Source organism: Benincasa hispida, chromosome 12 (genome assembly GCF_009727055.1).
Source record: "Benincasa hispida cultivar B227 chromosome 12, ASM972705v1, whole genome shotgun sequence".
Lineage (NCBI taxonomy): Eukaryota > Viridiplantae > Streptophyta > Magnoliopsida > Cucurbitales > Cucurbitaceae > Benincasa > Benincasa hispida.
This window is the reverse complement of record NC_052360.1, coordinates 26,717,371-26,789,459: the sequence shown is the minus strand read 5'-3', so window position 1 is coordinate 26,789,459 and position 72,089 is coordinate 26,717,371. Positions and strand designations below refer to the sequence as shown.

Here is a 72,089-nt window from a genome sequence, read left to right as displayed (position 1 = left end):
CAAATCGGTTATCATCATTTGCAAAATATAACAAATCAGTTATCAGATACATTTATAGATGCAAAAAAAGTAACTAAGTCACATATACCAGCTGCAAATATTCCATAAAAAATTGATATCCTAACACAGCAAGTTTAATGAGTTTGGAACATGTCAGAAGCGTGGTAGACCAATGGGTTCCAAAAATAAAAAACATCGAAAAAGAAAAATAACTAACAGTAAAAAAGACTTGGTTGATGATGTAAATATCCATGAAGAAACTCTAGACATAATTAATAGTCGAATTTGTGAAGAAGGTGAAATACCTAAAGATAATTATGAGATTTCAATAAACTATGTCATGAGAAGAAAACGATGAAACCGAACTCATGCAGTTTTTTGACAACATTTTTGCATATAATGTTGCTCTTGATATTATATCTAAAAATGAGTATTCTAAACTAAAGTCTATTGCATAATGTCGACATAGAAAATATTGGCTTCAGTGAAAAGAAGTAATCGAGATAGAATTAAACTCACTTTCAAAACGTCGGGTTTCTGGATCAGTAGTCTGAACACTAGAAGGTGTCAAACCTATGGGATACAAATGGATATTTGTAAGGAAGAGAAATAAAAATAGTGAGGTCATAAGATAGGAAGCAAGACAAGCACAAGGTTTTTCATAAAGACTTGGTATTGATTATGAGGAGACGTATTCTTCGGTGGTAGATGCAATTACATTAAGATATTTAATTAGTCTGACTATGTATGAATATCTAGCTTATGGATATAGTCACAATATATTTATATGTATCTCTCGATAATGATATTTATATGAGAATCCCAGAAGGATTTAAGGTACCTGAAACATATAAATCAAGTTCTCGGGAATTGTATTGAATAAAGTTATAGAGACATTATATGGATTACAACAATCAGGACGAATGTGGTACAATCGCTTGAGTGGATATTTGTTAAAAGAAGGTTATCAAAACAATCCAATATGTCCATGTGTTTTTATAAAGAAATCACAGTTAGGATTTGCCATTATAATTGTATATGTTGACAACTTAAATATAATTGGAACTCCTAAAGAGCTTTTAAAGGCAATATCTTAATAAAGAATTTGAGATTAAAGATCTTGGAAAAACAAAATTTTTCATTGGCTTACAAATTGAGCATTTAGTAGATTGGATATTTGTTCATCAGTCAATTTATATAGGAAAAATTTTGAAAATGTTCTATATGGACAAATCACATCCATTAAACATTTCAATGGAAATTCGTTCACTAGATTTGATGAAAGATATATTTCGACCTCGAGAAGATATTGAAGGACTTCTTGGTCCTGAAGTACTATATCTTAGTGCAGCCGGTGTATTTATGTATCTTGCTAATAATACAACACCAAAATATTGCATTTTTAGTAAATTTATTGGCAAGATATAGTTCTTCTCCAACAAAAAGATATTGGAATGGAATTAAGTATATATTTCGTTATCTCCAAGGAATGATCAATATAGGTTTAATTTATTCAAATATGATCTAGTTGGTTATGCAGATTCTAGATATTTATCTGATCTACACAAAGCTAGATCTCAAACAGATTATCTATTCACATGTGGAGGAACTGATGTATTGCGACATCGGTGAAACAGACCATAATGGCTACTTCCTCAAATCATGTTGAAATTCTTGCAATTCACGAGGCTGATCGAGAATGTGCAAGGCTAATACCAATGACTCAACACATTCGTGGAATATATGGTTTGTCTTCTAGCAAAAATCTTCCATCGATATTATACGAAGACAACAAAACATGCATATCCCAAATCAAAGGAGGATACATTAAAGGAGATAGACCAAAGCATATTTCACCAAATCTTTTTTATACTTGTGATCTTGAAGAAAATGATGACATCACTCTACAACAAATTTGATCAAATGATTACCTAGCAAACTTATTTACAAAATCATTATCAACTACAACCTTTGAGAAATTGGTGCATAACATTGGAATGCGACGACTTAGAGATCTCGAGTTATGTTTCATGAGGAAGACTAAATGTACTTTATTCTTTTTAAAAGTATTAGATTATATGAAATATGTACTCTTTTTCCTTCACTAGGATTTTTTCCCCGATGAGTTTTTTTTCCTAGTAAGGTTTTAACGAGACATATTTCCTATAAATATAATGGATACATAAGGGGTATTATAAATACTACAAATTATGTGTAAAATAGATGCCCATTCTTATTGTCAAAAGCCAAATGTCACTTCCTTTACGCTCCATGTATGTTGCCATGTGTCTTGTAAAGACTCATTCTTAGTGTTCAAATAAACCACCACCTACTTGTCATTTTGCCTATAAATAGAGGCATTTGGTGGAGCTTGTAAGATACACACATTGGTGAAAATTCAAAAAAGGTTGGAGAAAGTGGAGAAATTTCTTATTTGATATTTTTGTTGCTTTATTTTATTTTGTTTATTTATATATTATGTTTTATTTATTTTTATTTTATTATATATTTTTATTATATTATATTTTCTCCATGTCCACGATATCTTTGTGTGCCGTTTTACTCCTCAAATTCACAACATTATAATCAACAATTAAAAGTTTTAAAAATAATCAAACACAAAATGAGAGAAAATGCATTAAATTTAACAAACAAAGTATTGACCTCAAATCTAACTAGAAAATTTAAAACCAATCAAAACTCATGCGGGAAGAAATTAAAAGAAAAAACATAAAGATTAAAAAAAGAGATAAATGCATTAAAAACAACGCTAAAAACAAACAAACAAAGACAAATTGAAAACAAAGAAATTTGTTAAATGAAACAAAATAAAGTATTAATTTTATGTTGAAGCAGAAGGAACGCTAACTATTCTGGAAGTTTCTTAGAGTATCTACAATAGAAGATGCATGTAAATATATAAGAAGAGTTATCTAGAAATATCTTAGTCTTTATTTACGATCCAAGGAATTTTAGAATTTCTTTAGATGAGGGTAATCTCATAAAAACATCTAGAATTGGTTGGATCCAAGCAAAATCTAGAAAAATCCTATTCTTTGAGGTCCAAGAATCCCACGAACTTATAAATAGAAGAGTCAAAATTACTATTGGTCTCTGAATTTTTATAAAAGTAACGTTTTGGTTCTCGAACTTTCAAAAGTAACGATTTAGTCCCTGAATTTTCTAATTGTTACCAATTTAGTCCTTATGTTAAAATTTTTGTTAACTTGCCGATGGAAGTATGTGATGGCGCCACGTGTCAAAAATAAAAGCTACATATAATGTATTAGAGAAGAAAAAGACATGAATTAGTTAGAGAAAAAAAAGGCGATTAAGATTTCTTCTCTTCGCATTAAGAAACTGCATAATCTGGCATAGCATTCTTGAACTCATTTAAAGAGTTAAATAACATACCTAATTCAGAGTGTGGCATCCCATCACCTATTATGTCTCTAAAACTAGGATATTTTATCTTATCGCCACATTCAGAATCAGACGAGCTATTCATTGAGATTAGTTCAGTGGAATCAATGTCGCTTTCACCATCTTTATGAATTATGTTCTCATTTGTTCCTGTAACATCAATTACGTCCAATGGTCTAGAAGGACCATCTACATCCTTACCAATATCGATTTCAAACATCGCATCATTGTCATCGTGATCTTTAGATTCACAACCACTTATATAATGTAATTTATCAGTATCATTTGCTTCATCCTTGTAATCATGCTCAACATATAGCTCAAATGGAATCCAGTCACTTAAAAGGATAACTAACTCCATAACATCCTTATCAGATTCTAATAATCGAATTGATAGGATCTAAACAATATAACAATTCATTATGATCTCCTCTAAAACACCCTAAATAAATCAACAAATAATCACATTGAGATCAACAAGAAATGGACAGCAATAAACCACAAAATTATAGAAGACTAAAAACAAAGAGCACACACAAATTATACGTGGAAAACTTCTTCCCATTAAAACCACGGGACTTGTGATGAGTCCACCCTTGTCAACTTCTCTTATTATGATAAAATTGAGGAAAAAATATCCCAAATCAGTCATACAAAAGTTCACAACCCACCAATACTTTCATACATAAGAGATGAATACTTGAAAGATAAAAAGAATGAAAATCACCCAATTTTTCAGATTCTGTTCGCAGCGATTACGGACAAACCAAAGCTCGAAAAGAAAATCCAACTATTCAAAATGAGACCATATGTGTTCGGTAGAAAATAACAAGTTTTTTAAGTGATTTTTTTATTGGGTTTTTTGGAAATTTAAAGGCCTAATGACATTATTGTAATTATTGAGCAGTGATCAATTTGTAATTATCCCTATCTTCTCCAAAATTAGGGCATTTTCGTTTTGTCTTATTATCTGAAGAGAAAATTGAGAGAAGCAACCGACTTGGTCTTGAAGATAGATCTGTAGCCGTCTGAAAGAGAGAGCCGAAAGCCGTCTGAAGCAATCCGTTCGCCGCGGTCTGTGGGTGATGAGTTCTGACGTGGGCGAGCGTCCGCAGCAGTGGCGTGGGTGTCCGGCAAGATTGTTGGGTTTCGGCTTCGTGGAAGTGCAGCGGTCGGTCGAAGAGCCGCTCGGCTGAACGGTGGGAGCAGCAGCCGGTCAGATCCGATTTAGCGCGTGGGTGCGCTGGTCAGCTCCAGTTTAGCGCATGGGTGCGTCGTTCAGATCCGGTTTAGCGCATGGGTTTGCTTGCAGATCTAGTTTTGGTGGTCCGCCGGTCAGAGGCGAGTAGCACACTGTTTTGGGCTGTTTAGCAGCGGGTTGTTGTCAGTTTTCAGAGGCGACGTTGTGTNCGGTCAGAGGCGAGTAGCACACTGTTTTGGGCTGTTTAGCAGCGGGTTGTTGTCAGTTTTCAGAGGCGATGTTGTGTACGGGTCTTTATCGGTATCAGTTGATATTGAAATTACAGATTGGTGATTTCATTGATTATCTGTAATTTATAAATTCCTTTATTGCTCATTAATAAATTAATTCAAGTTGGTTCTCAAAGTGGATGTAGACCAAACTAGTCGAACCACTATATATCTTGGCGTTCTTTACTGCTTTCGATTTATTTCTGCTGATTGTTTGCATTTGTTTGGCCATCTAAGTTAGGTTCAGAAACTCTCACAAGTGGTATCAGAGCTCCAGTTGATCCAAAGAGGTTGTGTGGTAGTGTGTGCTGATATATTCTTTGTTCAGGTTTTTTTGTTGGAATTAATTTGACGGATGGCTTCGATGTCTACATGGTTCGAAGTTATTAAATTTGATGGGAAAGGTGATTTCGAGTTATGGAGGAAAAAGATTAAGGCTATTCTGGTACAACAAAAAGTAGCCAAAATCTTAGACGAAGATAACCTTCCACCAATAATTACAGAAGCTGAAAAAAGGGATATGGATGAGATGGCCTATTCAACAATAATTCTGTATCTGTCAGATGGAGTGCTTAGGCTAGTAGATGAGGCCACTACTACAGCGGAGTTGTGGAAGAAATTGGAAAGTCTTTATTTGACTAAGTCCTTGCCAAATAAATTATATCTAAAGGAAAAATTCTTTGGATATAAGATGGACTCAAGTAAAGGCTTAGAAGAGAAACTAGATGAATTTCAGAAGATTATAGTTGATCTCAATAACATCGGTGAGAAGATGTCAGATGAAAATTAAGCAATTATTCTTCTGAATTCTTTGCCAGAATCATATCGAGAAGTTAAGGCAGCTATTAAATATGGACGGGATTCATTGTCCATGGATATAGTGTTGGATGCCTTGAGAACGAGAAATCTCGAGATTAAAAAGGAACGCAAGGATGGAGAGTTACTCATGGCCAAAGGTAGAAATGAGAAAAAGAACGGAAAAGGAAAAGAGTCGAGATCCAGGTCGAAATCAAAGGGGAAAAGCAAAAAGTGTTTCCTATGTCATAAAGAAGGACACTTTAGAAAGAATTTCCCTTTGAATAAGAACAAGGAAGCATTAAGTAGCAAGCATACAAGGGATTCTAGCGCAGCAAATATTTCTGATGGGTATGATTCAGCAGAGGTTTTGATGGTGTCCAGCAGGGACATTCAAAATGTTTGGATCATGGATACGGCGTGCACGTTTCACATGACTCCTAATCGGGATTTCTTGATTGACTTTCAGGAAAATGATGGGGGATCAGTTCTGCTTGGTGATAATGGTGCTTGTGATGTAAAAGGAATTGGGTCAGTTCGAATTGCAACACATGATGGTATGATTAGAATTCTTACAAATGTAAGGTATGTTCCAGAACTCAAACGAAATCTAATTTCTCTGGGTGAATTAGATAGAGCGGGTTATTCTTATAAATCTGACAATGGAGTTCTGAAGGTTATCAAGGGTTCTTTGGTTAAGCTGAAGGGGACCTTGAGGAATGGTCTTTATGTGTTGGAAAGTACTGCAGTTTCAGGTAGTGCTGCTATTGCATCTGGGAAAGAAACAGATAAATCTATGTTATGGCATAACAGATTGACTCATGTGAGTGAAAGAGGTCTGCAAGCTCTTTCACAACAAGGTTTGCTTCGAGGAGTTAAAGACATTGAACTCCCATTTTGTGAACATTGCATAATGGGAAAGTCTACCAGAGTGAAGTTTGGGAAATGGAAGCATTCTACTAAAGGAATTTTAGATTATATTCATTCAGATTTGTGGGGTTCTACAAAGGTACCTTCTATGGGAGGTTCGAGATACTTTATGTCAATCATTGATGATTTTTCAAGAAATGTGTGGATGTATCCACTAAAACAAAGGGATGAAATTTTTGGGAAATTTCTTGAATGGAAAAAGCAGGTTGAGAACCAGACAGGCAGGAAGGTAAAATATCTGAGGACAAACAATGGTTTAGAATTTGTGAATCACAAATTTGATAAATTTTTCAAATCTAAGGGAATTACGAGGCATTTCACTGTTACGTATACTCCACAGCAGAATGGTTTAGCTGAGAGGTTCAACAGAACAATTATGAAGTATACAAGATGTCTCTTGACAAATGCTTCATTACCCTTGAAATTTTGGGGGGAAGCTGCCCAAACAGTTTGTTATCTTACTAATAGGAGTCTGTCTTCTGCTTTAGGCCTAAAGACTCCTCAGGAGATATGGATAGAAAAAGCTCCAAGCTTGATTCATCTCAGAGTGTTTGGATGTTCAGCTTATGCTCATGTTAAGAAAGGGAAGTTGAACAAGAGGGCACTGAAATGTATGTTTATTAGCTATCCTCAGGGTGTTAAAGGATATAAACTTTGCTGCTTGGAAGAGGGCAGAAATAAATGCATTATCAGCAGAGATGTGACCTTTAATGAAACAGAGATGCCATTTCGTGTCAAAGAGCAGCAGAAATAGCAGACAGTTGTTCAAGTTGAGGCAGAGGTTAGAATTGATTCTAAAGCACAACCATCAGTTAGTTCAGGTGATTCCAGTGATCAGTCATCCAGTTCTGATGGTAGACAGCCTCAACTGCAAAGAACTTTGATTGATGAGGGAGCTTTTGGTGAAGAAAGCTCAAATGGCAGTGACCTATAAAACTATCAGCTTACACATGACAGGCCTCAGCAGGTGAGGCAAGCTCCTACGAGGTATGGTTATGTTGATTTAGTTGTTTATGCTCTTACTTGTGCAGCTGGCAGTATTGAAGCAGAGCCTCTTACTTTTAAAGAGGCTATTGTATCTGATTCGAAGGAACAATGGAAGGATGCTATGGAAGCAAAGTTGTTCTCGTTGCAGAAGAATCAAACATGGTCATTGGTTCCAAAGCCTCCTAATCAGAAACTCATTCAGTCAAAGTGGATTTATAAAATCAAGCCAGGTACAGGAGGTGAAAGCAAGCCTAGGTATAAGGCTAGACTGGTAGCTAAAGGCTACACTCAAGAGAAGGGAGTTAACTTTCATGAGATTTTCTCTCCGGTGGTGAGACATTCGTCCATTCGATTAATTTTATCTATTGCTGTTCACTTTGATATGTTTGTTGAACAGATGGACGTTACCACAGCTTTCCTTCATGGTGAATTGGAGGAAGTGATCTACATGACTCAACCTAAGGGCTATGAGGTGAAAGGAAAGGAAGACATGGTTTGTCGTCTTCACAAGTCCATTTATGGACTGAAGCAATCACCGAGACAATGGTATATCAAGTTTGACACCTTTATTCTGAAGCAGGGGTTTCATAGGAACTCTTATGATGCCTGCGTGTATTGGAAACTATCTCAGAAAGGTACATATACTTATCTACTTCTGTATGTAGATGATATGATTCTGGTGTCTAATGATTATTCTGAAATCTGTGATCTCAAGAAACGATTGAGTAGTGAATTTGAGATGAAAGATTTAGGTGAACTGAAAAGGATCCTAGGCATGGATGTGAAAAGAGATAGGGAGAAAGGTTTGTTAACCATTTCGCAGGAGAGTTATGTGCATAAACTGCTTGAGAAGTATAATATCTGGTTGTAAGGCAGTTTCGACACCCTTAGCATCTCATTTCAGGCTTTCTTCGTCTCAGTGTTCTGTTACTGAACAAGAAAGGTTAGAGATGACTAATATTCCCTATTGTAATGCTGTTGGAAGTATTATGTATTTGATGATTTGTACTCGGTCTGACTTGGGATATGCTATAAGTATGATAAGTAGGTTTATGTCAAATCCTGGGAAGGAGCATTGGAATGCAGTTAAATGAGTGCTTCGATATTTGAAAGGTAGTGCCAGTATATCATTGTGTTTTAGCAGGGATTGTGATAAATCAGCACTGTTGGAAGGCTTCACAGATGTAAATTATGCTGCAGACCTTGGCAAAAGAAGGTCTCTATCAGGTTACATTTTTCGTTTATTTGGTAATGTGGTCAGTTGGAAGATTGCTCTACAGTCAGTTGTTGTCTACTACTGAGTCAGAGTATATTTCAGTGGGTGAAGCTGTGAAAGAGGCAGTGTGGTTGAAAAGAATAGTTGGTGAGTTGTTGTCACAGTTCATTCCTATCGTCTGTATTCATCTTGCGAAGAATCCATCTCATCACGAACGGTCTAAGCATATCGATGTCAAGTTTCATTTTATCAGAGAAGTTGTGGCCCAGAAAGATGTTGAACTGGTCAAGGTTCATACTGTTAAAAATTTGTCAGATATGTTAACTAAGGTTCTTTCAACCTATAGGTTCAAATACCTATTAGATGGGCTGAATATTAAATTTGGATGATAGAAAGATTGGAGAATCAGCTTGGCACTTAAATATTCTTGTTATGAGGGAGATTTGTAAAAAATGACAAGTTTTTTAAGTGGTTTTTTTTATTGGGTTTTTTGGAAATTTAAAGGCCTAATGACATTATTGTAATTATTCAGCGTGGCAAACTTGTAATTATCTCTATCTTCTCCAAAATTAGGGCATTTTCGTTTTGTCTTATTAGCTGAAGAGAAATTTGAGAGAAGCACCCAACTTGGACTTGAAGACAGATCTGTAACCATCTGAAAGGGAGAGTCGAAAGTGTCTGAAGCAATTCGTCCGCCACTGTCTATGGGTGACGAGTTCTGACGTGGGCGAGCATCCGCGGCAGTGGCGTGGGTGTCCGACAAGATTGTTGGGTGTCAGCTTCGTGGAAGTGCAGCGACCAGTCGAAGAACCACTCGGCTGGACGGTGGGAGCAGCAGCCGGTCAGATCTGGTTTAGCGCGTGGGTGCGCTAGTCAGCTCCGGTTTAGCGCGTTGGTGCGCCATTCAGATCCGGTTTAGCGTGTGGGTTTGCTTGCAGATCTAGTTTTTGTGGTCCGCCAGTCAGAGGAAGGTAGCACACTATTTTGGGTTGTTTAGCAGCGAGTTGTTCTCAGTTTTCAGAGGCGACGTTGTGTGTGGGTCTCTCTCGGTATCAGTTGATATTGAAATTACAGATTGGTGATTTCGCTGATTATCTGTAATTTGTGAATTCTTTTATTACTCATTAATAAATTAATTCAAACTGGTTCTCAAAGTGGATGTAGACCAAACTGGTCGAACCACTATATATCTTGGCGTTCTTTACTGCTTTCGATTTATTTCTGCTGATTATTTGCATTTGTTTGGCCATCTAAGTTAGGTTCAGAAACTCTTACATGTCCCAAACAGGTTGAGCAAATTTCAGCATGATCCAACGGTTCAAACTCCAGAAATTGATAACTTTGTGCAAACTGTCGTTGAAAAACCGAACTTCTGATTTTCTACTTTTTTTTTTCACTATTTCACATAAAAGAAAAGTTAAGGCTTTCAAGATGGGCCAATTCAAGAAATCAGCCCCACTTGGCTCACAAAATACAAATTTAAAATAAAGTCTTGCTTGTATAACAAATGGACTGGACATCTACAACACGAAAACCACCTACATTTTTTTGTTGGAACCCTATCTCACAATTTTCGATAATTGTAGTACCCCAACTTTTCAACAATGTCGATTACCTCAAAAAATGACCAATGATCTAGATCAGTGTCAGTAAATCGACTTTCCTTACCACATATGTATTGAGGATATGGCTCATTATGATGAACCTCTACGACAAATGTGGCCATCTCTGCATATAAAATGGAATATTGTAATTGACAAAAGAATATTTCAAAACTATTGACAAAACATCAATGAATTTTTGTAATTTCTTTTTGTTCAATGCTAACTTTCTTTTATTTTCAATTTTTTCAGCTCAGTACATACTAGAGAAAAATAGTAAACAACATTTATATTGACATCTCATATTCCAGTAACACAACTTAACATTACATGAAACTGTAGGTATTGATTTGAAAACAAAGACTAAGTAGATAAACTGATGAAGTGATTTTTTCAAAATGCATCCTAACGACTAGTTATCCAACTTAGAAAGTGAAAAAAAGAAAAGGAAAAAAATCATTATCTTTTTTTCTTTTAAGATAAAAAAAACTCATACTAAACCCTAAATCTTTTTTTTTTTAAAAAAAACTTGGATTTGATTAAAAATCAAACCAAACCCTAGAAAACTTACTTCCAAAAATTTCAAGAACACAATAAAGGATTGAGAAAAATTCAAACTAACCTCGACAAATCCAGACGTTGATTGCAAACCGTACAACTTCTCTTTATATTTTTTAAAGAATATTGCATGATAAAGTAGAAGGAAGGAGATGTGCATACGAGAATGTGAAGAGAAGAAATCTGAATCGCCTTTTTTCTCTAACTAATGCACGCCCTTTTCCTTTTATGGATTACATTATACGTGGCCTTTATTTTTTACAGGTAGGATGACATGTGGCGCTTCACACTTCCGTCTACAAGTTAATAGATATTTTAATAGAAGGACCAAATTGATACCAATTAGAAAATTCAGGGACTAAATTATTACTTTTGAAAGTTTAGGGACCAAATCGTTACTTCTGTAAAAGTTCAGGGACTAATAGTGACTTTTAACCAAATAGAAGATAAGTTCACATTTGTAAAGCAAGCAAAGGGAGGAAAAAAATAAAGCTGGAGAGCTAGTGAAGAAAAGTGAGTGAATGTCTTGAGAGTGAGAGTAATCTCTATTAAGCGTTCATCCTTGTATATGCTAAATAAAAGTTTCTTTCTTTAAAAGAGATTGTCTCTTTTACTTTTCTACTAATCTCTTCAACATTTTAAGCAAAAGAATATATATATATTTTATAACCAGACAAATTATATTTTTAAATGCCTTAATCTTTATTTAATATAATTATGCATTGTAAAATTTAAATATTCAAAATTTGAATAAAATGAAAACTAGAGATGTCTATTTTTAGTGCAGAGAATGGAAGAGGAGTGGGGGAAAAGAATTCCCTATAAGCTAAATAAGAACAGAGATAAGGAATGTTCCTCGTCCCTCTCTCCGCCCTGTCCCCATTCCCCTCCCATTATTCTTTTTTAATTTATTATAATTAATAAGTTAATGTTATGTTTTAATATTATTATTATTATATTAACATTATATTTAAGTTTTAATTTTATTGGTTAAAGATAATGAATATGTTTAAAGTAGTGTAGAAAAATGAATATGTTTGAATTGAACATTAAATTTAGATTATATATATGAACAACTTGATAGATAATTACTTCCTTCTACTATAAAATTTGAGTAATTTCTCTTAGATTCGAATTATCTACGTGGAACTAATCATATAAAAAATTAGTGAAAATTTTAACTATTTAAGTACAAAATTTTTATATAATAATTTAAGTTAAATTGTTTTTTTCTAAAAAAAAAAAAAAAATCCGAAAAAATTTTTCATGGGGAACCCGATCCCCGCAAATTTTTCATGGAGAATCTCTGCGTCGATTCTCATGGACAATCTTGCAAGGATGGAGAATGAAATGGGGAATGGGGAAGTCATCATCGAGCCTTGCCCTGATAGACATCTCTAATGAAAACATAAAAACGTTGATTTCAGAATTTGAATAGTTTAGATCACAAAATTTGAAACTTTTAGAAATAAAATTTGAGTCTATTAAATATATGTTTACTCAGTAAGTTTAAAAACATAAAATAACATCCAACCAAACATAAGTTTTCCATTTAAATTTGGAGCATTTGTCCATTTTAAAGGGGAAAAAAAAAGAACTGGAAAAATACAAATAAACCTATCACCATTTCTTTTATCTTCCCATTCGGAAATTTGTAAGCGTGACCCAAAAATTGAGCAAAAATGTCAAATGACCCAATTTTTGAAAAAAACGTCTAATGACTCTTTGTTGACATAAAAAATTTGGATGAAGTTACCAAAATATACTCGTGCCTACGGAAAAAAGCATCTTGCTCTCTCTCTCTTCTTTTTCTCACTCACAAATCACTATTCCCTCTATGTCTCTAGCTCTCTCTCAGTTTTGGTCACTCTTCTCTCTCTCGGTCTCTCTCTTCCTTTCCTCACTCACAAAATCACTCTTCTTTCATGTTCTTGCGCATCAGAGTTGGTTGCATCAGAGTTGCTTGCGTGGACTCGTCGTACCAAAGAAGAAAAAGAAGACGTACAAAGAAGAAAAAGCCGGAGAAGAAGAAGACGACGCGCAGAGAAAGAAAAAAGAAAGTGAGAAAAATGAGGTAGTGTGGAGAAAAAGAGGAAAAAGAAAAAATATATTAAGAGAGGAAGGACAATACTGCAACTCATGTGCTTATGACATCAACAAAGGGGCATTTGACATTATTTTTTAAAAAAAACATTGGATCATTTGCAAAGGCCTTTAAAATGGAAGGTTTATTGAAATATTGTAGTTTGGAGAAATATTTAGTGAATTATGGTAGTTTTAAAAGTATTTAGGGATTTATTGTAGTTTGGCAGCTTTTTTAGAAGTTCAAGGACGGAGTGAGAAACTAAGTCAAGTTTTCAAAAGTCGACTTGTATAAGCGGCAAAATATAAAGTTAAGTCTAGTAGGTCGAGTTTTCAACATTCGACATACTACGTGGTTTGCCTGACCTATGTCTTGTCCCATCCGTTAGACCACTGTTGACTGTCGACAACTTCATTCGCTTCCGCTTTTATTCCTTCCCAACGCTCACCTGCACGCATTAATCTGTGGGTCGAGTTTTCAACACTTGACCTACGCCTTTTTAATCCCACCAATAAGCTTTGCCTCTGCCTCTGCCTCTTTGTGCAATTGCCCTCTGTCCGTCTCTTCTTCTCTTTCGAAAACTTCTAAAAAAACACCCTCCCTTTTTGGCTCTTCGTCTCTCAAATCATCTGTTTCCTTCTTCTTCTTCCAAAAATTGTTACTAAATCCTCTTCTTTCCCACATTCATTCATCAAATTGTGAAGTTTTTACATTTACTTTACTAAATTTTAAGTTTTTTTTAATAATTATAAATTTTGTTCTTATTCTCATACTATTATTTTTTTTATTGTTTTTGTTATTGTTTGGGAAACAAAAAATCAAAAAGAGATAACGTTCACTCAACAAAATTCTTAGTTTTTTTAAACTAAAAATAAGTTATAGATCCATATTCTCATGATATTCTATTTTTTCGTAGTTTTTGTTACCATATAATACATAACAAAGAAAAGAGATTGTTGTCACTTTGAGGAATGAAAAGTAAAACCGCTATTGAATTTGTGAGTTTACTTTTTATTTATTACTAGTTTTTTATATTTATATTATTCTAAATATACCATTTTAATTCCTTATATATTGATATTAGTAGATCTATCATGTTAATTTTTTTATTAGTCGTTGAACTCAAAAATAATTACATATTGGCATTAATAGTTTTTTCTCTATATATTTAATAATCTTATTTATATTATGTTAGGCATACCATGTTAATGTTTTTTTTTTTTTTTTGTATTTTAAATAATATTAGATTTTGTTAGTATTAGTGTTATTTCTTTTAGTATTAGTGCATTTTAAAAAATTTAGTAGTTGCTTTTTGTTATTTAATACAAAATTATTAATTTTAGTGAATTTTTATTTTATATATTTCTTATAATATTTGATTGTTTTAGTATACAAGTTTGATGTTCAAATTTTTTTTATTAGTTTTTAATATTTTTAATATTTTGTTTATATTTATGTTTGTTTTTATTTGTATTTAAGTTTCATAATTAGTAAAATAATTAATAATGTATTGTTTGTTTTTTTTTATAATATTATGGTTTTTTTAGTATTGTTTTTATTTAAAAAAGTTCAGTAGTTTTTTTTTTTTTTTGTTATTTAATACAAAATTTTTAATTTTAGAAGGTGTTTGATAAATGGGTATGAGTTATTGGGTTGGGTGGGTATTTATTACCCAAGTTTGTTAAGCCCATAAAGAAAACCTATGGATTACCCACCCAAAACTCCACTTTTTTATCTCTCAAAACTAATCCTAAAAATCAATATATTTTCATTTCTTTCTCTCTTCCCTCTTCTTTGTCGTTTGGATCCAGATTTTTTTTTTCGTCAAACCTATGGTTATTAAAACCCATTTTTTATCCACTCAAAATTCTCCTTTTTTATCCCTCAAAACTAACCCTAAAAATCAATATATTTTCATTTCTTTCTCTTTTCCCTCATCTTTGCCGTTTGGATCCAGATCTAATTTTTTTTTTTTTCATCAAATCTTTGGATTCTATTTTCATTTCTTTCTCTTTTCCCTCATCTTTGCCATTTGGATCCCCAAATATACTATCCATATTATATAAAAATAAACTATATGATATGTGAAATAATAAATTTAAGTTAACAAGATTCAATATATATACATACAATATACCAATTAGTAATTGGGATAATTACCTTCAATATATATACATACAATATATAATATACCAATTAATTGAGCAGCAATATGAAATATATTTTGTTGGTATGTTTTATCGATTAAAGAGAATTAGAATTATTACAGTTTTTGAAAAGAATATATGAAAAATAATATATTATGTTCTACAAATTGAGAAAAAAAAATTGAGATTGTTTAGTTTATGTCATAAATGATTTGAGAAAATACGTGTATATTTGAAAATTAATCAACAATAGCAAAACATAAAACTAAAAAATAAAAGAATAAAATAAAAAAAAAACAAACAGAAAAAAATAGAACTAATCTCATTCACAAAAACTACATCAGATCCTCCCACTCAACTCAACTCTGCACAACAAACACAGACAATAATTACCAACTCAACTCAACTCTGCAAACAAACACAGACAATTTAACTCCCCAGATAATTTAACTCTCCAGATAATAATTACCAACTCAACTCAACTCTGCAAACAAACACAGACAATTTAACTCCCCAGATAATTTAACTCTCCAGATAATAATTACCAACTCAACTCAACTCAACTCTCTACTTTTATCACATACCAAACACACCCTTAGTGATTTTTTTAATATATATTTCTCGTATTATTTGATTTTTTTAGTATTTAAGTATGATGTTCAAAGTTTCTTTTATTAGTTTATTATTTTAATATTTTGTTAATATTATTGTTTTTTTTGTTTGTATTTAAGTTTGATAATTAGTAAAATAATTAGTAATGTATTGTTTGTTTTTTTTATAATATTCTATCTTTGTGAGTATTTAGTGCATTTTAAAAAGTTTAATTGTTTTTTTTTTTTGTTATTTAATACAAAACTATTAATTTGAGTGAGTTTTTATTATAAATATTTCTTATAATATTAGATCATTTTGGTATTTAAGTTTGATGCACTACAAGAAATATCACATACAATAGCATTGAAAAAACGCTATCATAGACTTTCTATAGCATTTTCGAAATACTGTCATAGTCCATGTTATTGAAAGTCTCGACTTTCCATAACATTTTTTTAACGCTATAAAAAACACTATAAAAATTCAATTTTTGATAGCATAAATTTAATACTACATAAACTTTTCATAGCGTTAGTTAAAAACGTTATAAAAAGTCTTTTATAGCAATAAAAAATGTTATCAAAGATCTTTTATAACGTTTTTAATAGCGGTGAAAAACACTATAAAAGATTTTCTATAGCGTTTTATGCATGCTATCGTAGCCCATGTTATTGAAGTCTCTAAATTTTTATAGCGTTTTATCAATGCTATAAAAAAAGTTGTAAAAATTTCAATTTTGATTGCATATTCTTAATGTTATGAAAGTATTGTATAGCATTAAAAAATGCTATGATTTATTTTTAATAGCATTTCTTACCATAGTAAAAGATGTTATGATTAACTTTTAATAGCATCTTTTATAATAATAAAAATGTAATGATTTGATTTTTAATAGCATTTTTTAAATTAGCAAAAAATGCTAGTAAAATATGTACCATTTTTAATCTCGTTGTGATAGCCAATTTTAATCAAATCATACCATTTATATAGAACTTATGAATAACGAGTTGTTACAAATGTAATTGTTAAATCAATTTCAATGATATAAAGATTTAATGTAATCAAATGCATTTATAACAAAATAAATTTTAAGAGCCTAAACTTATAAATCCCTCGTAATGTGATGTATGAATCACTAAAACACTTCACATATATAAAGGCAATAACCATATTTTTTTAATGGAGTCACTATGTTCTTTAAATTATATTACAGTAAATAAAATTAGAAGAAAAATAAATGTTGTCTAGCCTGCCGTCTTCTCTTTTTTAATACAATGCAACATTTAATCTTCATATTCCAACTATCTGATCAATCTTTTATCCTTGAGTTTGCTTCAAAAGAAACATATATTTATCATAAAATTCACCTTAAACTCATTCATCAAATGTGGTAGATTTTTTCTGTAATAGAGTACAATTGAACATATTGCAAATTTGAAAAAATGCAAAATAAAAAAATGTAGAACAACACAAATAATTTGGATCCATCTAGCAATAACAGAGAAATTTGCATCCATTTTGCCACATAACATTTTTCTAAGTTGCAACAAAAACAAGCTTTAAATTGATTGATAAAAAGAAACAAAAAATGTTATAAGGTTACAAACAAAGAAAAAAGTAAAACCCAAAATATCCTAATAATCTTAAATTTAAAGACGTCCCAATTAATACAAAACATAAAAAGAATGATAGAATTTTATCAACATGGAATTCAGAGTCTGAAAACTATACAATAACACATCAAGAACCTTAATCAATGAGTTGAAAGCTAATATATCAAGCAATAGTCCTATCACATCAATCCCAAATAAGTACACAAATTTTATATTTTTTTAAGAACACATCAATCTCAAAGCACTCACAAGCAAGTCCTATAAAACTAGAACAAGATGTGAAATTAAGACATACAAAAATCTCTTGTAATCCAAAAAATGCATAATTCATGCCCAACTTAATTTTCAATCTACAACTTAGCTTGTTGTGCAAAAAATCAAAATGCATAATTATTGTAAATAAAAAAACCTTTGACATATAGCATGCATCTTAAAGGCCAGATAAACATTCATAAACAAACATATCATTTAGGTTTATTAATGGGTTCTGGGTGATTAGTCTTTTCAGTGATGTAAGTTTAGATAAAATAGTTACATATTAGTTAGCATCATAAGTTGACTATGAAAACCAGGTAAAAATTTTCTAAAAAGTGATTAAGTATAACTTTGACTCTCAAAACTATCCAAAAAAAGTGTCTACGTGTAATTTTAACTCTCGACACCACCTAAAAGTCAAAAAAAATAAAATAAATAAAAATAAAAATAAAGGTGTTTACGGGTTTTTTTTATTATGAAAACCATGTAAAAAGCCAAAACAATAATCAAATACAGGTCACTCCATAGTCAATCTAATAAAGATTTTGGACTTACCTCCTCATATACAAACTTCATTCTTAGCAAAAGATTAAGGGTTAATCCATCTTATAGAAGTAAATATCCTGTAACACACACATAAGAAAACAAAGTCAAAATAAATGATATAATATATTGTAACGACCGATCCAAAGTTTTAAGGAGAAAGTAATTAACTTCATTAGAGTCCACAACATCTTTCTCTTCTTTCTTAGCCTCGGTTGCAACGGAAGGCAACAACATCGACGGTAGAGGCAAATACACTCATAGCAGTAACAATCCACCGATAGGTAAGGATGCCACCTTCGTCCTTAACTTGAGAAAGAAGCAGCCCAATCTTTTCATCTTCAGCTTTAGCTCCAACTTGGCACATGTTAGCATTTAGCTATCAGTTATATTTCAAAAAGCATGGAGCTGATAGACATTAATTTGGAGTTTATGAGTCTATACATGATAATTGTTGGATCATTCACTCAAAGGACACCATAGAACAATTATTTATAGATGAGAGCATGTTTAAGTATAGCTACATAAAAAAACAAAAAATATGTAGCAAGCATCAAGTTACAAACAGCAAGCATATTTCTACTTCAATTTTAAGATAGTTCAAGATAGAGCAAAGTTATGTTATACTAAAAGAACACTATAGAAAAATTATATATAGATGAGAGCATGGAAAGTCATAAAAGAATCCCAGAATAGAACCAAAAAACAATACCCAAATAGAAAATCCCTAGTAGAAACTTAAGCAGTTGAAGAAAAAAGTAAACTGTCATGTTTAAAGAATTTTTACAGTATAGAGAGTTGCAACTTAAACAAACAAACACTATCTCCCAAAGTGAACAAGGGTTTATGGCTTGGTGCAGAAAAGCTTAGAGTTGGAGTTCACAAAAGCTTCTGATTATGTCATGCATCGATGTCATACAACTCTATCGTCATTTTAATTGTCATTTAAATGATAGATTACAAATGTACATAATCAGAAGAACTAGTGTCTCTATTTGAAACTATGAGTACAAATAGTCATGTGGAAAGGGTAAATATATGGGCAGACAAGCCATATAGACAAGCCATAAGATCCCCTTGGTAGTTTGGATACAAGTTGAGAATCAGTTTTTAAGTCAGTTTGAAATGTTTAAATTGACAAGAGGAAGTTCGATTATATATGATATAATTGAATTGGTTAATTATATATGGTATGATTGACTAAATGTATGAGATACATGAGGAAATTGGATATAAATACGATTTATATCAAGTAGAGGAGAAAACGCTATAGTTGATATATGATATCAAACTATAGGATATGAATATAATGTGATTATATTTATTAATTTATTAATTGGACAATTATGAGATAATTGCCCGACGTTTTCTCCGCAACCATAAGATATTGGGAAGGTTAATTCGGTTTTCGTAACTGAATAATAAAATGAAATTTTTTTTCATTTTGCAAGAGACGCATAATTGCTCACGGTGTGATTAGCATTCTATTGCTTAGTGATTGCAGCGCCTATATGATAGCGCCAGTTTACTAAAGGACTGCACAACCGCACCCCGCTTTCCTAAACGATCGCTTACCATTTATTAAATGATCGCTTAGTGCCTGAGCTTAACTAAACCATTGTATAAATGATCGCCTAGCTTTTTCTACACGATCATGTACCTCGCCTAAACGATCAAGTACCCGACTATACGGTAGTCTTTCACTTCTTCTACTTGCTTGATCTTTAGTACACGATTGCCTTTCCTCCTCACCTCTACCAAATCCGAACAAAGCCCACCCTTTGGATTCTCACTCCAAGAATATTGAGGGCTCCGAGTGGTGGTGTCGTCTCCTTTTCTGGTGTTCGTTTGAAGCCGTTCGTGGTAAACGACTGGACGTGCTGAACGATTGCTTGCTGATCTAGCGAGAGCGAGAGGAATTTGTTCGTGGAGAGAGAAAGATTTCAAGTGAAGAAAGTCTTCAACTGGTATGTTCTCTCGGTCTCTTGTTATTTATCCTTTAAGCGTGCCGGTAATTTAGTATTGTTAATGCATTTCTATATGTGTGAATGTATTTGTGGAAATTCTGTCACAATGAATTGGAAAGATTCGCTTCCGCTCATAGGTATTCTTGGATAAGAGTTCCTTCAAATCATGCCTTAAGTAATAACCTAAATGGTATGTAGTATAAAGATAAAGGAGGGATATCTTATCCTGGTAATACTACAGAGACGACCCGCTTTATAGATAGTTGCAAGTGTTGTAACGTGCTACAAATGGTTTGATCCTGACCATTCATGTGGAGACATGCGAGCGGGGGTGTCTTATACAAAGAGTTTGTATAAGACCGGATCACGAGATGATTAGTCTCTTCATATAACGTCGTTGATAATTGAGACTTACATCTCATTAACACGACCATAGGTGACACGACCTTAATCCTGAGTGTTTTGGGAACTCCTGCCTATGAGGGCGGTCCTTTGATTAGTATGGGTGAGAGTGGTCAGATTGCCAACTCAACAAGTCTACCTTTTTAGGGATTTTTCTGATTGGGGAGCTAGGAACTCAGTTACACAAGATGGAATTCACTCCTGCCCTAAAGCAGGGGTAAGTAGATAAATTACTCCCTTAAGGGCTGATTCTGGGTCTTGAACATAGTGGCTACATCATCTCTTTAGAAGAGAGGACTCAGTCATAGTAGAACTATGACTTATTGTTCATTGGAGGAGTCAGTGGTACTTAAGGATTTAGATATAGCTATGGGGGCAAAACGGTAAATTGACCTATGTGTACTTACGAGCGATTTGTGAAGGGTTATCGCACTATTGATTGGTTATATGGACACAAAAATATATCGATAATGAGAAGAGTGTAGCTGTCGATCTTTAATGGAGTGTCTGGCAGTTAACAGATGGTGCATCTCGTGACTAAAGGGTTAAGTCAGCTATTCACGTACCATTGGAGCTTCAAGCTACAGGTTCATAAGGTCCCCTTGGTAGCTCAATGGGTTCAAATTGAGAACTATATTTTGGGGTTGATTTGAAGTGTTTAAATTAACAAGAGAAAATTCAATTATGTGATATAATTGGTGTGATGTATGAGATACATTATTTGGAGGAATTAATGTAAATATGATTTACATTAAGTACCATAAAATAGAAAAAGAACTATGATTTATATGTTTCATGAGATGAAATATTAAAACTATAGGTTATAAATATAATATGATAAGTTGGTTATCATATTTATTTATAATATATTAATTATATGATAATTAATTCTTTTTCTCTAATAACCGATTGAGTGGGAGGTTATAGAAAGTTTTATGGTAACCGTGAGATAAAAAGAAAAATTGTTTTCCTAAATTTAGAAGTTGCTTCATTCGCAAAGTACTCACGGAGACAAGCTATCAAGTGAAAAAGTTTCACTAAACGATAGTGTTAATAGAGACTAAACGATCGTGTAAAGTTAACTATACGATAGTCACTCAGCTGATCGTAGCTACACGATCGAGTAGTAAAGTCTATGTGATAGGCTTCAGTTTACTAAACGATCGAGCACAACGTCTATGCAACAGACTAGCTTTTTATCTCCCACTTGCTCGATCGTTTACTCAATCGTAGACCTCCTGTCGTCCTCAAGTTAAGATCATAAAGAGCCCATAACTCCTGGATTCTCACAGCGAGAATACCAAGGTAACACTTGTGGTAGTGTCTTTACTCAGTTCGTGAATCGAGTGGGACTCGAATGGGTTCGATGAGCTATTGGTTGTTCATTGTGTTCATGTTCATTAGCTGCATCGGTCGTTGCGTTCGAGTGCATTGCTATGGACTCATTGGATTGTTTGAGGGATTCTTGAAGAATGGTTCTTCAAAGGTATGCATACTCTATCCCTTGATTCTCTATGGTAGCATATTGTAATTTCTAGTTATGCAAGACCTGTTAGTTTCCGTTTAAGACTGTATTTGTTTGTGTACAATCTGAATGAAATTTGGAACAATCCCTTACACTACTCATGAAAATCCTCGTGTTTGATTTCCTTCAGTCACCTATGATCATCCTAGTGAAATGTAAGTCTCAGTTATCAACGACATTATATAAAAAAACTAATCATCTCGTGGTCCGGTCTTATACAAACTCTTTGTATAGGATACCCCCGCTCGCATGTCCCACATGAATGGTCAGGATCAAACCGTTTGTAGCACTTTATAACACTTGTAACATCTACAAAGTGGATCATATCCATAGTATCACAAGGATAAAGCATCCCTCCTTTATCCTTATACTACAGACCATTTAGGTTATTACTTAAGGAATGATCCACTTGTATATTTCTACATACATGCTTAAGTTACATAAAATAACCTCGGATCTTAGTTTATTGGATTGAGTAAATGCTTATAAAATAACACTTAGTTTAATAACAATATATTCACAAAATGTTTACAAACTACGAGATTTTCAGAAGAATTAGGACACCAATCCCAACATAGAGATCATGAGCTCCAACGATTTGTAATTAATTGGTTAAACTCTTTAAATCGAATTAATCACTATTTTTTAACTATCAAGACATTCCTCTATAGCTTGATAGTTGCACTCTCCTTACTGTAGATATATTTCTGTCTATTTTAACTATAATCGGTTAGTCAATCCTTCACAGGTCATTCATATTTCATAGTTGGGTCAAAGATTACCGTTTTACCCCTATAAATACATCTTTCTCCTTAAGCTCCCACTGATCCTCCTTTGAACAATTGATTTATAGTCCAACTTATAAATCATAACCTTCTCTTCCATGAGAGAACGGGGCCCCGTTGTTCAAGACAAGACATCAGTGCTTAAGAGAACAATCCATCCCCTAACCTTAAATCGGGTAGGAGTGAATTCCATATTGCAAAATTATGTCCCCAGCTATTTATCCAATCTTATCCCCAAAATGTGAAGCTTATTGAGCAGTGTTGTTGGACTACTCTCACCTATGCAAATCAAAGGATAATTCTGAATAAATAGAAGTTCATAATTAGCTCAATATTAAGATCGAGTTACCCTAGGTCATTAAGTTTGAAATAGACAGTTTTAACAGTAAATGATTGTTATAAAGAAAAGTGACTATTTAGAGGTCCGATCTTATGCAAACTCATTACACAGGATGTCCCCACTCATTTTCTCCACATAAATGATTTTTGGATCACATCATTTATATCAGTATACAAAATGGCCGCATCCAATAGTGTCACCAGGATGAGATACTCAATCTCATCTGTATACTTATTGACCATTTTGGCTATATACTAGAACTTGATCAATCCTCTCTTATGTCGCCATATAAAGTTAAAGTATTTATGTTATAGCCATGGATTTGCTTTATTGGATTTTCATAAAAGGATGCAATATCAATAGTAATTTATTGAATAAAATACTCAACAACATTTTTATTGATAAATAGAATATGTAACAACATTTACGAGTAGCGAGTTTAGGACATTCCCAACAACACGACCGTGGAAAGCATAATGAATATTTATACTATGAAGTACTTGCAAAGATACTAGAGCAACATCAAGAGGAATCAAAACAACCTCAAGTTCAAAGTTGACGACGACAACCAGCTCAAAATCAATGACGTCCCCCTTGTAGGACAAATTTATTTTTTATTATTATTTTCAAATGAATGAGATACATTAAATTGTTGTATTAGTATGAACATTTTAATTTACATTTTATTATTTTCTAATTATTGAAGAAAAAATGATCGAGATTTTATTCTTCTCTATGACGTCTCTTAGAGTTGAGAGTAGATTTTATTTATTATTAAGAAATACAATAACATTCTTTTTGTTATTATTAAGAAATATAATTGGATAGAGTACATTAAATAAGGTAAAGAAATGACAGAGTTGGAAAGAAAAAGGAAGAATTTGGCTAATTAGTTTTTAAAAGTACAATATTAATCCAATTTTCCCCTTCCCCTTTCTCTCTTTGTCGTGATAAGAGGTCGGCCGCTGCTCCTTCCCTTTTCGTTTCAGTTCCGGCGCGGCTACCTATCAGGGAGACGCACGACGCCTTTCCCTTCCGGCTACGAGCACCTCCGATTTTGCGACCCACTAGAACCTGGCGATTTAAAGCCTGCGATTCCTTTTCTCTACACGTTCCAGCAGTGTTCCAGCAACGTTTCTCCCTCTTCGGCGGGTTTTGGTAAGTACCCATTCTATTTCGACCAAATATCTGAGTTACTTACTTTTTAACTGCTTTAGCATTAAGCGTATTCGCACACGTTTCAGTTAGGATTGAAGTCTATTCAGTGGTAGAATACCCTAAATTTCCTTTGAGTATTCTCTATTTCTAGTTTAGACTAGATTTGAGGTGTTCGGACTCAAGTTGAAGGTTACTCTTTTAGCATTTTTGAGACTCTGAGTAAGGTTTTGAACCAATTTCAGGTAAGTGGAATTCTACTTGAAGAGTCTAATGCTCATGAATTATATGTGGTTTGGACGTGCAAGAATATTGTAATGTTGAGTTAATATTTGTAAGTCAATGTTTATGAGTATGTCCTGTAGCTATGCATATGATTTATGATGAAAGCGCCTTGTTATTTTATATGATTTTGACATAGAGTATGATTTAGAAAAGCATGTCATAGGTCGTCTTATGTATTCTAGCGAGATTGTGTGAGACAGAGTTGAGTACCTTGTCTATTTATAAAGTTTTCCTTGAATAAAAATGATTGATGCATGATATTTCACTATTTTCTTGAGAGAGATTAAAAGTCATTCATTTGTTTGTGTGATTAATGATGTTAATCTTCTAGCCAAAGATTAATTGTATGCTCGGTTTAACTTAAATTTTAGCTTTGATAGAATGAAATCTAGACTGCATGACTATTTGTTTATTCTTACACAAAAATTCTTTTAAAAGTGTTGAAAGAAGTGAAATCTGAATTGATAAAGACTTTGGTTTATCAAGAGCTATTCCAATACTTTTGAATTTTTTCTTACTATATGGTTAGAGACGATGCAGAAAGATGGGTAGAAGAAAGATGCAAGCAATCATCTTAAACCAAGTGATTTTAATTCATTTTCTTTGATTCTCCAATGGGTTTTCTTCAATTCCTCAGTTCCCTCCAAAGATTATCTCGAAGAACAAGCTCTTTCCACTCACTTCCATGTTCTTCTTCACACTCTGCTTCAGCTAGATCAGTTTCTTGTTCAAAAAAAATCACTAGAAATCAAACATCAATCTGCATTTCATCTTGTTGCAATGAGCATTCAACTAGGCTTATTCCGAATCACAATTACGCCTCTCACCATTCCACCAATCATGGTACTAAGCATAGCAAGCAGGATTTGGAGGCCGACCAAAATTCTATCATGGAAAGTGCTGAAATTGTCCAGGATGCTGAAAAGTTATGTAAGTTAATATCAAAAAACCCTAATTCTTGCATTGAATCATTGCTTGATGGTGCTCCAATGGAGGTGTCGCCGGCTCTGGTTGTGGAGGGGCTGAAGAAGCTGAGCAATGCGGGGTTGCTTGCGCTTTCGTTCTTCAGGTGGGCAGAGAAGCAGAAAGGCTTCAAACACACTACGGAGAGCTACAACTGGTTAATCGAATCCTTAGGTAAGATCAAACAGTTTAATGTGATATGGAATTTGGTGAGTGATATGAAACGCAAAGGAATTTTAAGTAGAGAAACGTTTGCTTTAATTTCTCGAAGATATGCTCGAGCTAGAAAAGTTAAGGAAGCAATCGATTCATTTGTAAAGATGGAAAAGTTTGGATTCCAACTGGGAGTATCAGATTTCAATAGACTGATTGACACTTTAAGCAAATCCAGAAACGTTGCGAAAGCACAGGAGGTGTTTGATGAAATGAAGCTCAGAAAATTGAAGCCTGATATCAAGTCATACACAATTCTTTTAGAAGGATGGGGTCAGGATCAAAACTTGTTGAGGTTTAATGAGGTTTATAGGGAGATGAGAGACGAAGGAATAGAGCCCGATGTTGTTACTTTTGGTATAGTTATTCATGCACATTGCAAGGCAAAGAAGTATGATGAAGCAATTCGGTTGTTTCATGAAATGAAAGCTAAGGATGTCAAGCCATCACCTCATGTGTTCTGTACTTTAATCAGTGGTCTGGGCTCTGAGAAGAGATTGAGTGAGGCTTTGGAGTTTTTCGAACAGTCGAAGTTTAGCGGCTTTGCTCCGGAGGCACCGACTTATAATGCTGTTGTGGGGGCTTATTGTTGGTCAATGAAGATGGCTGATGCATATAGGATGGTAGATGAAATGAGGAAATTTGGTGTTGGTCCGAATTCGAGGACTTACGACATCATATTACATCACTTGATAAAGGGTAGGAGATTAAAGGAAGCTTATTCTGTTTTCCAAAGAATGAGTAGCGAGCCTGAGTGTGAACCAACTGTGAGTACATACGAAATTATGGTGAGAATGTTTTGCAATGAAGGACGAGTGGATATGGCAATTCGGATTTGGGATGAAATGAAGGCTAGAGGAGTTCTTCCAGGAATGCACATGTTCTCAACGTTGATTAATAGCTTATGCCATGAGAACAAGTTAGAGGATGCTTGCAAATACTTTCAAGAGATGTTGGATGTCGGTGTTCGGCCACCAGCCACTATGTTTAGCAATTTGAAACAGGCTCTTCTTGATGAGGGCAGAAAGGATACTGCTTCAGTTCTGGCAGAGAAGATTGAAAAACTGCGAAAGGCGCCGAAGCTTGGATGAGTTGAGGATTTCATTTGATAGTTCCTTGAAATTCTGGTTTGGAAGAGATGGTTTTCTTGATTCGTTTTGTTCTGAACATTCATGTTACATGGGATGAAATAATGGGATGATTTTGACATAAAAACATTAGTATGTCTGTCGACTTGATTATAGGCAAGAAACTGAAAAAGAAATTGACACTTCTTGTAACTCTGTAATTGCTTTGTGTTATTGATTAATGATCTTGCATATGAATCTCCTTTCTGTTCTGAATCTAGATTAGATTTTTTTTTCCTTTGTGTTGCTTTAATGGTTTCAAATTCTTCATTATATTTCAATGATTTTTTCTAAGCTTAACTTCTAATTAGTGTAGAAATTCATACCAAAACATATTAAACTTCTTTCTAATTGAAAACAAGGTGATTACAAGTAGGTGGATAAAATAATCCATGTTTTTAGACAATTAAACTTGTAATCCACCTTTATGAAAAGTTATACTTATACCCTTGACCATGAGATTAAATTTTCACATCTACGTGTTAAACTTAAATAATAATAATAAATAAATAAATTACAACCTTTTATTAACTCGTGATTATCTTCCTGTTACAACTATCATCTTCTCTACCTATATCTTTGATAAGAGATTTAAAGGGTGTTTTTCAATTTTTTTTTTTTTTAGATTGTGTACTTATGAAGTTAAATATATATTTGTTATCATGGCTATCTTATATCTCACAGAAACGAAAGCCCAAAACATAATCTCCACAAAAAGAGAGAAAAGGAAAAACAAGAAGAAAGATTGGGTTAACAAGTCATTCTCAATCCTATTGCGATTTGCACATTTTAAAAAAGAAAGAACAAGATTTTCACTTCTACACTTGGAATTAACACCTTCCTAACATCTTTTACACCTTGATTCTAAGTGCACAGAAATTTTCACAATTTTGCACAGAAATTGATCCAGAATCATATTCACAGAATGAGAATCAAATGCTTAAGAAATCATAATATGAAAAAAAAAAAAAAAAAAAAAAAAAAANNATCATGACCTGAAAACAGAGAAATTGTAATGTGCTACAGCTTTATCTCTGTCATTCTCTTCAAACCCAGATTCTGGAAATCCCCCACTTTCAACTGATGAAGATTCTTCCACTTCTCTTTCCGTTTCCTTTTGTATCTCAAAAATTCCCCCAATTCCATGAACGACAATCCCTTCACTGTAGAACATATCAGGAAAGGTAACCGACATGTCGTTCAGTGTCAAAACCCCACTACTCCGGTTCACATTGATGCTAAATCCTTGAAGATACGTCTTTATTTCCGTTCCGCCGGGGAAATTCGCCAGATCCGATCACCACAACTTGCAGGGAACCACATGCCGGCGAAAGATTGATATCCAATCGGAGAAACTACCGATGTGATTCATCAAAGAATCATCCGCCGGAGCGAAGATCGTCAGCGCGGGTTGTTTATGGAACCCTAGAACTTGCAAATCGAGAAAAGATGCCATTACCGACCAGCCTCTGTTTCTCAGCGCTGCTGCCAGAGCCCCAACAGGATCGCTCTGAATCGAAGAATCACGACATTCAAGATCGGGCTGGATGATTCTCTTGCTACTCGTGTTAGAACTCTCGAAGAACGGATTGAAGAATTTCTCGATTGCAAAGATTATGAGAGATCCGTCGTCGTAGATCGGCGGCCTGTTGACGGTGACGTTGTTGAGTGAAACCCGAGTGTCGTCGTTGGTGACGGTGAGGAATCGGCCTGGGAGCATGGTGGAGATCTTGGCGCCGGAGGGGAGAGAGCAGAGGCTTTCGAAAGAGAAGGCGTGAGGGAGAAGGTGGTACTGGAGAAGAGAGAGTGGTGGCTGGCGGGAGCGGGAGAATGCGGAGTCGGCAGGGGCGAAGATGGTGAGGGAGGAGGAATGGTGGAGGAGGGAACGGGAAGCGAGCTCGAGAGTGAGAGCCATGGAGGAGAAGCCGGAATCATTGAGAATATCGGAAGCATCGAGGATGGCCTCGGGAGAAAGGGAAGAGAGGAGAGGGAGGAGAGAGACGAGGATGAGAGAGAGATGGAGACAGAACGCCATGGGAGGGGAGCTTTGTCCTCTGCAATCAGTATGATGGATTGAGAAACAGAGGAAGAAGATGGAATTTGGCGGGAAATATTGGCTTGTTGATAATGGGGTCCATTGAACGGTTACCCCAACTGAATAGGTTTAAAATCAATTAAAATTAAATAAAATTGAGTAAATAGATGATAGGGCAAAATACTTTAAATATATATATATATTTCATATTTTGTCACCTCTCTCTTATTTTTCTCCTTTTTACTATCTCTCTCCTCTTGTCCTCTCGAAAACAAGTGACCAAAAGGGTATTTCTCCCAAATTTAAAAGAATTTGTTGCACATATAGAAACATGGCCCAAATTAATTACAAGCAAATGCTAAAACAATTTACAAATATAGTAAAATTTTGTCCCAGTCCATGCAAGAAGTCCAAAAAAAACACACTAGATGTGTTCTTCTTCTTTCGATCCAAGATCCGTTGTCACATCTATCACTATCTTACTAACAATGTATCTCATAATTTTGAAACATTTTCATGCAGGAAGTTGATGATGATGCTGATATGAGAATCAAAGAAGAGAAACTAATTGTCTTTAGCCTAATAGTTTGATAGTTGTGTTTTACATTATTGATAGTATTCAATATCAGTGATAGAAGTATATCATTTTCTATCACTTATAGACAATGTTATAAGACTTCACCGACTATCAACAATAGACTGATTTAAAGAAGTTGACGAAAAATAACATTTTGAAGCATTTTTTAATCACTAATAGACAGTGATAGAAAACTATTGATATGACTAAATTAATTCTAGTATGAGCGATTATTGCTATGACTAAAATTAATTTAAACATTGATATATATATATATTTATTTATTTAAATTTTTCTGAATGTTTGGATCAGCTTACATGTATATCGACTAATTTCACGAGATAACTCTCATGAACCTACAACAGAAATCAATTTAACATTGATGTTAATAGAAACAAAAAGTTGAATAATGCACAAATTAATCTTATCAATTTTTATCATATATATATTTTATAATTCATGAAACATGCATGAGAATTGCAATATTTTTTTTAGTTCAACATTATTAGTTTTTGTAAAGTCGAGAGATTTGACCTTCATGTTGATCAATGATACGAAAACTAATTAAACCATGCTGAAATTAAATTGACCACTTTTAAAAGTTTTAAGGTTAAAAGATTTCATAAGTTGGGAGTGTAATTTGGTGAAATTGGAAAGAAAAGAATATAATATTTACCCCCCAAAAAATTATTTTTCCTCCTCATTTATTGGATTCGTTAAAGTTTGTATGGTATAAAACAAATATTAAAGGTAGCCGACACAAATTAGATTGAGTGATGACAAGGCTCATTCAACGTTGATTACGAGAGCAAGAAAACAAATTAGACTTAATTAATGAGATAATTAAATGAATGAAGAAATCAAAAGCTATAAGAATCAAGACACACAGCCAAACAACAGTGGTTTAATTAGGTGAATTATATGAAAGATAATTTATTTAATTTTGGATAAAATCCCCAGAAGACAATTTGAAATTTTTGAAGAGGTGTCCTTTGGTGATTGGATGTAAAAAGTCAAAAAAGTCTCTTTATTTTTTGTTAAAAACTTTTGTAAGAAAGAGTTCACTACTTGCACTCAAAGCTTTAGTTTTTTTTTTGGTATGTTTACTTTTATATATATATGGCTACATAGATCACCACAAATTCCACAGCTCCAAACTCTATGTTCTTAAATTAAAACAAGGAAAAATAGAAAATGGGTATTGTTGATTTTGTTTTAGATTATGTAACAGATAATTTTGGTTCAAGAAAAAAGAAGAAGAGAAAGCCAAACCAGGTATATATATATATATATATATATAAGATGTGTATAAGAGACAGGTAGAAATCAAGGTGAAGATGGACTGTGATGGGTGTGAGAGGAAAATTAAAAATGCTGTTTCTTCCATCAAAGGTCTCCCACACTTTCTACTACTTCCCATCAACATTTTATAATTTTTTTTAAGTATGTTATAAAAGAGGGCTACATGAGACTGCAACTCATCATTGTCACAGAAAAAAAAGTTGTATTTGAGTTTATACTTATTCAATAGTTCTTTGACTATATTATTATGGAGGACTGATCTTGTCATCTTATTTTATGTTTGTGAAAATTATCTATGTATATTATCAAATGCGGTCATAACAATTAATTCTTTTAATAAATTGCTAAATTTGTAATTCTGATTACTTTTATCCAACACCATTTTAGGCTAAAATAAAAACACCAAAACAAATAGAACACAATTATTGACACACTTTTTTCTGCTCATGGATTACCAACTCGAGAAGGAGTGAAGTCAGTGAAGGTGGACAGGAAGCAAAGTAAGGTAACAGTGAATGGATATGCTGAGCCAACAAAGGTCTTAAGAAAGGTGGAAAGCACAGGAAAGAAGGCTGAGCTTTGGCCTTATGTTCCATACAACTTTGTGGCTTATCCTTATGTTGCTCAGGCCTATGACAAAAAGGCGCCCCCCGGCTACGTCAAGAACGCCGCTCAAGCCTTTCCCATCGCCGATGCGCCCGACCAGAGGTTGACAATGATGTTCAGTGATGAAAATCCACACGCATGTTCTATTATGTAGCAAAATATAAATATGGTGTATACATATATATATGTATGTATTTTAATTTTGTTCAAGAGAAAGGTGGTGGTAGTGATTAAGGGTAATGTTTAGCTTTGTTATGATAGCCTAGCTTTCTGAGTTGTGGTTTTTAGATTGTGATATAGTTTGTACTATTTAGTGCCATCTTAATTAAACATGTTTTTGTTTGTTTTTTTTTTTCCTTCCTTTAATTTGAGATCAATCATTAAATGATAAGAGATTCGAAACTCTGTCTTTTTAATTGATAGGATATATTTTTACTATTTGAGTTATGTTCCATGGTTTAATTTATTTGGTTCATACAAATTATAAAGATATGTGCTAGGTTTTATCTTTGGAAGTTTGATAATTGTTCAAGATATATTCCAAACTATTTTCATAGCAAGGGTCATTGGAAATACCTTCAAATTTAAACAATTTTTAATAAAATAATTTCAATAAAATGAGTTTCTTTATTTCTTGCCATATATTTTGATAATTTAATTCGGTTAATCATTATAAAGTCATTTTTGGATAATCAAAATCCCTCAAACATTTCTATAAAAATATATAATTTCTTAATTAATTTAGATTCCATTTGATAACTATTTTGTTTTTGGTTTTTTGGTTTTTCTTACATTGATTTGCATATTTCTTGACTACAATTGTTGAATTCTTAGCCAAATTCCAAAAACAAAATCAACTTTTGAAAAGCTATATTTTTAATTTTCAAAATTTTGACTTGGTTTTTTAAACCATTAGTAAAAAGTATATGATAAAGTAAGAAATTTGGAGATGGAAATAGACTTAATTTTTAAAAACAAAAACAAAAAATAAAATGGTTGCTAAACAAAACCTTAATTTTTAAACTATTTCTTTATTTAGGACAAAATACACTTTTGATCCCTAGTAAATTTCTATTTGGTCCCTAAGATTTTATAATAAGTAATTTTAGCCTCCGGAGTTTGGATATAATGGTTTTAAATGGCCCCTATGATCCCTTGACTCATTTGATCATTACTTGATTTAATTGATTGCTAACTATGGTCGTTAAATGTTGAGATGAGCTTGCTTAATTGTCAATTTTTACTATAAATTGGAATTTTATTAGGTAGAAAATTGAAATAAAACCTAAATAAAAATCAAATCAATCGGATTTCACTTGGCTCCTTAAACCTAAATAAAAATCAAAATAAACCCTTCTAAAATAAATTTAGGGCATGTTTGATGGGTGAGTTGAGTTGGGTTGGGTGGGCTTAAAAAGCCCATCGGTATTTGATGCATGCTTAACTTAAAACGAGGGGTAAAATGGTGGATTTTAAACTCACCGTTTACCCCCCTCGTTTCACGGCCTATTTGCAGGTTCATTATTCTACCCACTCTCTCTTCTCATCACACGTAATTGAATCACCTCTCTCTCTTCTCATCTTCTCTCTTCTTTCGTCGTTTGGTTTGTCTTTTTCGTCTAGTCTCTTCGTTCTCCCTCCGGCTGGAATGAGTTGTATTTCTCTTCATCTCTTCATTTCTCTACTTTGGTTTCTCTGTATGTCTCTCTCTCTTTTATTTTTTTTCCTGTTTCTCTATATGTCTATTCCAGATATTATTCTTTGGTTTCTTCTTAGATCGAGTAGATACGAACGATTTTATTGTAGATCTAACGATATTTCAGTAGATCTAACCATTTTCTTGGTAGATCTAACTATTTTTTTTTCGACTGCTATGTTCGACGATGAAGATTTGTATTAAATTCGTCTTGATTTCCTCATACATGTTTGATATTCTTCCTTCCATGTTTGATTTTCCGATTCCAGACTATCGAAGGTTCTATTTTTCGATTCCGATTCTGAACTGTCCAAAGCAAACCCTTATAATTTTTTTGTTCCTCTTACAATTATTGCTCACTGTTGTTTTCAAGGGCTCAAACGGGTTTTTTTTTATCCATTTATATTGTATTAAATCCGTCTCTGTTTTTCCTCATGTATGTTTGATATTCTTTCTTGCATGTTTGATGTTCTTCCTTGCATGTTTGAAGTTTTTCCTTCCATGTTTGATTTTTCGATTCCGGACTGTCGAAGGATCTATTTTCCCATTCCAATTCCAGACTGTCCAAAGCAAACTCCTGTAACTTTTTCTCTTACAATTACTGTCTACTATTGTTTCCACGGGCTCAAATGGGTTACATATATATTTTTTATCCATTTATATTGTATTAAATCCGTCTATGTTCTTCCTCATGCATGTTTGTTATTCTTCCTTGCATGTTTGATATTTTTCCTTCCATGTTTGATTTTCTGATTCCGAATTGTCCAAGGTTCTATTTTCCAATTCTGATTCTGGACTGTCCAAAGAGAACCCCTATAATTTTTTTGTTCCTCTTATAATTACTGTCTACTGTTGTTTCCACTGACTCGAATGAGTTATATTTTTTTTTTATCCATTTATATTATATTAAATTTGTCTCTGTTCTTCTTTTTCCTGCTTATATTTGCTCTGTTTACTGTTTGTTTTCATACTTTTTTATCCATATTTTCTCTTGTCGCTTCAATATTAAATCATTGTCCTTCCCTTTCCCTTTTCCTTATGCTTTTCCATCGAAATTGGAGGTGAGTTAATTCCTGGTAGGGGATGCTAATCGTGTTATTGGAGCTTGGTAGGGGTCAATCCACCACAAGAACAGTTTTTTTTTCCTATTCTTTTTTCCCTGAAGGCCGATGATGATTTGTTCTTTACAATTTTAGTATGATTTTCGTTTTAATTTTATTTCTGCAATCTCATATTTGAGTATGATTTCCATTTTAATTTAATTTCTTTACGCTTTTTAGATTAAGAAAGGGCATGCATCACTGGTTTTCCTTATCTTTTGAATGACGTTTTTTCAACGGTTGATATGCAGTCTGTGCACATGGGCAGACTCGTTGCGTGGCAAGCCGAGAAATATGAGATGGAATTTGGATGTCAGAATGAGGTAGTTCAGGCCATATTTGGTATTGAAAGACTCACTGAGGATGATAGATATGACCTGATTGATATAATTGGCATGAAAATATAAAAAACAGACCTCTTCCTAGCTATACCAGAAGAGAAACGGCTACGGTACCGTACACGCCTACTTGCTCGGACCCATTAGATTGACCACCTAATATTTCAACCCGAAAAAACATATATTTTGTGATTTTTTTTAAACAACCACATTTTCGGTCGATCAATATTATTTTTGTGATCTTAAGAACAATGTTACTGTACTACATCACATTCTCACCATCATTATCAAATGGAAGGTAATTATCCTATGTACTATTTCAGTTCCAAATATACAATCCATATTATATAAAAATAAACTGTTAAGTTATCTAGTTATTCAATGTCCATGTGTACGATATGTGAAATAATAATGGTATGTTTTATTGATTGAAGAGAATAAGAATTATTACAGCTTTTGAAAAGAATACATGGAAAATAATCTATTATGTTCTACAAATTGAAATAAAAAATTGAGATTGTCCAGTTTATGTCATAAAAGATTTGAGAAAATAGGTGTATAGTTGAAAATTAATCAACAATAGCGAAGCATAAAACTAAAAAATAAAAAATGAAATAAAAAGCAAACAGAAAAAAATAAATAAATAAAACCAATCTCATTTGCAAAATACTGCATCAGATATCCCAACTCAACTCAACTCTACACTCAAACTCAGACTTCCAAACTCAACTCAACTCAACTTTACTCTACACACCAAACACAAACAATAATTACCAACTGAACTCAACTCTGCACAACAAACACAGACAATTTAACTCCCCAGATAATTTTACTCTTCAAATAATAATTACCAATTCAACTAAACTCAACTCTCTGCTTTTATTACGTACCAAACGCCCCCTTAAAGAAAAGGTGAAATAATTACCAACTCAACTAATTGAATTTATTACGTACCAAACGCCCCCTTAAAGAAAAGGTGAACCTTGTTGAAGAATATAAGGGAATATAAAACTTTGTTGATGTGAGACTAGGTGTCGCCGGAGGTTGACGTTGTTGTAGACCTAGCCTTTGTAGAAGTCGTCAAATGCCTCTTGAGATTCTCCACAAGCGAGACAAATAATAATAATAATAATGTCTCATTTAGTAACCATTTTGTATTTTTGTTTTTTGTTTTTGAAAAGCAAACCATTCTCTTTCCATAACAAAAGCAAATTTTTAAAAGCTACTTTTGTTAGTTTTCAAATTTTGACTTGATTTTTTAAACTATTGATAAAAGGTAGATGATAAAAAAAGAAATTTAGAGGTGAACATGGTGTTTATAGGCTTAATTTCAAAAATAAAAACCAAAAATCAAATGGATAGATTTAATTTTAAAACAAAGACCAAAAGCCAAATGATTACCAAAGAGGCCTTAAAATATTTGTTTTTTTTAAGAAAAATATATTTTTAACTATTTTAATTTTTAACCTAATACAATCCTAATTTACAGTAAATTGACAACTAAGCAAGGCCACCTCAACATTTAACAGTTAACTAACGGTCAAATGGCTCTAGGGTTTATTTAATAAACTTCAAGGACTACGAGTGCTCATACTTCAAACTTTAGGGAATAAAGTATATTTTGTCCCTTATTTATTACTTTAAAAAATATCAATTTTGATTATCTAAAATTCGTTCGACCTGTTTTGATAATGATTTTAATTTTTGTTTTCCTTTTTTGAAATGTATGTTTGTCTCCTCGGTTTTCTGCACATATATTAAAAAAACGCTTGAATTTCTAATCAAGTTCTAAAAATAAAAACTGTTATTTTATTAATTTTTAAATTTTGGCTTTGTTTTAAAAATACGAGTAAACAAATAATAATTAAATATGAAAACTTAAGTAGAAATGATGTGTTTATAAATTTAATTTTAAAAATTTATATAGTTATCGATAAGCTCTATTAAACGCACTTTTTAACTTATTAACGTTTTCAAAATGTTAAAAAGCAATTTGGTTAACCAGAATTGTTTGCAATGAAGAAGTTTCCAGATTCAAAATATTAAATTTAGCAGGTCTAATTAAAAAGTTTTTAATCCTAAAAGTTAAGAAATAATCGCTGTTTAGCTTTTATAGCTTTTGTTTTTAATTGATTTGTTATTCATTTATTTATTTGTGTAACTGTTTATTTTTCAAAACAATATCAATGTGTAATAAATCTCTTCTAAATAAATTATGATCTAGTATATTCCACTGCCCAGGTGTTACATTGAGGAATTTTTTTTTAAGTTATTTTTAATGTTACCATTTCACGAGTCGTAGTATTCAATTTTATAAAAGAGATTTTTTTTTTTTTTTTTACCTAATACATCAATAAATTATGTTTTAGGAGATCACTATCTATCCAAAATCTATCTTAAGGCATATATTATAACATGTTTTTTTAGGAGTGTTAAAGATATATATTCTCAATCAAAAATAAAATAAACTCACTTTTTATGTTAATTAAACTATATTAATTTTGATAAAGATATGATAATCCAATTAAATATTATAAAGTTTTTACAAGTTTAGAAACATCTTTTTTTTTTGGGGTCTAATTTTCTCAATCAAAGAACAGCTAAACCAAATGAAAGCCACGTGGGTGCGTTTAGTATATTATTTTATACAATTAATCCTTTTAATGGGTAGATCTTAAACTATATTTTAATATATGTAATCCATATGATGTATAAATAAAAATGTGACATCATTCCTATCTGGTTAGGTATGATTTTTTTTTCTTCCTTTCCTGTACCACCCCATTCTATAATTCCAAACAATTGGGTTACCAATTTCTTGTATTGGTTAAAATTAATCTGTTACAATGATGGCACATAATTTGAGAATGGATTTATTTATTTATTTATCTTTCTTAAAAGTTGAAGATCGAATTTGCTGGGAATAAACTTTGTCCTTTGGACTTTCCCTTGCTCTTATTTTCTTCTCTCTATTGGATTATTTTGCTTAATGTCAAATGAATGCTACAACCCTTCCTTTATACAAATTTGCCCTATTTCTTACAATAGTAATGATACAAAAAAGGAATAAGAATATTACAAGTGGCACACTATGTTTGGTGAGTGGTAAACAAATTTTAACTATCTTGGTGAGTCATTCCTTCTTCCTCCACCTTGGTTTTCCTTTTCCATTTTTCATTTCTTCTCTAACATCCTCCCTCAAACTAGAGGGTACTTCAAGTACTCCTTGGCTCATAATGTATAAAAGTATGTGTTGTTAAGTGGCTTGGTGAGACAGTCAACAAGTTGATCGGTCGACGGTACATAGCGAATATTGATGTGTCCTTTGAGAACATGGTCTCGGATGAAGTGAAGATTAATTTCGATATGTTTAGTTCGAGAATGAAACACCGGATTTGCAGCTAAGGCTCTTGCTCCTAGGTTATCACACCATATAGTAGGTCTAGTGTTGGACTTTAATCCCATCTCACCTAGTAGTTGTTGAAGCCAGAGGACTTCTGAGGTGGCATGAGCAAGTGCTCTATACTCGGATTCAGTGCTCGACCTTGCTACCACGGCTTACTTCCTCGAGGACCAGGACACGATGTTATTTCCCATAAAAGTACAGTAAGCTACTACTGATTTTCTGTCATCTAGGTTGGATGCCTAGTCGGCATCCGAGTAACCAGAGATGTGGAGGTTCAGGCTCGGTTGAAAGTATATTCCATAGTGTTTGGTGCCACTGATATACCAAAGCACCATTTTTGTCGCTTGCCAATGAACATCAGTTAGGGATTGAAGGAACTAACTGAGTTGATTGACAGTATATGTGATATCTGGCCTTATCTGCGTTAAGTATTGAAGGGCTCCTATGGTGCTTCGATATATAAACAGTTCAGACAGAGGTTGGCCAGCAGCTTTATACAGTTTGCAACCTTGAACTGTTGGCGAGAGTACTAGTTTCACATCAGACATATTAAGCTTTTGTAGTAAATCATCAACATACTTTAACTGATTTATCAAAAGGCCAGATTCAAGATAGTGTACTTGAATTCCCAGAAAATATCGAAATTGGTCGAGGTCTTTAAGTGCAAAATGTATGTCCAGTGTTTGTACAAGATATTCAGTAAGTTTAGTATTGTTACCTGTGACTATGACATCGTCCACATAGACAAGAAGATATATTATCGAGCCTTCCTTGTGGTAGATAAATAGAGAAGTATCGGATCTTGACTAATAGAATCCCCACTGTTTGAGAACAGAGCTGAAGGCTATATTCCAGGCTCGTGGTGCTTGTTTTAGACCATATATTGCCTTGTCCAGCTTGTAGACATGTTGTGGATACTAAGTGCTTATATAGCCCGATGGTTGGCTCATATACACTTCTTCAGTTAGTCGTCCATTTAAGAATGCATTATTGAAATCAAGTTGCCTCAGCATCCACCCGTGTGTTATAGCAGCACCTGTCTCTTATACACATCTAGATGTGTATAAGAGACAGGCATTATTGAAATCAAGTTGCCTCAACATCTAACCTGTCTCTTATACACATCTAGATGTGTATAAGAGACAGGTTGAAATCAAGTTGCCTCAGCATCCACCCGTGTGTTATAGCAGCACTGATGACTACCCAGATCGTTGATGACTTCACCACAAGGCTGAATGTTTCAAAGAAATCGACTCCATCATGTTAATGAAAGCCCTTTGCTACCAGTCGGGCCTTATACCTTTGTATTGTTCCATCCATGTTCCTCTTGAGGCGAAATATCCATTTGTTCCCAATAACATCATGTTAACGAGTGTCCATGTTTTATTTTTCATCAGTGTCATGTATTCTTCATCCATCGCCTTTTTCCATTGAAGGGTCGCAAGTATTGTATTGATTCTGGTGGGCTCTGTTTAAGACCAATCAGCTACTTTGCTTGTGAACCAGGCCTTTGGTTTAAGGATGCCAGCTTTTGCTTGAGTGATCATATGATGAGTCGGAGCAGGTGGGGGGCGGGTGGTGATGGTTGGCTGGGATGAGTCTGCAGAGGCTGAGGTAGAGTGAGGATGTAATGTCTGAGGCAGGGCTGGGCTAATATGGTCTTCAGAGAATGTTTGAGGTAGGGTCTCGGATGGGTGTTAGTGTGATGCATACTATTATGAGGGTGTCTGGTTTGTGGAGGGTAGTTGGTCTATTGGTAGGCTGGTTGTGCTTGAGGGAAAGTCGGTGACTGAGGTAGAGTATTGAGGATTGGTTAAAGGCTCGAGACTATTGATTCATTGAGGTGTGTAGGTATGGTGGGGTTATCGCCTGGACGATCGTGTTGGATGATGGATGGTCCATGATCGATGATCGATGGACTCACTGCAATCGTCTTGTCTTTAGTCTGCACAATCGGTCTACACGATGAGAACTGGGCGATCGTCTTGTCTTTTGCCTGTGCGATCGTTCTATACGATGGGTTCTGAACGATCATGTTGTCTTTCGGCTGGGCGATCGTTCTAAATGATGGAGACTGAACGATTGTATTGTCTGGCATTTGGGCGATCATTCTACACGATGGGATCTGAACGATCGTATTGTCTGTCGTCTGAGCGATCGGGCTAAACGATGAAGGCTGAGCGATCGTATTGTCTGTCATCTTGGTGATCGTTCTCTGCGATCGTGTTGTCTCAGCGAACGTTCTCTGCGATCATGGTGTCTCAGCGATTGTTCTCTACGATCGTGTTATCTCAGCGATCGGTGTGGCTCTTATAGGGTCTGTCGTCTAGGTGATCGGACTAAATGATGGTTGTTTAGCGATCGTTGGCTTGGTCATCTAGACGATCATGGTGCACAATTGATTTGCAAACGAAAACTCTTTTTCATCAAACTTCACATGTCTACTTGTATAGATCTTGCCTGATGGACTAAGGCATCTGTATCCTTTGTGGAGTGAGTTGGGACCAATATACACACATTTCTCCGAGTGTAATTGGAATTTTTTACTGTGATAAGGCCGTAGATATGGGTAGCAGGCACACTCGAAGGTCCTGAGATTAAGAAAATCAAGGTTAGAACCAAATAAGATGGCAGCGGGTGATTTACCTTGTAAGACTGAGGTAGGCATGCCATTAATGAGATAGGCAGCAGTGGAGAATGCCTCCCACTAAAAGCTTAAGGGCATGGATGCCTGTGCAAGCAGCGTGAGTTCTGTTTCTATGATGTGTCGATGTTTGCACTCAGCCCTGCCATTTTATGCTGAGGTATACGGACAAGACTTTCGAATTGAAATTCCTTTGGACTGACAGAGATGGTGTATTTTTTCATATTCTTTCCCATTATCTAACTGTAATTTCTTTATGCCAGTGTTGAATTGAGTTTGTATTAGTTGTAGGAAGTGTTGAAATCCTGCCAATGTTTCACCTTTTTTATTTTAGAGGATATAGTCACACATATCTACTGTGATCGTCTAAGAAGGAAATATAATATCAGTATCCATCAGTAGATTCAATAGGAGTAGGCCCCCATACATCAATATATATTAATTCAAGTATGTTAGAAGCTCGAGACTGAGAATTAAGAAATGGTAAGGCAGTTAACTTTCCCAATTGACAAGATTGAAAAAACTCATTTCCTTCATTTGATTTAACAGCCAGTTTACATTCTCTAATCACATATTCTAAGGTTTTTACGGATGGATGTTCTAGTCTCCTATGCCAAACAGCTCTTAATTCAACTACATTAATCCTCACTCATGATAGAATTAAGGCAGTTGACTTGTTATTTTTGTACTGAGCTGATCCTCGGCCTTCTGTAGTCTCATGCATCACTCCAGCCCCATGAAGTCTATATAGCCCTCAGTCAAGCTCCCCTTTCAGCAATGTTTTGCCTGTATCCTTGTCCTTAATGACACAACAATCAGTGTGAAATTCAACAACCACAGCATTATCATGGGCTAACTTTGATATACTAATGAGATTCTTGGCTATGTTAGACACACATAAGACATCATGCAAGATAAATTCATTCCTTCCATCAGACAAGCAAGATTGACCAATGTGAAATATATGTAGTTGTTCACCATTACCTACAATTACCAATCCATTACCTCCATATTCGGTTGGATTATTGATATTGTTGTAGTTTGGAGTGACATGGTTGGTAGCCCCACTGTCTATGTACCAATTTGGATCAATTACTATTTCTGGTGTGGCCATGAAGGGAATGGAGGGTTGAGCTGCCGTGAACAGGGCAGTAGTGTTGCTGTTGGGGCCGACTGACCCTTGGTTTCCTCTGCCTTGTCCAGTCGTCTGTGAATATTCTTTGTCATATCGATGATAACACACCAGGGCTGAGTGACCGTACTTCCTACACACTTGACATGTTAGTCTGTTTGAGTTATTGTTGCAGCCTCTTCCTCGACCACGACCACCTCTTTGTCCATTAAATGGATTGTGACTATTGTTACTATCTTTGGAGTTATTTCCCTACTGTCGACTTCCATTATATGAGGGATTGAAGTGTGGTTTACCACCATTTGGATTCTTGCTAAATGCTACACATTGACAGAGGGTTGTTGTGCAAAAGAACTATGTATTTTGATAGAGTTTTGATACTCCAATCGTTTTTCATAAGACAGTAACTCAGATTATATATCTAGCCATGATATACCTGGTTTACCTTGGATGCCTACTACCACTAGGTTTTATTCTTCATCTAGACCAAGAAGAACTTGTGACATGAGGGCTCTTATCGACACAAGGCTGTCGGCTTGTGCTAGATTGTCGGAGTGAAGCTTCATCAGTTTGAGGTATTCACTCAACTTTTAACCTCTTTTTCTTGTCAGTTGAAAAAGTTGTCTTAAGTAATCTTCTTCTGCTCTTGATTGAACTCCAAAATGCTCCTGAATATCCTGCCACAATTCCTTGGCAGTTTCATATCCCATGAGTTAAACAGCCACATCCAGTCATCGAGTTGTACAGCCATCCCAGCAAGAGTTGGTCGACTGCAAGCCATGCTTCATACTGCGGGTTGAGTGATCATTCCTCTGATGAACTCACTCTGTCATCGCTGGCCACTTAAGAACTTGAAGTCGCTTCAGAGGTGGTCGGAATAAACATTGGTGGGCAAGGTATCTGGTCGGAGAGATGACCTTCGAGCTTGTAGCTCCTGAGGATCGGCAACGCGAGGGTCTTCCACAGCATAAAGTTCCCTTATTCAAGCTTTGTGGTGGTGAGTTGATTAAGCAGTTGATTAAGGGGCGGTGTGGTGAATTTAATAGGTCTTGAGGAGGTGTTGTTTCTGGTGAAGATGGCGTCGGCCATTTTTGGCTCTGATACCAAGTTAAAGATCGAATTTGAAGGGAATAAACTTTGTCCTTTGGATTTCCCCTTGCTCTGTTTTTCTTCTCTCTATTGTATTATTTTACTTAATGTCAAATGAATGCTACAGCCCTTCCTTTATACAAGTTTACCCCAATTCTTACAATAGTAATGATACAAAAAAGAAATAAGAATATTACAAGTGGCACACTATGATTGGTAAGTAGTAAACAAATTTTAACTACCTTGGTGAGTCATCCCTTCTTCCTCCACCTTGGTTTTTCCTTTTCCATTTCTCATTTCTTCTCTAACATTAAATGTGGGTTAAAATACTATTTTCACTCGGTCTTGTACTTTGAATAATATACTTTCGATAAATCTTATATTTAGTTAATTATTATCAAAATTAGTTAAAAGTTTAATCTAGATTTCAAATATAAAAATAATGAGAAATTATTTCACATCATAAAATTGTTGAAAATATTTTCAAATATGACAAAACAAAACATAAAACTTTAATCTTAAAAAATTAAGAACCCTCGAGAAAATGTTTGCTTAATTAGGGCATCTTAATCGGTACTGCACCTTCTTAGTGTCAACTATGTTAGTTTAACATTTTGTTTTTTAAACGAGAAATATATGTTACTTTGATATTTATATGATGCAGCTAAAGTGAGTTTAGCTCAGTGATAATTTGTATGGTCTTCCTCTCTAGAGGTGGAAATATATGAACCTTTCTGGGTTGAGCCTTAAATAACGGAGTTCAATTTCTATTAAACATGAAACTGAAAATACAAAATCTATTAGAAAATCTTTAGGGTAAATTATCTTTTCGATACCTGAGGTTTAGGTAACAAGTCGATTTCGTTCTTAATTAGTTTAATTTTTTATATTCTTACAATTTTCTAAAAGAAGTGAAAAATAAATGAATTTAATATATGTTCTATGCATATTGTAGTTATCCGTAATTATAACGAAAGCATGCCTAATTTGAGTAGCAATAGGTTTTAGTTATAGTTATGGTTCAATTGATGGCTCTTCTAGATCACATAGTAACGAAAGATAACGAAACCTAAGGAATGGAAATATGTTAATTTAGATTTGGCCAATTTAATCTAATATTCTAATCAATCCAAGGGCTTAATGTGATTAGCTAAGTGAATAGGCTTGTATGACAACACTTAGTTAATTTAGGAATCCACATCCGCATTAGTTCTTCATAGAGAAGCTGTCTAGCTTTTTCAAACAGTCAGTTAGGCTTGATATTTGGATCCCATGAACCCAACATGATATGAATTAATCCATGGATAACCCATCAATCTCTTAATCGGTGAAGGTAATCTCGTGTATCGCTTTCTCCCCCTTTCAATCTATCTTACTTTTTGCACTTTAATTTCATGCAATTTAGTTTTTCTATCAACTCAAACTCAAAACCCCCTGTTTTTACTACTTTTCAAAGACCAATTTAGCTTAGAGAGATTTTATCTTAGGCTCCATGTAGTTTGTCCCGATCTTACTACTGATACTACTTGTTAGTTGAAGTTCAGGATTATGAATATAAATTTTATTTGATTGATAGAAGGCCTCAACAACCTTCTGTCCATCAATCACAGCCAAGAAAGACTTTTTTGGAGGAGATTCAAAGAGGAAAGTTTTATTGGAAATTGCTGGAAGAAGAGTCTTCAAAGGTAATTATCCTTTTCTCTTAATTTATGCTTAACGTTCAATATCAAACATGATAATGCCTGTATTTTATTTCTTAATTTTTCTGTAATTTCCATCTTCACAAAATCAAAATAAAAACGATAAAATGCTTCCGCTGGAAATTTGATTCCTTTTGTTTTCCTGGAGTTAGTTATATATTTTGACACAATTGTTGTGGTTTAGCAATCCATGCAGTGCTAGCAAATAATTGTCTTCATGTCAACGTTTATGAAGCGTACATCCATTACCGATAATCCTATTCTTCTATTTTTAGGTTTTGTTCATTTGATGTTGTAATTGTTGTCAATATGATTATCTACAATCATCGAAGTTTTTATCTTATGATCTGGTTTATTATGTCTTCTTGTAATTTTATTTATTAACAATGTTTGTGCATTGTTTGTAGCCAATTATATGTAATTTGTTTGTTAACATTTGACTTTTCTAATAGATTCTTGAATTTTTTATTTTTGTGTTTAATAGATTTCTAAAATATCAATTTTGCATCCAATAAATCTCTTACATATTAAAAATGTTAAAAACTAAATGTTATATTAGACATTATATTTAACTTTGTATCTAATAAATACCATTGGACATTTAAAAAAAAAACTAATGTATTTATTAACTAAAATTTTGAATTTTTTAAGTTAAATTAGAGACAAACAATTTTTTTTTGTCTAATAAAACAATGAGCTTTTAAACATTTTTAGATTTATTAGACTTAAAATTGAAGTTTTATAGTTCTATTATAGATTTGTTAGAGTCAAATTTAAAGTTTAGAGATTGATTAGTCATAACTTTCAACATCTAGAGACTAAACTCGTAATTTTACATTCATATAAATGTAAATTTAATAGCATTGATATATGATATCTAGATTAAGTAATGGGTTGTTTTCAAATATAGGAAAATGAACCAAAATATTTATAAATATAGAAAAGTTTTACTGCCTCCATACGATAGACCGCTATAGACTACTATGTGTAAATATTTTCTGCAGTTTTATCATTTAAAATAATTTCTCTTAAGTAATATTAATTAAAAAAAATTCTATAAACTTTTATTGAATTATTCACCTACTCCCCATGAAGTTATATTATTTGTTGGAAATTAAAACAATGATTACGTGGGAATTATTAAAATCAATAAATAAAAAAAAAGTGTTTTTATTTAAAAAAAATCACAAATAAAAAAAATTCAAACTATTTATAGAAATAACAAAAAAAAATACTGATAGACTTCTATTAGCCTCTATCAGTGTCTATCAGTGTAGTCTCTATCAAAGAAGATTAAATTTTACTATTTTGTGTAATAGTTTCCCTTATTTTTCTATTTTGAAAATCTCCCTATTTTATTTTAATGTTGGAAAATGTTGGAAAATAGAATAGCTCTGTTCATTTGTGGAGGTCAGCAATTCTATGTTCCAGAGAGCTTAGAGGGAATTCTCTACGATCAGAAGACTCTTTGACTCCTGAAGCTGACCATGCTTGAAGACTGAAGTCTTTTGAAGATACAAGCATTCTGAAAACTGAAGTCCTTTGAAGATACAAGCATTCTGATCACACTTGAAGACTGAAATCCTTTGAAGATACAAGCATTCTAAACACGCTTGAAGACTGGAGTTCTTTGAAGATACAAGCATTCTAAACACGTTTGAAGACCAAAGTCATTTGAAGATACAAGCATTCTGAACACGCATAAAGACTGAAGTCCTTTGAAGATACAAGCACTCTTCCAAGACTCGAAGCTCAAGAACATCCACACGCCGTGCTTCTATACATCAAGCGTACGTATTCAACCGAGAGAGAATCAGAAGATCAAGCACTAGAGATCGAACCATATCGCATCAAATTAACATCAACACCAACTTAAGTTCAACTCCACGAAATAAGTTTCTCTAGAAGCCTCGTGCGAACACTAATCCTTCAAGAAGATCAACAAGCCCAAAGGCCGATCATCCAACTATAGGATCTAAAGGCAACACTAGAGAGGGGGTGAATAGGGTTGACTACCAATTTTTAAAAATAATTTTATCTTCAAACAATGCTCAATAAAGTTAACCCACTAATTTGATTTAAGAAAATTTATGCAAGACAAAACTTAAATCATGCAAGCTATGATAACTTCAAATTTAAGGACAATTTAATCAAGGATAAATTTAAATAGCACACTAGAAATTAAATCATGCAATTAGGAAAGATTAAAAAAATAACTAAGACAAGAAGCAAAAAATTGAAAACAAGAAATAAAAGAGAGAGGAAGAGAAAACACCGGGAGTTATAGTGGTTCGGCAAATTGCCTACTCCACTCTCCAAGACTCTTTCTTGGGTATTTCACTAAGTAAGCCTCTTGCATGTAAGGACCAAACCGACACACGACCCTCTTTTTCCTAGGCTAAAGAGAAACCTAGGATCCTTTTTACTGGTTCAAGATCAAACCAGTTTCTTTTTCTCACAACCCAAGGTGTACCTACACCTTAATACAATTACTAAAAATTAAAAGAAAACCTCACAATATTACCTCTTGAAGGCTAAATACACAAGTTGAGCACTAAAAAAAACTCACAAAAATAACTCTAGGTCAATTTAGGAGCAAGGAGAACAAGAATTTGATAGTAGAGAGAGAGAGCTTAAGACTTATAGCTTTTGGTGTATGTGAATGAAGAGTAAAATCAAGTCGAATTTATAGGCGAAGGGGATAAATTTTGGCCATTGGATATGATTGCAAATGAAGGGTGGAGATTGAATAAAAATAGAAAAGGAAAGGATTTGTAATTAAGAGAGGAATTGAAAAATTGGAATTATTGAGATTTGGAGAATAAAAAAGGATTTGAAGGATGACAATTTAGGAAGGAATCAAATTTGAAAAAAAAGCTGAAATTTGATGAGAATTTTGGAGGAAATTAGATTAGGAAATTAAAGGAAAATAAGGAAATAAAAATGAAAATAAAAAATAGTCGGATGATATGAGCACCACGCGCACAGCGGAGGAGATTGAGCGTCATGCATCGCATTCTGTGAAGAAACCGCAGGCACGTGTAGTGCACGCACACGTCCATGCATGAAGCTGGGTGACCGCCACTTGTCATTATCTCATTCGTCCACAGTCGCCACGTTATTGCCACGTCATGTGCCACGTTATCGCCACGTCAACAAAAAGATGACCGGTTGGAGTGCCATGTCATCAAAATTGACCGTTTGTGTGCCACGTTGGATTTCCTCTCCAATCTTCTTTTGCTTATAACTTTCTTGTTTGAACTCCAATTTGAGCGATTCAAATTGCGTTGGAACGTCTTTCCGAGCTTTACAAGATAGTGACTCTGAAACACTAAAAATCTTAGTACAAAAAATCTGAATTTGTTATCATCAAAATGCTTGGTTTGATTGAAGTCCTAAAGCTAACACCAAGAAGATCAACAAGCCCAAAGGTCGATCGTCCAAGAAGATCAACAAGTCTAAAGGCCGATCTTCCAAAAAAATCAACAAGCCCAAAGGTCGATCTTCCAAAAAAATCAACAATCCCAAAAACCGATCATCTAAGAAGATCAACAAGCCCAAAGGCCGATCATTCCAGAAGATCATCAAGCCCAAGGATGATCATCCAAGAAGATCATCAAGTCAAAAGGCCGATCATCCAAGAAGATCAACAAGCTAAATGTGGACCACCCAAGAAGATCAACAAGCCCAAAGGTCGATCCTTCGAGAAGATCAACCAGCTTAAAGATTATTGTTTATTTTGAAAGCAGCAAAATACTATGTATTAGAAATTGTATTCACTTTCCACAAAATTAATACAAATACAAAGTTAAATTCCACAACATAAATTTCTATTGAAATCTTGTGTGAACAGTAACATTTTGAAACTTAAAAATATAATTAAAAATACGCTTAAAATCTAAGGATGAAAAAGGTATATTTCATCGATTCAAATTTTCTTTACCTTTATTTTTTTTCCCACTAAAGTAAAATATTGAAATTCAATTGCTTGCGTCTTGGGTGTGAGGGGAAATATTGCCGATGGTTAATATGATCTTGGAGTATATTAATAATCACCAACTATTCCCTAATTTTATATGTTTGACTAGGGGTAATAGTCGGTTCGATTTTATTGATTTTGGAGCCAATAAAGAATCAAACCAAACCAATCGATTTTACAAAAAAGGGATCCAAACCAATGTCTAATAAAGAACAAAACCAATTGATTGGTTTTATTTGAATTGGTTTATTATCAGTTTGGTTCTCGGTTTTTGACATTTTCTTTTTTTCTTTTAATTTTTTTAATTTTTATTTTCACATTATTTTAAATCGGTCTTTTTTGCTAATTTTAAATTAAAATTAGATCTATTTCTTTTTTTTTTATAAATTGAAATTTGACATTTTTATATTTCTTTTTTTTTTTGCCATTTTTCTAAATAAAAAATATACATGTTCGATAATAATTGGTCTTTTATCTAAACATCAAATATACATGGACCATAATAATTAAAATATTAAAAAGATCCTAATGAAGAGTTTATTTTCAAGGCTATATATATATCATTGGTTCGGTTCTGATTTGATTGGTTTTTCAAATAAAAAACCGATCCGAACCAATATTTTTTTGGTTTTCTCTGAATACGAACTAATATGTCCAATTTTATACTAAAAAATCAAATCAAATCATTTGATCGATTTGGATTTTCGATTAGTTGGTTTTTTATTGCACTCCTACATTTGATAGTTAAATGAAGATGAGTTCACAGTGACTATAAAACTAGACAATGCTTTTTCTTTCTTCATTTTTTTATTTTGGGGTTGATTTTATAATGTTTATATAATTAGGTTATGCTTGGATTGGCGAGATTAGACCAATGTTAGACTTTTGAGTTGATTTTGTTTTTATTTTTCTCCCTCTATTGGAAAAAATGTCAACAAAGACTGGGCAAATTATGGTGTACAATTGTTTATATCCATTTTTTTTTTTTTTGTTCTACATGTACTGTACTCCTTCTCGGTATTTATATAAATGGATTTTTAGATGTGATATTTCAATCACTTGTTGACTGCTGTAATGCAATAATTTTTCAATTAGAAATCGACAATTTCCTAACAAACCTTTCTCACTTAGAAGTCAGTGAAGCACAAAAATAATCAACTTTAAATCATTTTATTTTAAAAATATTTTAAACAAAGTTTCTTTGTAAAAATTGACTAACTTTTAACATTCATGACTTGTATTCTTTCCTTTAAATGGTTAAGTTTGTAAACAAACATTTGAAATTTTAGTTAAATTTTAATAACGAACATATTATTTTTAAAATATTTTGTTTAGTTACCAGACCTTAGAGAGGATTGAACTATTATCACAGTGTTGTGGATTTTTCTAAATTCAGAAGTGTGTCCAATTTCATTAACCTCAAACTGAATTTTAAATGAAATTACTTAGTAAGAAATAGTTATCCATCAAATTATTCATGTTTATAATATTGAATTCAAACACATTTATTATCTTATACCATTAAATAATAAAGCTTGTAATTTGAATAGAATGATTATATAATAAATAATAAATTTAAAAAGGTTATTTGGGGGTCCATGTGACCGAAATAGACATCTCTAAGAATAACATTGTGTGATTTGACTGTCCAAAATTTATTTAATGTTCCAAAAATCGTAAATGTATATGTTTTAACAAAATTTCTCATACACCAAAATGAATATAGTTCAACTGACATCTAGTATGTAGTATCATCCAAAATCCATAAACTGCTTTATGACAAATAGGAGATAGACTAAGGGCTCATTTGCTAACGTCTTTGTTCCCTATTTCATGTTTCTGTTTCTCATTTTTCAAAAAATGAATTTGCTTGATAACATACTTATTTCTATATTTTGAGAAATGTTTAAAAAATGGAGGTAAATTTGAGAAACTTCAAAAAGTAGTTCCTCCGTTCATGTATTTATTTAACCGCTCCATAGTCGTTTCATGTTAGAGAAATCCCATCAGCAGTACACATACACAAAAAGTTTCTCCAATTCAGCATACACAGGACATGTCACCTCCCTTCTAGAAGAAAAATTTGTTAGAAGGAATATTTACTCAAACTAATAAAAAACGCACACTTGTATTCAAATCATTCCATTTATTCTTTATTATTTCTCTCAAACGGCTATTTAAAGCTATTGTATTGATATCATCAATGGTACAACAATACAGAAAATACAAGAGGGTGAAAATTAACTTTTCAGCTTCCTTTCTCTTACCTTTCTGTTTTCTAACTTAGTATCAGAGCCATTAATGGCCAACGCTCTCTCCACCGGTTCATCTTCCTCATCCACAACCATTTTCAGCAACCCACCATTAAATCAACTGTTGAACCAAATCACCACAATCAAACTTGACCGAAGCAATTACCTACTATGGAAAACTCCTGCACTACCCATTTTGAGAAGTTACAAGCTAGAAGGTCATCTCACAGGTGAAAAACCCTGTCCTCCGAAATTCATCTATGCAACAACTGATGAATCCGGTCTCCTTCAAGGTGGAGACATTGTCGAAAGCGCCGATGAGGCCTCGTCGAGCTCTGCTCGTTCCAGAACGGTCAACCCCCTGTTCGAACAATGGATCACGATAGATCTTCTGCTCCTTGGATGGTTGTACAACTCGATGACCCTTGAAGTGGCCCTGTAGTTGCTAGGCTTCAACAATGCTAAGAACCTATGGGAAGCCACCCAAGACCTTTTCGGCATGCAATCGAGAGCAGAGGAGGACTTCCTCCGCCATATCTTCTAGACAACCAAGAAAGGTAACTCTAAAATGAGATTATTTACGTATCATAAAAACTAACGCCGACAACTTAGGACAGGCCGGGAGTCCTGTACCTAGACGATCCTTGATTTCTCAGGTCCTTCTCGGTTTGGAAGAAGTTTACAACCTGGTGATTGCTGTCATACAAGGCAAACCAGACATCTCTTGGCTGGATATGCAATCTAAGCTCTTATCTTTGAGAAACGTCTGGAACACCAAAATGCTCAAAGGAATCTAGGCAATATTGTACCCACTGTGAACGTAGCTCAAAGTTGGAACTCCAGTGATGCTAGACAGACCATCAGACAAACTCTCGACCTCTATTTAGTCAGCAATGATGAGGAATAATGGCAACTTCAACTCCGGTCGAGGACGAGGTCATGGACGCAGTAACAAACCTACATGTCAAGTCTGTGATAAATATGGTCATTCAGCCCTTGTATGCTTTAATCAATTTAACAAAGAGTTTATTGGAAACTTTGGGCAGAATAAAGGAGGATAGAGCTCAAATCCTAGAAACAATACTAGACCCAATCCCACTACATTCGTAGCAACCCAAAACTCCAACCCCTTTGCCAGACCTGAGATTGTTGTGGATCCAAATTGGTATGTGGACAGTGGAGCCACAAATCATATTACTCCTGACTATGTAAATCTAAACAACCCAGGTGAATACTCAGGTAATGAGAATGTCATTGTAGGAAATGCAAATAAACTACAAATCTCTTATATTGGTAATACCTCTTTGTCTGATGGAAACAACACCGTCCTACTTGAGAATGTGTTGTGTGTGCCTGAAATTACAAAAAAATTGCTTAGTGTGTCTAAGTTAGCTCAAGATAACAACATTTATTTTGAGTTTCATGATATTCATTGCTTTGTTAAGGACAAGCGTACGAGTCGAACTCTTTTGAAAGGAAATCTTAAGAATGGGTTGTATCATCTGGATCGGCTGTGAAAAGAAATGAGGAGTTGAAGTATCAGAACACTGAACACAAAAGGCTTTTGGACATAAATAAGAACACCTCTGCATTAGTTTTGTCTGGAAAAACAGCAAGTATTAATGTAGCTGTATCTAAAGCCATCTGGCATAGCGCTTAGAACATCCTTCACAAAAAATTTTGAATTCTGTTATTAGTGAATGTAATTTGCAAGTTAAAAGTAATGAAGAGACTCTATTTTGTGAATCCTGTCCTTTGGGTAAAGCTCATAATCTGCCATTTTCTAAGTCTGAAAGCCATGCAACAAAACCATTTGAATTGATTCTCTCTGATTTATGGGGAGCTGCCCCTATTGTTTCATCATATGGCTACAGATATTACATCTTGTTTATTGATGATCATAGCAGATACACCTGGATTTATCCCTTGAGACAAAAAAGTGGTGCATTTGAAGCTTTTCAGCACTTTCTTGTATATGTTCAGAATCAGTTTAACAAGACAATCAAAGTGCTTCAGTCTGATAACGGAGGGAAGTATGCCAAAATCCATCATCTATGCAACTCAAAAGGAATTATAACCAGGCTATCGTGCCCCTACACCTCTACTCAAAATGGTCGAGCAGAAAGAAAACACAGACATGTAGTAGAAACCGGCCTTACACTGCTAGCTCAGGCCAACTTACCCTTGAGTTTTTGGTGGGATGCCTTCCTCACAGCCACAATGCTCATAAACGGGTTACCAATAGAGGTACTGCAAGGTAAATCCCCTGTCTTTGTTCTCTTTAACAATAATTTAAATTTTTCAGAGCTCATGGTCTTTGGCTGTGTCTACTTTCTATATCTCTGGTCCTTTCAGCACAACAAGCTCAACCTTCACTTAGAAAAATGTGTGTATCTGGGTCCTAGTTAACGGCACAAAGGGTTCAAATGTCTGTCCAAAGCTGGTCGAATCATCATCTTTCGGCATGTCACCTTTAATGAATATAAGTTTCCCTTCACCCAATTATCCCAGGTAAATCCCAAATGCCAACATATTCTCTCACCCAACCTCACCCTGCCCATCCTTCCACCTTCTACCACCTTAAACACTGAAAATCCTTGCCCACAGAACGATCCCATACCTGATCGTTTACCTCAACCCCATCGCTCACCAACTTCATCTTTACACGATCGTATACCTATATCAAATTCATTACTAAATGATCATCTACCTATCCCTTCCTCACCCGATTGCCTACCAAATCCATTCCTAAACGATCGTTCACCTACACCTGATCGCCTACACGATCATATACCAGTATCAACACCATCCGATTGTGCATCTATGGCCTCCTCTACCCGACACCTTCAACCTGACTTTCTGAATCCTCCATCAGCCAAATCTATCCCCTTACCCACTCATCCCATGATAACCCGAGGGAAAGTTGGCATCTTCAAACCAAAAATTTTGACTATTTCGTCCCTAGTTGACTGGTCTATAACTGAACCCACTCGGATTCAAGACGCCATAGCTTCTCCTCCTTGGAAGCAAGCCATGGATGCCGAATATGCTGCTCTAAAGCGGAGTCGTGCCTGACGACTTGTGCCTCCCACACCAGATATGAATATTGTGGGACACAAATGGGCTTTTAGAATCAAGCGAAACTCCGACAGTTCAGTACAATGCTACAAAGCACAGCTTATAACAAAGGGATTTCACCAGAACACAGGCATCGATTTCTTTGAGACATTCAGTCTGGTTGCCAAGACTTCGACAATTCGAGTCATTCTCAATATTGTTGCCTCTCACGGATAGAGTCTCCGACAACTTGACTTTGATAATGCCTTTCTGAATGGAACTCTAGAAGAAAACGTGTATATGACACAACCTTTCGGGTATGTACATCCGTCCTACCTACATCATGTATGCAAGCTTGACAAGTACTTTATAGACTAAAACAGGCCCTAAAGGCCTGGAATGCCGCCCTTACAAAGGAACTTCTTTGATGAGGATTCATAAACTCCAGGTCAAATTCCTCATTGTTCATCTATAAGAACTAGCCCTCTGTTATTTTTCTTATATGTTGAGGATGTCATCGTCATTGGTAATGACCCCTCAATAATCAATCATCTCATTCGATCGCTTGACAACACACTTGCTCTAAAAGATTTGGGACAGCTAACATACTTCCTTGGCCTTCAAGTCCACTATTTTGTCTCGGGCCTCATCATAAATTAAGCAAAATATGTGGATGATCTTCTAAATCGATTACAACTTACAAATCTTAAGCCTACTCCATCCCCTAGTGTACTTGGCAAACACTTATCTATTGCTGATGGTACTCCTGATCCCTTTGTCTATAGAAGCACAATTGGTGCACTACAGTACTTCACCACAACCCGACCTGATATTGCATATATCGTCAATCACTTAAGCCAATTTCTTCAGAGACCAACTGATGTTCACTGACAAGCTGTCAAACATATCCTTTGGTTCATGAGCACAACCAAACCCTTTGGTCTACTGTTTCAACCAAGCTCCGACCTATCAGTCTCTGCATACTTTGATGCAGATTGGGCTTCCAACATCGACGACCAGAAATCAGTTGCAGCATACTGTGTATTCATTGGAAACAATCTCGTTTCTTAGTCATCCAAAAAGCAAGCAACCGTAGCTCGATCGAGTATTGAATCTAAATATCGGGCCTTAGCACACACTACCTCTGAAGTCATCTGGCTTAATCAACTGATCTCGGAACTCGGGATGTTGTCCTCTGTCAAACCCATCATCTGGTGTGATAACTTAAGCGCACCTGCGATTGCCACCAATCCTGTGTTTTATGCCAGAACTAAACACATTAAGATTGATGCTCACTTTGTAAGAGACCATGTTCTTCATGGAGCCTTGGAAGTTCGGTATATCCCTTCAGCCAGTTAACTTGTCGACTGCCTCACAAAACCGCTTACACACTCTCACTTCCAGTCTCTTCGTTCCAAACTTGGCATACTTGATGTACCCTCTCGTTTGAGGGGGGATGTTAGAGAAATCCATGTCAGCAGCCCAATCAGCAGTACACATACACAAAAAGCTTCTCCAATTCAGCATACACAGGACATGTCACCTCCCTTCTAGAAGAAAAATTTGTTAGAAGGAATATTTACTCAAACCAATAAAAAAACGCACACTTGTATTCAAATCATTCCATTTATTCTTTATTATTTCTCTCAAACGGCTATTTAAAACTATTGTATTGATATCATCAATGGTACAACAATACAGAAAATACAAGAGGGTGAAAATTAATTTTTCGGCTTCCTTTCTCTTACCTTTCTATTTTCTATACATTTGCTAAAATTTAAATATAATATATATAATAATAATGACATAACAATAACTTATTATAATAAATTAAAAAAGAAAAAGTAAATGGAGCGACGGAGAATGCAAATTGTCTAGCTTGGAGGGAATTATTTTGCAGGGGCGGGTTCTCACGGGTCCATCTCCGAAGAAAATGGACATCTTTAATTCAGTTACATACACAAACGGGCCCATTTGGACAACTACAAATGTGGCCCAATGGGCCTTTAACTGGCTTCTCCAAAAGCTCTAAAACCCTACCAACATCAAAATCTCTAAACCCTCGTGTCCTAGAACCTTCTACTCTCATCCAGAACCCCATATTTGCATCTCTTTTTCTTTTCTGTTAAAGCAGCCACACTCTCCATCTTCTTCCTCGCACCTGAGCTCAAAAACCCTAATTCTTCGAGCACACTCTAATGGCGAAGCGCTTAATTCCATCCCTCAATCGTGTCCTGATTGAGAAAATTCTTCCTCCTTCCAAAACTTCTGCCGGTATTCTTCTCCCCGAGAGCTCCACCAAGGTATCTCTGCAATGTACCATTCATTCTCTCTGTTATTCCTTTTCAATTTCCGTTTCTTCGTTTTGATTTGGTTTCTATTGGCATTTGTTCCCTTAGTTGAACTCCGGCAAGGTGATTGCGGTGGGTCCTGGTGCACGGGATAATAGCGGGAATCTGATTCCAGTCTGTGTGAAAGAAGGTGATACCGTTCTTTTGCCTGAATATGGAGGCACGCCGGTGAAGCTCGGGGACAAAGAGTATGTTTCTAAACAGTATTAGTTTCATTTCTTGCTTTGTTTGCAGAAATGACCGTCTTTGATTCAAATCTTCCTGCTAATTATATTTGCCTCCTTATTTCATTGTCATTATCTCATTATTAATGTTTCCTCTGAACTGATTAAGAACAATGGAGGACTAAAATTAATTTGGGTAGAACTGAATATTTGGAACTCCAGGATCAAACTTAATATTTTTGAAAAAATTAGAGAGAAATAAACGAGATTAGAAGATTCAGGACTAGGGGTGAATTTGAGATCAATGATTTTAGAAATTGCCGATTCTTCCCAAAACCTTTGCTGAATCTTTCTCAAATTCTTATTAGGCTAATACTAAAGTAGGATGTAAATATTATTTTTCATGATTTTGGTTTGATTTCTTTCGTGGTTCATCTGCAGGTTCCATTTGTTTAGAGATGAAGACATTTTGGGAACTTTACATGATTGATCGATTTAATTCAACAGAGATTATGCTTTTGCTAGAACTCCATTCTGGTACTTTTGAGTTAGGGTTCTTTCATGTTGTAGCTTCTTATTGAATGCTAGAATGAAGGATATGATCAATTAATGGTTTGTTTTCCATTTCGATTAATCTTAATGGAAATTCCTAATCTTTTAGTCAGCATTTTTCTTGATGGTGTGAAGGAATGGAGAGAGAATTTTATTGATGGCTAAGGCAATTTTGTAGGACTTTTTTCTTTTCTTTTTTTTTTTTTAAATAATGATTGCGAAAATAGGGTTGTTTTCTTGTTGATCTTTCGAGGATATTTAGATAGGTAGGGCAGTTTTTGAGTGGCTTCAATTTGCATTCTTATCGGTTTTTCTTTAATTAAAGCTTAATAAGGAAGTATGAAGTAAATAATAATTATAATAATTTCAGAAAATATTTTTTTGTTCTCAGAGATTTTGGGTAGCTTGCATTTTCGTACAATACAGAGTTCTAAATTGATTAATAGACATTAATACTAAAGATTTAAATGCCAAAATTGAAATAAGCATTTAGTGAAAAATTGAGTCTAAAGAGTAGAACTTGAAATCTGAAACTAAATTGAAACAAAACCTAAATTTAAAAGTAAAATTTTAGTATTTGAAAACTTAGGTATTGAATTAAAATCAAATCCAAAATAAAAAGATATCTTTCCCAAATGGCTTGCATTGATCCAGATTTTCTTTACTGTATTTTTTTCCAATAAAGTAAAATATTAAAGTTCAATTACTGGTATCTTGGGTGTGGGGAAATATTGCCGATGACTGCTGTGATATCGAGTATATTAATAATCACCAATTATACGCTAATTTTGTACATTTTTGGGTTAAATGAAGAGAGGTCACAGGGACTGAAAAACTAGGCCACGCTTCTTTTTAATTTCTTCTTCTTATTATTATTTTTAATTTTGGGGTTGACTTTATAATGTTGGGTTATGCTTGGATTAGCAAGATTAGGCTTTTGAGTCGATTTTATTTTTATTTTATCCCGTGATTGGAAAAAAAATGTCAACAAAGACTAGAGGGATATAGTTAGTTTGTCACTCAAATATTTCATAAGAATATTAAACAATAATCCATGCGTAGAAAATAAGATAGATTTATGAATCAAAGGGAAAGTTTGGGAAAGTTTGTTAAAGATTTGTTGAGTCATATACAATATTATTTCCCGCAGCATATTTTCTTTCCTTATCTAGAAATATTTATTTTGTCACATATTTTCCTTGCTTGAGTCACAATTTATTATTTCCAAATGGAAATTTTGTTTCTTTTCTTGGTCACAATTTTTAAAGATAGAATAATAATTTTCTTTTAGAATTGTTGCATTTGATTATCATTGAAAAGTGTTTCTATTCTTGATGATCGAATTGGTTTTTTTTTTTTTTTTCTTCCTATGCTCTCCATATTTCATCGTGCGATTGCATTAATTGAAAATGCTGGAGTTAGTCATTTGAAGAAATAAAAGCTCAGAATCTTGTATGCACGTGATTAGCTATATTGTTCTAAAATGAATTTGATTATAATATTTAAAAAATACATGGAAATTTTAGCCATCTACACCAAATTCCCCCTTGTATACATGCTCAAATACAAAAAAGGCGCATTTGGACAACTACAAAGTTGGCCCGATGGGCCTTAATTGCATTCTCTAAAAGCTCTAAAACTCTAGAACATCAAAATCTCTGACCTTCTTCCATCCAGAACCCTAATTTTGCTCTTCTTTTTATTTTCTATTAAACCAACACAACACCACTCTCCATTCTCTTCACTTATAAACGCTAAATTAGCAAGGTGCTAACTTAACCATAGCGAAGCAAACATGATAAGCTTCGTTTTCATCATCTTTTCTAAAGCTCCAAATTTGAATATGTTGTCCAACTTTTAATCCCGTTTCCTCCACCAACGAATTCCATTGTGTCGTCAAACAGTACACATCTCCACTTCCAATCTTCCACTTCTTCAAACAAATCATTCTTTCTTCAACATCATCTATAATCACCGTGTTTATCCCCTTCTTGTTTTGGTTTTCCACTTCGCTCAAGAGCTTCCTCTCCTCCTCTGTTGTAAAATCAAACAACAGTTTCTTTATCGGCATGGACAAACGGCCATGGTTTTTGCTTAAATCAGTGTCTTCAAGTTGTTTCTGAATCACCAGCCTAATTTCATACCCACCCATCTCCACGATCCGATCTCTCAATGCTTCCGGCATCTCAGGAATCGATGGATACTTGCTCTGTTTTGCCTTCTTCTTCCTCTGTTTCTTAGTTGCAGTCTTTGGCGTCAGAGGATTCTTCCTTTTGTGGGTGTTGCTAATTTTTTCAGGGTTAACATCAGAAACAGAGTTTGTCATCTCTATTAGTATTGTCGCAGCCTCCAACATAGTCAGGGGGAGTTCGGATTCAGTCTCGGGTTGTTTTTTTCCGGCGCCGGAAGATCCCCTTCTTTTTCGAGGAATGTAAATATTGTCTAAATCAGGAAGATCAAAACCCATTCTGAAGGCTTCAATCGCTGGACCCATTCCCATTGTTATTTCTCTTAAAAACACGGAAAGCTTGAAATTAAACCGGCGGGAGATGCTTAATGGATGTTTAGTTATGGGAGTAGAATTACTCAATCGGAGTTCAATCTCAGATTTATCTCCGGAAACCAAAACTTAATAGGAAATTAATTCCTAATTTGGTTTCATTTCCTTTTACAATTCAGATTGTTACCGTTAGGGTGAGATATAATTTAGGAAAATATTAGAAAATCTTTGGCCGGAATATTTTTCCATAAATGCTCGATTCGCCCAGCTCCGGTCAAACTTCGGTCAAATTCTTCTCTCTAAGATTTTCAATTACCGGCATCACTGCATTCTTTTTTTAAAGAAATTATATTTTAATCCCCAATATTTCTCTATATTCTTGTTTGGGTAGGCGGAGTTTTTTGTTTTTTTGGTTATTTTTTCCAAAATATTTCGTTAAAAAAAAATTCCAGTTTTGGGGGAAGATCGTGGAAATTACTCTCGCTCTACAAAGAAATTATTTGTTAATTATAAATTGAAATTTATTTAAACTTATTGTTTGGAGTTTTTGACTTTTAAAGTAGATATTGCACTTGGAGTTTTATTTATTAAATTAATTATTTTTGTGAATTTATGTTTCTATTTTTCTTCTTTTCTATTAAGTTCAATGTTGAGGCTGAGTTTTGAGAGGAAAATTACTTATTTAGATTTTATTTGGTAACTATTAAATCTGTACCATATCATCCACATTTTTTTTTACCGTGATTTGTATATTTCTTGTGCAATGATCGAAGCTTAATCAAATTCCAAAAATAAAACAATTTTTTGAAACTTTTTTTAGTTATCAAAATTTGACTTGATTTTTTAACCATTCATGCAAAGTAGATAACAAATACAAAAATTTAAAGATGATAGTAGTGTTTATAAACTTAATTTTAAAAATAAAAAATAAGATGATTATCAAACAGGATCTTTAAGTGAATTTATGTTTCTATTTTGGACTTTTGAGGTGACAAAATGGAACCCACTCAATAAAAAAGAAAACAAGTTCTTTTTATTTCATACATTTCGTATTTTGTATTCTTTTTAAGAACATATTTGTAATTGGTATAGTAATTGTTATATAAAATTTAAGTTACATTGTTTTCTATTATAAAAAGGGTTACATTGTTTTTATATTTATTTATATTTTTTTATTATCATTCATATATAGACTGCAATTTTAATTTAAATTACATATAAAATTTGAAATTTAAGGATTAAATTGAACAAAAACTCAAACTTGAAAGATAAAATTATAATATTTTATAATTTGTGGGCTAAATTAAAATTAAACTCAATTTATGCTTAATAACTTTCTAATACAATTATTGGTTCAAATTTTCTTTTACTTTATTTTCCCCTATTTTTTTCCCACCAAAGTAAAATAGTAAAGTTCTGTACATAGGAATTAAATGAAAATAAGGTCAAGGGACTATAAAACTAGACTTTTTTTTTTTAATATAATTTTAATTCTGGGTCAACTTTATAATGTTTATCTAGTTGGGTTGGACTTTGATTGGCAAGATTACGATTGATAGTTGGGTCAATTTTATTTTTATTTGGGGTGTCAGGACAAATAGCAAAACCTATGTGTGTGTATATATATATATATAACACTGAAAGATTTAAATTGATCTAAATATGATAAAAATAGGTATAAAATTCGACTAGTAACAAATTGAAATTTTCAAAAATATGAAAAAAAAAATACCCTGACAAGAATATGTAGAAAATAATGAAAAAAAATATTTAGATAGAATCAAATGTGTGGTAACAAACATTTACAACATATGTTCAATTAAAAATTAGTTTGAACAAATCAAGCACATATTAGAAGTTAAATTTATATGTTGGAGAAAAATCAGTAAGCAAGTAAATCATTATTACAAAAAGTAGTTATTTAGAATCTAATTAATATAAAATAAATTTCAAATTCAAATTTAGCAAGAAAAATCAAGAAGGAACTATTTATTGTTATTTTATTGAATGCCTACAATTTGATAACAGAAACCTCAACAATTACACGGTATCTGTAACTACATTCTTACTCCAACTTCAACAATTATAGTGTATTTATAAGAACAAAAACCACAAAACCAGCCACCCCATTAAGGACAAAATAGGAATTCTAAAATATCACATACGTGATCTACATGTAATAAGCCAAAAATCTTATTATTTTTCAATTTTGACATTTTTTCAAAAAAACTTAAATCGAACCTACATATTCTTATTCCTCTTTTATTTTTATCCCTTGATTGAAACAAATTACTCAACCAATCAAAGCAAAGAAAATGGAACTAGATGGTTGTCCCCTTTATACTCCTCGACCAAAAAATGGAGGAAGAAGTCAAAAAAAGAGAAACAAAAATTACAAATATATCCTTAATACTCCGCCTTAAGATGGAAAGTGAATATCAATCACAATCATCTTGGATAACAAAGAAAGAAAAACTTTAAAGCAAAGCGCCTTTGTGAACATATCAACAAGTTGTTGTTGAGTTCGAGCTGGAAGAAGGTTGACAATGCCATTCACAACCTTCTCACGAATAAAATGACAGTCTAACTCAATGTGTTTCGTATACTCATGGAACATCGAGTTAGATGCAATATGAAGAGCAACATTATCATTGAAGGGAATCGGATTCCTGCAAAAGCATGTGATCGCCATGCAATTTGAAAATCAATTTTATAACATACAAACATAGGATAGACATTCAATAAACCTAAGTATGCTTCTAATGAGGAAGAAAGGGACGAATAGAACTCACTGTTGAAGATTCCTCTTCTTTACGTTTTCCTCTCCTTTGGTTATGAATAAACTCGAACCTCTCAATGAAAAAAGACACCACCACAAGAGTTTTTCCATTATTCTCTAGGATTCCAAGGAGCTAGATATATGGGTTCCAACACCTTGGAAGAGTGAATGAAGGTTGAAAGAATGTTCTTGAGAGAGTAGAATATAGAGAGTAGAATAGAATATAGAGAGTAGAGAGAATATGAGAGTGGAGGCTAGGTTAAATTTCACAAAAAAGAATACCCTTGCCCTAAAAGAGTTATAATGGTATATTTATATGTAGAGAGTAACCCCCTTTTCCAAGCTTTCCACTCTCAATCATTAGTTGATTGATTAATTAACTATTAATTAATCAATTAATATATAAAGTAAATAACTATATAATAAATCATACTTAATATAGAGTTAATTAATTAACATATAAATATCACGTCTTCATTTGCATACATCTCTCTTATACTATAATTCTATATGAATTCAATTTATATGAATTTAATATTTAAATCTCATTCAAATATATCTCTCTTATATAGTTTGGATTATAAATTACATCTATAATTAACCATATTCTATAATGTATCAGAATATTCTATATATTAATATATTCCTTTAAGTAATTTGAACAATTCAAATCATTTCTCATTATTGCCTTTAGCTAGCTAACAAGGGGGCCTTATGAACCTAAAGATTAGAAGTTCTAATGATATGAGATTAATTAATTAAACTCTTTAATAAACTTAATAATTATAAATTAACTATCGATCACTCCACTAAAGACCGATAGTTGCACCCTTCGCACTGCAAACGTATTTCTATGTCCATCGATATAACCAATCAATAAAGAGTCGACCCTTCACAAATTGCTCATAACTACAGATGGGTCAAAATATCATTTTATCCCTATAGTTACATCTAACTCCTTAAGTATCACTAATTTCTTTAATGAACAAAAAGTTTATAGTTCAACTATAAACTAACACCTCTCGGGTCAGTGAGAGGTTGAGACCTCATTATTCAAGATCCGACATCCACTGTTAAGGGATCAATTTATCTACTTTCCCTATGATCGAGAAGGAGCAAATTCCTTCTTGTGTAAGTATGTTCCCACCTCCTTACTCGAAAAAAATTCCAAAACTGGTAGGCTTGTTGAGTCGGTTAACTTGGTCACTCTCACGCATACAGATCAAAAAATTGCCCTCATAAACAGGAATTCACAACTCACTTAGGATTAAGGTTAAGTCACCTATGGTCATTCTAGTGAAATATTGGTTTCTTCAAGTAATGGTGTTATAAAAAGAAACCAATCATTTCGTGGTTCAGTCTTGTATAAACTCATTACAAGATACCCCACTCACATGTCTCCGTATGAACAATATGGTTCATATTATCTGTAACATTTATAACTCATGTAACAATTATAAAGTGGGTCGGATTCGCGGTGTTACCAGGATAAGGTACCCAGTCTTATCCATTTACTGCAGACCTTTTAGGTTATAACCTGAACATGAACCACTTGTATGTCTACTACATATTGTTCAAGTGACATTACATAACCTTGGATCTTAGTTTATTATATTGCATTAATGCAGCCTAAATGTCAAAAAAAATACCTCCTACTTTATTAAATAAATAATTTGTTCTTTCAAAATACAAATTACGAGATACAAGAGATTTAGGATATTAAATCCAACAATCTCCCACTTGTCCTAAAACGAGTGGGTTGTACAATATATAATACAATACAATAAACTAGGGTATATAATGTGCCCAATGAAATCTCCCACTTGCCCTAGGTTAGATGACTCATATCTCGTAGACCTAGACTTTCTAGGTGGCCATAAAAAAGTTTAGTCGTGAGAGCCTTTGTAAATGGATCAGCAACATTATGCTCCAAAACAATCTTTATAACGACTACATCTCCTTGTTGCACAATCTCCCTTGTGAGATAATATTTGCATTCAATATGTTTTTCTCGTTTGTGATGTCGAGAGTCCTTGGAATTTTCCACAACCACTATTATCAAAATAAAGAGTGATTGGCAAGGTCATGTTTGGAATGACTTCCAAATCCGTCAGAAATTTTATAAGCCAAACAACTTCTTTAGTAGCTTCACAAGCACCTACATATTCTATCTACATAGTGGAATTCATAATACATCCTTGCTTAATGCTATGCCAAACTGTAGCCCCTCTATGGCAGATATCAGGCCTAGTACATGGAAGATGTCAGGCCTAGTACACAGCAGATGTCAGGCCTAGTACACGGTAGATGTCAGGCCTAGTACACGGCAGATGTCAGGCCTAATACAAAACATAACATACATAAGGCTACCTACTGCAGATGCATAGGGATTCTGCCTCATTTCCTTAACTTCTTGAGGTGTCTTACGACATTGTTCCTTAGAAAAAATAATTTAATGCCTAAAAGGTAATAAAATTTTCAATGAATTCTGCATCGAATACCTGACAAGAATTTTGTCAATATACGATGCTTGGGACAAGACTAGTGATTTTTTCTTACAATCCCTAATGATTTGGATCCCTAGAACAAAGTGTGCTTCACCCAATTCTTTTATTTGGAACTGAGCAGCTAGCCATTCTTTAATTTTAGTCGAAAAACCTACATCATTCTTGAATAGGATATCATCCACATACAACACTATAAAAGCTACTGAATTATTGATGATCTTCTTGCAAATGCAAGGTTCATCAAAATTTTGATCAAAGCCATAAGATTTGACCACAGTGTAACACCTCATATTCCAAGATCGAGATGCTTGTTTTAATCCATAAATGAACTGATTTAGCTTGTAAACTTTTTGCTCTTGACCTTGTTCAATGAATTCTTCTGGTTGAGACATGTAGATTATCTCATCAAGATTACCATTCAAAAAGGAGTCTTGTCATTCATTTCCCATATTTCATAGCCATATTATATAGCAATGGACAAGATAATCCAGATAGATTTTGATATAGCAACAGGCGAGAAAGTTTCCTTATAGTCCACTCCTTCGACCTTAGTATAACTCTTTACCACTAATCTCGCCTTAAAGGTTTGCACCTTTCCGTCTATGCCTCTTTTCCTCATATAGACCCATTTGTAACTTATAGGTTTAACCCCAGTAGGTTTATTTGGAAATTGATAGACATAATTGAAGTAAATAGACTCCATTTCTAGATTCATGGCTTTTACCCACTCTTCCTTGTCCACATCATCCATTGCTTACTTGTAGGTCAATGGATCCTCAATGTCATCATCTTGTATGGCATTTTAAGTTTATGTTGGACCCAAAAAACGAGTAGGTTGGGATATAATTCTCCCACTATGTCGAAACTCCCTCAACTCTTGAGTAGGATGTGCTTATCTGGATGAACCAATATCAACAATTCTAGTTGAAGTTCTTCCTTCTTCAACAATTCTTGTCGAAGTTTCAGCAGTTTCTTTGGCAAGTTAATTCAATATGATTTATTTCTTGGTCTATGCTCTCTAATGTGGTCTTCTTCTAAGAAAGTTTCATTTGTCGATACAAACACTTTATTCTCTTCAGGATCATAAAAGAGACCACCTCTCATTTCTTTGGAGTAACCTACAAAGAGGCATAATTTTGAACGTGGTTCCAATTTCTACGGGTTTGTCATAAACACATGTGTTAGACATTCCCAAATCTTGAGATGTTGTAAACTACTTTTACAACCTCTTCATAATTCGAAAGGCATTTCAAAAACACTCTTTGACAAAACTTGGTTCAAAATGTATGTTGCAGTCTCCACTATATAACCCCAGAATGAGATAAGTAGAGAAACATAACTCATCATGGATCGAACCATGTCTAACAGGGTTCTATTTCTCCTTTCTGATACACCATTTTATTGAGGTGTACCGGGTGCTGATATTTGAGATGTGATTTCATGTTCTATCATATAGTTATGGAATCTTATATCAATGTACTCTCCACCTCGATCTAATCGAAGTGTTTTTATCTTTTTACCCAATAAATTCTCAACTTCTTATATTTTTTTACTTTCAAGTGTATCAAACTTACGTTGAAACAGATAAACATACCCATATCTAGAATAGTCATCAGTAAAAGTGACGAATTATTCAAACCTTCCTTTTGTTTTAACACTCATCGGACCATAAAGGTCTGAATGTATAAACTCCAAAGTTATTTTATCATTTTTCCTTCTAGACGTGATTCACATACTGGTAAAAAAATTTCTTTTAACTCGTTTAGTAGTCCATTTTTAACCAACCTCTCAATCCTATTGAGATTAATATGACCTAGTCTTAAATGCAAAGAATGAGCATTTTATTTTGGAGAAATCTTTCTTCTTTTGTTTTGTGTGGTTGCAGTGTTGAACATTTCAACATTATGGAGCATTTTAAATATTAACAGCCTTAGTACATATAAGTTACTTTTGTTTGTTGCTGAACATATATCCACACCATTTTTTTAGACAAACGCTTTATCACGATTGAAAAATATATTATAAGAATGTTCTAACAAACATGAAATTGAAATCAAGTTCCTCTTAAAATTAGAAATATTGTAAACATTGTTCAACAATATAAACTTTGAATTGAAAAATAATTTTAAGCTTTCAACTGCAACTGCCGAGACGACCTCCCTTGTTCCAACCTGTAGAGACATCTCTTCAACCTCAAGTTGCTTTCAGTAACTAGTTTCCTGTAAAGAAGTACAAACATGGTCAATGGCTTCTGAATCAAGTATCCAGGCATTATTTTCATTTTTCACAAAACATGTTTCTAAAACCAGTAAATCATATTTACCTTCTTTGTCATTCTTCTTTCCATTCAAAATTTACATTTCCAGTTCCTATCTTTGTTGCAATGGAAACAGGTTCCCTTTGCAACATTGACCTTTTTGCCTTTTTGGGCAACAGTAGGCGGGATAACTTTATTTTTCCCCTTACCATTTTCTTCTTCTTCCATTTCTTAGAGCCAGTAGAAAAAGCGCGGACTTTGTCTCAGAGGTAGAACCCCTGTGGAAATTTTTCGAGGAACTGGCAACATTTGCCTCCCCATATTGTCCTTTGACTTTCATCAAAGACTCATAAGTCTGCAGCTTGTTAAGGAGGGTAGTAAGATTATATACAATTTCGTTCATGACAACATTGCTGCGAAACTGAAGGTAACTCTTCGGAAAAGTTTCCAGAATAAAACTTACCTAGCTGGACTCATTTATGATAGCCTTGTTCATCTCAGGCACATTGAAGTGGACCATAATGTTAAGGACATGTTCCCTAAAAGACGATCCCTCATTCATTTGGGCATTGAAGATGTGTTTTAGAGCATCATGTTTGATATGTGTAGCCAGTTGGCCGAACATCCCACGCAATAACTCCATAATCTCACGTGCAGTGATCATGGGCTCATGCTTTTTGGCCAAGACTTCAGTCAAGCTTGCAAAAATATAGACCCTGGCCTTATTGTTGGTCTTAGTCCATTTGTACAAAACAGTGGGTCTAGAAATTGGAGGACATTCCTCCGTTAGGACGAATTTGAGGTCGTCGATGACCAAGACTGTGTTAATCGTATTTTTCCAAGTTGCATAGTTTTCTTCGATTAATTTATCAGTGTCAAGCAAAGAAATAACTAAATAACTGCGCTAGTCATGATTTAGACGATGCTGATTCAAAATAAATTATGTATATTAGATATACAAAAATTTGTTTTAATCCATTCAGTTTAGCAAAAAAAATAATGAACCCCAATATCATTTTATTTTACAATGATACATCAATGATTTAGAATAAATGTCACCTCGAAGCAAACAGTTATTCCTTCACTGAATTGAGACATTTTCAATCAAAATATTACACCTGAATAACTCTTATTCCTATAATATTTAATTACCATTGATTTGGTCTAAAAATAATTAACTACCTTAATGTTTTCTTGTAAGTATAACCCTTCATTTTCAACCCTATAATTCTGCCCCAAACAGTCTGCATTGGGGTAGAACGTAATTAGTGCAATTAATTATAGCGATCTTATCCATGTTTGGGGTTTGTTATGTTCCTTTCCCATGCAAACACCATCCTAAGAGGGACGCTCCTAAGGTGCCACAAGACCGATCATGGAAAAAAAACATTTAAAACCAATAAAGGAGATCGGAGGATGTTTTGGCACATGTCCTTCTCCCACTTATTATAAACAATTTCTTCATTCACCTTGATATTGACCCATGCAAATACCTTCCTAAGGGAGTGTTCGCCCGGGGCACCACGAAGTCGAGCATGAATTTCATTTTGTGAACTTTTAGAAAGAACTCAAATCGAAAAATAACATATCATATACATCTTTTTTTTCCTTTCACTAAGTGCTTTAAAAAATAGGTTTATTAACTCAAAAAAATCTGGCTAAATAATTTAATTAAGTCTTTGTTAATTTGCTCAATATAACGTTTATAATGAATATTTTAACAATATGTGATTGTATTTATTAAACTCTTTAATAAATAAAATCATTTATTGTATGCTTATAAAATATTTGACTAATTCACCTCACAAGTTGATTCCCAAGTAGGGGTACTCCATTTCCATCAGCTTAAATACCCCAACCTAGACAAAACATTTCTTGGAAAGATATCCCTTATAAATTTAATCTTTTACGGAATTTATTTTAATCCTATTAAAACAAATTAAAAGATTAACCTATTTCTAATCATATTAGAAATACCTTTAACATAAGTCTAGGTGAATCAATTTTAAACCATTTAAAATTAATTTGGACATACTATTTGCATACAACACTTGGTTATAGATTTTAATCTAGTTCATAAACTTATAACCATTATAAAATAATATAATTATTAAAACCTATAATTTGCATCTAATGATATTGATCAAACAATTATATTTATCTAAGTAATGTTATGCTCAATGTAAAGTTTATTTTAATCTAACAATAATAGCACTTATAATTATCATTTGTGAAAATAAACATGCATATCCATTTTCATTAAACAATATAAAAATTATATTATTACTCAAAAAAATAATTCATGTTATTATTGTAGGATCTAAAGGCAACACTAGAGGAGGTGAATAGGTTTGACTACCAATTTTTTTTTTTTAAAAAAATAATTTTATCTTCAAACAATGCTCAATAAGGTTAACCCACTAATTTGATTAAAGAAAATTTATGCAAGACAAAACTTAAATCATGCAAGCTATGATAACTTCAAATTTAAAGACAATTTAATCAAGGATAAATTTAAATAACACACTAAAAATTAAATCATGCAATTTGGAAATATTAAAAAAAATAACTAAGACAAGAAGCAAAAAAATTGAAAACAATAAATAAAAAAGAGAGAGGAAGAGAAAACACCGAGAATTATAGTGGTTCGGCAAATTGCCTACTCCACTCTCCAAGACTCATACTTGGGTATTTCACTAAGTGATCCTCTTGCAGGTGAGGACCAAACCGACACACGACCCTCTTTTTCCTAGGCTAAAGAGAAACCCAAGATCCTTTTTACTGGTTCATGATCAAACCAATTTCTTTTTCTCACAACCCAAGGTGTACCCACACCTTAATATAATTCCCAAAAATTAAAAGAAAACCTCACAATACTACATCTTGAAGGCTAAATACACAAGTTGAGCACTCAGGAAAAAAAACTCACAAAAATAACTCTGGGCCAATTTATGAGCAAGGAGGACGAGAATTTGATAGTAGAGAGAATTGAGAGCTTAAGACTTGATAGCTTTTTGGTGTGTCCATGAAAAGTAAAATCAAGTCGAATTTATAGGCGAGGGAAATAAATTTTGGTCATTGGATATGATTGCAAATGAAGAGTGGATATTGAATAAAAATAGAAAAGGAAAGGATTTGAAAATGAATTTTGAAAGATTGGAATTATTGAGATTTGGAGAATAAAAAGATTTGAAAATGAATTTTAAAAGATTGGAATTATTGAAATTTGGAGAATAAAAAGGATTTGAAGGATAAAAATTTAAGAAGGAAATCAAATTTGAAAAGACTAAAATTTGGTGAGAATTTGGAGAAAATTGGATCAGGAAATTAAAAGAAAATAAGAAAATAAAAAATGTCGGATGATATGAGCACCACGCGCACAGGGAGGAGATTGAGCGTCATGCACCGCATTCTTTGAAGAAATCGCAGGCACATGCGGCGCACGCCCGCGTCCGCGCATGAAGCTGAGTGACCGCCACTTGTTATCATCTCATTCGTCCACGGTCGCCATGTCACTACCACATCATGTGCCACGTCATCGCCATGTCAGCAAAAAGTGACCGGTTGGAGCATCACGTCAACTACCACGTCATCAATATTGACCGTTTGTGTGCCACGTCAGCAAGGTGCCACGTGTCACTGCCACGTTGGATTTCCTCTCCAATCTTCTTTTGTTTATAACTTTCTCGTTTGAACTCCGATTTGAGCGATTCAAATTGTGTTGGAATCGTATTTCTGAACTCTACAAGATAGTGACTCTGAAACACTAAAAATGTTAGTACAAAAAATCTGAGTTTGTTATCATCAAAATACTTGGTTTGATTGAAGCCCTAAAGTTAACAATCTCCCCATTTTTTATGATAACAAAACCACCATGTAATACCAAAAATACTTCTCCCCCTTTTGTTATCAACAAAAAGATATACAAGTGATTTTTTCTCCCCCTTAATCATACAAATAATGCTCCCCCTCAATAAATTGTAACACATAAATTCATATAAATATAAATAATGTTCTCCCTATCAAACATAATTAGGCAATTCTAATAATACCCAGTGCAAGTCTGTTTTTACAAAAGGCTTCTTCATTTAATGCCTTTGTAAGAATTCTGCTACTTGGTTCTCAGTATTAACATAATTAATGACAATATTCTTATTTTGACATGCTCTGAAGAAAATTGATGTCTAATATCTATATGCTTTGTTCTAAAATGTTGAATGGGATTTTTAGTTAAATTAATTGAACTAGTATTATCACAAAGATTGGTACTTGTTCAAAATTTAAACCAAAATCACGCAACGGTTTGTTTCATCCATAAAACTTGAGAACAACTAGCAACAACAATATATTCAACCTCAGTGGTAGATAATGCAACAGAATTTTGTTTTTATCATACCAAGATACTAAAGAACTACCTAGAAAATGACATGTTTCACTAGTACTTTTTCTATTCAGTTAGACTACCAGCAAAATCAGCATCAGAATATGCAATTAAATCTAAAGATGCTTTTTAGGATACCATAGCCTAAATCAACGGTACAAAAGACAAATATTTAAAAATTCTTTTTTACAGCATGCAAGTGCGATTCTTTAGGACATGAGTGAAATCTATGTACACATGCATACACTAAACATAATATCAGCCTACTCGCAGTTAAGTAAAGCAAGGATCCGATCATAACCTCTATAAGCTTTAATATCTACGTTTTTACCTTTTTCATCCTTATCAAGCTTTGTAGTGGTACTCATCGAGATCTTTGCTACTTTTGCATTATCGAACTTAAACCTTTTGAGTAGATCCCTTGTGTACTTTTCTTGATTTATGAAGATTTCATCTTCAAGTTGTTTAATTTGAAGCCCAAGGAAGAATTTAAGTTCTCCCATCATGCTCATTTCAAACTCACTATGCATACACTTAGAAAACTCTTAAGAGAAGGGTTGGAAGAGTTTTTTTTTAGACCAACTCAAAAGTTTAAATTAATTGGATTGACTACTCAAAAGACATGAATGGTCTCGATCCTTAAAATTTAGGTTGGGTTTGATTGGACTATCAAACTATTTTTTTTCTTATTAATTTAAAATATTTAAA

General features: G+C 33.6%; 5 protein-coding genes across 8 annotated transcripts; 3 read left to right on the top strand and 2 right to left on the bottom strand.

Moving 5' to 3' along the window:
* The first annotated feature begins 24,114 nt into the window (after positions 1-24,114).
* LOC120067258 (pentatricopeptide repeat-containing protein At1g71060, mitochondrial) lies at positions 24,115-27,175 on the top strand. 4 transcript variants are annotated; one of them, XM_039018786.1, is made up of 3 exons: positions 24,115-24,392; positions 24,635-24,723; positions 25,204-27,175. In XM_039018786.1, the coding sequence occupies exon 3, from the start codon at positions 25,289-25,291 to the stop codon at positions 26,939-26,941; it is 1,653 nt and encodes a 550-aa protein (XP_038874714.1). In that variant the 5' UTR covers positions 24,115-24,392; positions 24,635-24,723; positions 25,204-25,288; the 3' UTR covers positions 26,942-27,175. The 4 variants fall into 4 exon arrangements, with proteins under 4 accessions (XP_038874714.1, XP_038874715.1, XP_038874713.1 ...); XM_039018787.1 differs by lacking the exon at positions 24,635-24,723 and having other exon boundaries at positions 25,215-27,175; XM_039018785.1 differs by lacking the exon at positions 24,635-24,723 and having other exon boundaries at positions 25,206-27,175.
* A 502-nt stretch (positions 27,176-27,677) lies between these two features.
* LOC120067259 (putative fasciclin-like arabinogalactan protein 20) lies at positions 27,678-29,171 on the bottom strand. Its single transcript, XM_039018789.1, has one exon. It carries the CDS (start codon positions 29,010-29,012, stop codon positions 28,275-28,277), a length of 738 nt encoding a protein of 245 aa, XP_038874717.1. The 5' UTR covers positions 29,013-29,171; the 3' UTR covers positions 27,678-28,274.
* A 1,606-nt stretch (positions 29,172-30,777) lies between these two features.
* LOC120067260 (heavy metal-associated isoprenylated plant protein 20-like) lies at positions 30,778-31,743 on the top strand. Its single transcript, XM_039018790.1, has 3 exons — positions 30,778-30,864; positions 30,909-30,981; positions 31,359-31,743. The coding sequence occupies exons 1-3, from the start codon at positions 30,784-30,786 to the stop codon at positions 31,649-31,651; spliced, it is 447 nt and encodes a 148-aa protein (XP_038874718.1). The 5' UTR covers positions 30,778-30,783; the 3' UTR covers positions 31,652-31,743.
* A 24,214-nt stretch (positions 31,744-55,957) lies between these two features.
* On the top strand, positions 55,958-57,058 carry LOC120092884 (10 kDa chaperonin, mitochondrial-like). Its single transcript, XM_039051126.1, has 3 exons — positions 55,958-56,193; positions 56,290-56,429; positions 56,847-57,058. The coding sequence occupies exons 1-3, from the start codon at positions 56,089-56,091 to the stop codon at positions 56,893-56,895; spliced, it is 294 nt and encodes a 97-aa protein (XP_038907054.1). The 5' UTR covers positions 55,958-56,088; the 3' UTR covers positions 56,896-57,058.
* A 180-nt stretch (positions 57,059-57,238) lies between these two features.
* On the bottom strand, positions 57,239-60,169 carry LOC120092882 (B3 domain-containing protein At2g31420-like). The gene has a single exon (XM_039051125.1). It carries the CDS (start codon positions 59,455-59,457, stop codon positions 58,717-58,719), a length of 741 nt encoding a protein of 246 aa, XP_038907053.1. The 5' UTR covers positions 59,458-60,169; the 3' UTR covers positions 57,239-58,716.
* Positions 60,170-72,089: the final 11,920 nt, after the last annotated feature.

Bases quoted from the DNA above. Each gene is read 5' to 3' on its own strand.
- LOC120067258 (XM_039018787.1), top strand. From the start codon at position 25,289: ATGGGTTTTCTTCAATTCCTCAGTTCCCTCCAAAGATTATCTCGAAGA.
- LOC120067259 (XM_039018789.1), bottom strand. From the start codon at position 29,012: ATGGCGTTCTGTCTCCATCTCTCTCTCATCCTCGTCTCTCTCCTCCCT.
- LOC120067260 (XM_039018790.1), top strand. From the start codon at position 30,784: ATGGGTATTGTTGATTTTGTTTTAGATTATGTAACAGATAATTTTGGT. The intron at 30,865-30,908 runs GTATATATATAT...TATAAGAGACAG, and splicing joins AGAAGAGAAAGCCAAACCAG to GTAGAAATCAAGGTGAAGAT. The intron at 30,982-31,358 runs GTCTCCCACACT...CAACTCGAGAAG, and splicing joins TGCTGTTTCTTCCATCAAAG to GAGTGAAGTCAGTGAAGGTG.
- LOC120092884 (XM_039051126.1), top strand. From the start codon at position 56,089: ATGGCGAAGCGCTTAATTCCATCCCTCAATCGTGTCCTGATTGAGAAA. The intron at 56,194-56,289 runs GTATCTCTGCAA...TTGTTCCCTTAG, and splicing joins TCCCCGAGAGCTCCACCAAG to TTGAACTCCGGCAAGGTGAT. The intron at 56,430-56,846 runs GTATGTTTCTAA...GTTCATCTGCAG, and splicing joins GTGAAGCTCGGGGACAAAGA to GTTCCATTTGTTTAGAGATG.
- LOC120092882 (XM_039051125.1), bottom strand. From the start codon at position 59,457: ATGGGAATGGGTCCAGCGATTGAAGCCTTCAGAATGGGTTTTGATCTT.